General features: G+C 37.3%; 1 protein-coding gene across 1 annotated transcript; it reads right to left on the bottom strand.

The window, feature by feature from the left end:
• Positions 1 to 42,733: 42,733 nt before the first annotated feature.
• LOC138337341 (uncharacterized) lies at positions 42,734 to 45,169 on the bottom strand. Its single transcript, XM_069287250.1, has 4 exons — positions 44,866 to 45,169; positions 44,009 to 44,432; positions 43,305 to 43,689; positions 42,734 to 43,072 (listed from the first exon to the last, which is right to left on the bottom strand). Exons 1-4 carry the CDS (start codon positions 45,167 to 45,169, stop codon positions 42,734 to 42,736), a joined length of 1,452 nt encoding a protein of 483 aa, XP_069143351.1.
• Positions 45,170 to 72,089: the final 26,920 nt, after the last annotated feature.

The following is a 72,089-nucleotide window of genomic DNA, read 5'->3' as shown; positions in this document are numbered from 1 at the left end:
CTTTCATGTATTCATTTTAATGATGTGCGGTGATCCAGCATCGATTCTCATTGTGGAAGGTTTGGGGGTCGATGAAGACTTTCCTATGAGAAGGTACATATTGAGTTCTTAGACAGACAGGTCAAGCAGCTGAGGAACAAGGAGATTGCCACAGTGAAGGTATTGTGGAGAAATAATCTTGTTGAGTTTTCTAAGTGGGAGGCTGAGGCCGACATGAGATCTCATAACCCTCATCTTTTCAGCTCTTGAGTTATACTTCCTATTCTTAAGTCTAAGTTTTCTTATCTCTCCATATTTTGTTGTTATTGCTTGGTTGTACATAGTGATTATGTTATGATCTGACTGACATTAAGCTAGATAATGGTAGTTTCATACGGTTAAGAATGTTCCTAAGGAGGGATAATATAACAACCCTAAAAATGAATAAGATAAGAAATGCTTAATGTGTCAAGAATGAAGAATGCCTACGATTAGACCTGGGTTCACACGGATTGATGCCCGTAGAACCAGACTTCGGAACCCTTACTAAAGCCAAGCCAACTAACTTGGGGAGTTAGTTGAGCTTTGAAAGGTTTGGTCCAACCATATAGGGCTCTAAAATACGAAGATTTATTCGAAGGAGTCTTTACCAGACTTCAAAAGAAGAAATCTTAGGTTTGAAAGGTCTAGCGGAAAATGGTCTTTTCCTGGCTAAGGGTAGTATCTTAATTAACTAAGATATGTAATTATATATTTAATTAATTTATAAAATGGAGGAGCAATTTGGGGATAGAGGGACGAAATTGATCCCTTGAGATGAAGTCTTGCTCCACCCGGGTTAGAACCTAGGTAGGAGCAATGACTTAATGTGATATTTTTAATTGGTGAATTAATTTAATAATATAATAAGTAGTGGCTGATTTAAGAAAAAGGAAAAAAATCAGCTTTTTGTTAATTATTATTTATTTATTAATTGATGTTTTTTTTAAAATTGACTAAGTCTTGCCAACTATCCTAGTTTTAAGAGACATTATCTCACACAAACTCTCTCTCTCTCTCACTCTCTCGCACGCCTAAATCTCTCTATCTCCCTCGTTCATACTTTTTTTCCTGCCTGCAAAAACAGAAGATAAAAATATTTGAAATCAATCAAAAGTTCACTACACTCAAAGAACTTACAAAAAAAATATACAAGCAAGCAAGCTAACTTAAGAAACAAAAACTTTATATCATCTTCTCGACGGTATTGTGTTGACGGTTTAGGGGAGGATTTGGGCAGCACTTTGACATTGTGGAAATCTACAACAGGTATGGGTTTTCTCTGTTGGAATCCTTTCTCCAAGAGAAATTTCTTTCTACAAAATTCAAATGTATGAAACTAGGGTTGTCCCCTTTATTGTTGAATTCGTTGTCCCTAGTCTCCTTCCGAATTCAATCTAAATTAGGTTAGAAATCATGTTGTTGGTATGGTGGCTGGTATCTAAGTGTTAAATATGATGTTCTTTGTGATTTTGTATTTGGAAATAGCAATCATGTTCAATGATGTCAACCGAAAATGATGTGTTGCAATATGTAAAATGTTTGTTGTTGTTTTCCGTTTTGAAATCTTAAAATGGCTAATTTGATAGCTGAAATTTAACGTGCATGAAATGTGTAATTTGTGATTTCGTATGAGGTGTATGTGAATGATAAGTGGAATGTTGTAGCTAAAACAACAATAAACCTACACCTAAGAATGTGTTAAGCGAATCCATGAAATACACCCCAAAAAGGTGATAAATGATCCATGAATTTTCCTATGTTTTCAAGTGGAATTTTTGGTGAAAATAAGCTCAGAAAATGACTAAGTTTCCCGCCAAAAGAAAAAAGAAAAAAACTACAAGTTTAGTTTAGGCTAAAGTATAGAGGAGTAATCTCAAAATTTATTGGTTTTAAAGCAAGAAAATAAAAGGGGTCAAGGGGATTCGAAATGGGGTAGACTGGCTAAGAATTGAGAATGAAAAATATAAATAAATAAAATGGGAGGAGTGGGAATCGAACCCAGGACCTCCAGGTAGCGAATGAAGTGAAAGAAAAATAAAAGAAAGGAAATGTAAGGCGTGGGAATCGTACCAACAACCTCAAGGCTGTAAAGGAGAAAGAGAGGAATAAAAAGAAAATAAAGTGAGAATGTGGGGGCTCGATCCCACAATCTCACTGCCAATGCATAGCCAAGTCAACTTTTAACTAAAAATAAAATAAGGAGGCTGTGGGGGTTCGAACCCACACCCTCACAACCCCTAGCGAAATAAAGCATAATTAAAGAGAGGTTGTGGGGGGTCAATTACACAAACTCATGGTCCATGCGAATTGGACAAGAAGAATTAAATCAAAAAAATAAAAGGGGTTGTGTGGGTTCGATCCCACAACCCTTCGGCCAAATAAGAGGAGAATTCAAGGAAAAAAATAAAGAGAGAATGTTGATTTGGGTTTCCTTGCACAAATTTCCGTATTGATACATAAGTCATACGTGAATTAAATGTTCAAGAATAATACCACCTATTTAGATCGAAACTGAAATATTGTCATACACACAAGACACATAAGTCTTGTACTACATAATCTTAGGAAAATATGAGTCACTTAACGAACTATGAATGAAGCCTCATGGCTTGTATGTATAGACCCATAAGTCTAGCATACGTTTAAAAATAAGTGAATCTAAGATGTATGTAATGAAATGAAGTAATCCTAGAAGGGTTAAGTACGAGTGTAAAACACACTAAATGGCCAAGTAAATTGGCATATGATGAAATGAATAATGAAATGATGAAACCCTAGAAAGGTTAAGTAAGAGTGTGTAAAACACTAAATGGTCAAGTACATTATCGTATGATGAAATGACCATTCACGTAAAAAAAAAGGGTGAGTTGTGAAGAGCAAATGTGCTAATGTTAATGAATGTGGTGACAACATGATATGAGGCTAATGGAAAAGGTTAGAGTAATCTTAAATGAGCCTATGTAAATGTTACCAAAATGTACTCACCTATGAGAATGTAAAATTAATGAAGAGACAAGTCTCTGTGAACACTCTAATGAAAGTATTGAGATTAACACACATAATACTAATTATGAGATGAGAAATCATCTGTTGAGCTATGATGTCCTTATACTAGAAGTCAGCTTCCAGGATGTATGAGTTGAATGTAATGGAACTTTATACTGAGTACCGATAGACTAGCTATGAGAGGTGATGCCTTCTTTCGGGAAGGGCGGAGGTTCACATAACTCTCATGAGAGGAGACTTTCCAACATGCCGGTATGGGTCTCGTGATATAGGGATCTAACGGGGTTCAATTCCCATGTACGCTAGCATGTTTTGGGTAACTTTGACCGGTGATTCCACCTTTTTTTGGTGTGGGGGAGACACTGGGTTTCCTGATGCTCACATGATCTATGTCAGTTAAAGTTACATTTCCCAATGAATTAACGAGGCCAGCCTCAATAGTGTACACGAACTGAATGATTCCAAAGGTGTTAGGATAGGATAATCAAGAGGTGAGGTAGACTCAAGTAATAATACTAGATTATTCTTGATTATTGCACATCAAACCGATGAGAGTCTTAAACTACAACCTAGGCGTAACTGGTGTTTATACTAGCTTATGAATGAGTGAAATGAAGTACGTATGAATGAATGAAGAAGACTCTCTGATTGTGAATGAAAACACCATGGCCGCTAACTCAAGGTCATGAGTTGAATAGTTTCACTCATGCACCTTAAGTCGCCTAGAAGCATAGTCTATCACCTTCCCATGTTAAATGAGCACACACCCAAACCCACTCGGGATGCATCACATTACACAAAAAAACACTATGGACCCTCCGTAAAGTCAATACCGGAACTGAAGTAAGCCTATCTTTAAAAATCAGAAAGGTTGTCTCACATGCCTCCAACAACTAAAATTTCATACACTTTTGGGTGAAAGTAGTCAAAGGATATGCAATGGGTGCAAAACCATCCACGAACCTTCGATAATAACCCACTAAACCCAAGAAACTCCTAATGTCAATTGGAGTAAATGGTCTAGGCCAATTTTTAACTGCCTTCAATTTCCTTGGATCAACCTCAACTCCCTCACTAGAGACGATACGACAAAGAAATGTCACCGACCTCAACCAAAACTAACATTTTCTATACATGGCAAATAATTGATGTTATTTAAGTACTTGCAACACCACCCTCTAGTGGTTGATGTGATCACCCTCATTTTTTGAAAATACGAAGATGTCGTCAATGAAGACAATGACAAATGAGTCTAGGAAATTTCAAAACACACTATTCAGGAGATCCATAAATTCCATGGGGTAATTTTTTAGGCCAAAAGACATTACTGAGAAGTCATAATGACCATATCTAGTCCGAAATGCCGTATTTGGTATATCCTCACCTCTCACCATAAGTTTGTGATACCCCGACCTCAAGTTAATCTTAAAAAAGTAGATTGTCCCTTGGAGTTAATCAAACAAGTCGTCAATCCGAGGAAGAGGATACTTGCTCTTAAAAGTGAATTTATTGAGTTGGCGGTAATCAATACAAAACAGGAGCAACCATGGAGAAATACTAGTTCTAATGAAGCCCTTTTCTAGTAAATCTTTTAATTAAGCCTTCAACTCTTTCAATTCGGCCGGAGCCATCCGATAAAGAGGAATGGAAATGGGATTTGTGTTCGTAGCAAATCGATACCAAATCAATTTCCCATTCGGGGAGAATACCAAGAAGATCATTAAGTATGGTATAGACAACCTTTATATATCATTTTGTATGCTTTTAAACAAGAGATAATACGATCTCTAGGAATAGAATTTCCCCCCTTCCACTCACAACGGCTTCATTTGGAAATTTAAACTACACCACCCTTGTTCTACAATCAATAGAGGTAAAGCAAGCATTGAACCATACCCAAAATAATATCAAAATCAAGCATATGAAGTTCTACTAGTTCAACATAAGAAACTCTATTGGGCAACATTATAGGACAATTTCGATACACCCTTTTTGTAACGATCAATCACCTACTGGAGTAGACACTATAAAAGGTTCATGCAAAATATCGGGCAAAATCAAACATTTTGGATACTAGAGGGGTAACAAATGATAAAGTAGCAGCGGGATAAAGTAAGGCATAAACATAAATAGAGAAGACTCTCAACATATCGGTCACCACGCCAGGAGAAGCACTTGGTTGAGCTTAACCATTACCGTTGTCTTGACCCCTCACATTACGGCAATCCCTAACCTTGTGCCCACTTTTACCACAACCAAAACAATTGTCCTTACCCTTAAGTAAATTACCATAGTGCTTCTTGCCACACTATCCACAAGTTGGCTTCTCTATTGGTGAACTAGTACCTTTTCCCGTATTAGGCTTAGGGTTAGACACCCCCTATCTCCAGTATCCTTATGGAACTTGATTAAAAACCCTCTTCTTAAATCTAGGCTATCCTTGTATCTCAAACCTATTCTTTGGAGAACCTCTTTCAAAAGATCTTTCCCTCTTAGCATCTATACTCTTCCATTTATCCCTTGCCTCTTCCACATGTATGGCATACACCATAAGATGAGAAATTTTCATGTTGTCATGTAGCATACCAGGATAACACTATTATTCCAAATTATTCGACTCCTCTGTGACAAAGTGCTCATTTCATCTCTAGGATTGGAAACAAAAGAAGGAGCATATTTTGATAGTATAGTGAATTTCACGGAGTATTAATGCACACTCACACCTCCATGGTGAAGTTTGATGAACTCCAGCACTTTAGCTTCCCTCATCGCCCTAGAGCGGTGAGCATAGATGTGGTGCTTTTGTGGAGCCTCATTTGAACCACTTAGTGGAGCTTGACCACTACCCTTGTCTTGACCCCTCACATTAGAGCAATCCCTCACCTTGTGCCCACTTTTACCACAGCCAAAACAATTGTCCATCCCCTAAAGGAAATAATCATAGTGCTTCTTGCGACACTTTCCACAAGTAGGATTCTCGATTAGTGAACTACTACCTTTTCCCTTCTTAGGATTAGGTTTAAACATCCTATCTCCACTATCCGTAGGGAACTTGGAAGGAGCTTGATAAGAAACCCGCTTCATAAATATAGGATTGTCTTAGTCTCAAGCCTATTCTTGAAAAACCTCCATCAAAAGATCTTTCCCTCTTAGATAAGTGGCTAACTAGTCCTTCTCACTAGTGGATAACCCCATAGCCAAGTGTGTCTTATATACTTCATCAATGAACTCTTTTGGGTCTTCTTCAACCAAACACCCGTATAACATAGGAGCATTCATCTGAGTGAAATCCCTTAGACGGCTTAAGCCATGGTAGCAACTTGTTGATGAACTTGGGGTACATCCTCTAGATTTGCTTGGGCCGTCATGGCTTGGACTTGAGCAGTGGTGGCTAGTGCTTGGGTAGTGATGGCTTGGGCCATCTGAAGAAGAGCGGACTTATATTCTTATGTGTCAAAGGAGGAGGATTCTCCGGGGCTTGGTCATCATTCTCACCTTCCTCAAGGGGAGGAACTTGATCACCATGTGGAAGAGCTCCCACATTGGCAATCTCCTCTTCAAGCCTTTGTGCCGCATTCCTTCAAGTGTTCATCTCCTATAATAACAACAAGAGGATTAGATGCAAAAGCACACCATAAGTATACTCTAATGGCACGGTCCTGGATTTCCAAAAAAGTGAGAGTTTCCTAGGCATCACATCGGCTTCTAACGATAAGTGTGGCGTACTTCAAAATTTTGAATACGAACTTACATAGACGTTTTTGAGAGAGACATTGACTCTAAGATAATTCAACCTCATGCTCCCATAACAAGATTTTCACATCTGGGTTTACCCCTTAGACGTAATCGGCGCTGACGTCCTCTTTGAGGACTAAGACTAGCCTCTTAGTTTACATTATTACGTTTATAGGTCAAATTTTGCAGAAAATTTAAAAGATTTCATTATTTCTACTTGGAAATTTACATAGACCTCTTCATACACATAACAATATATATAGAATATACATAGACCCTTTGTATAGGAAGATTACTTAGTCTTGCATTTTTATTGCACATAAGTATATAAACTATAACATAGACATAATAGTCGTAATAGTTGTATCTCATAACCATCTAATAATATTGTAAGAACTTGGGCATAAACCATACATCAAGTAAAAATGCCTCACATGGGCTGTATAATGTTTCATACTAAATGGAAAGCAAGAACCATAGCAGTCCTTAATTAAAAAGAGAACTCCATAGGCTAGACAGTGGAATCGCCTACGGAAAATGAGAACTTACCCTACTTGGATGAATAAAATATCCAAGCCTCCTTCAAGTTGCCTTCAAACCACTTCAATGACAGGAAATAGGGGGAAAGGAAGAAATGGAGTTAGTACACCACTTGTACTAAGTATGAGACCATATGCACACATATAATGAAAACATGCAAAGAAAAAATTACATTTCATAAAGATGTGCAATTTACTTTGATAACACTTACTCATATTGTACTAGACCATATCAATCCATAGGACATGTTCATCAAGCAATAAGCTTGTGACCAACATCATCATGTCTAATCAAGTCAACATGCATAACCTATAATTAGATACATTTTCAAGTAACTGTGTCATCAAGTCATATTAACAATAAGCATGAATAAGAGTACATTTCATTATAATCAAAGAAAGTCAATTACCCATGAACCCCTATCAAGTCAACAATTGCAATGACCAAGCAAAGCCCCATAACCTTACTCAATCAGATAAACCAACAATAATCATGACTTATTATCCTACTTCACATAACATGGCATATAGGTATACATGTCATCTTACTTTAACAATATAAACCACCACATATTCATAAGTGAACTAATCAACATATAATATCAACAATGTGAAAGTTTTTCATATACATATCATATATTATTATAATCATTTTCATACATAAGAACATCCTCCTAAGACTCCCCTCAAGGATAACTAGTGCAATGCTTAGCTAGAGTCCCATACCCCTACCTTGATTAAATTCAACCCCTTAGATTATCTTAGTTAGAGTTCAATCCTTTAATTCATTTTACCTTTTGGGAACATCTTTCCCTAACCGACATAGACCACATATGGTAGTGTTGAATCTGGTGTCATAAAACCTACACTGAAGGAACGCGGACTACTTGCCAAGGTAGTACCAAAATATGAAACATAAAAACTACGATGATCTACTAGCTAGTATTCCTATGTAGAAAACATAGTTCAAGAACTAGGATATATAGTTGGGACCCTATTTATGCTACATGCTTTGTATTCACCAATACCAAGAGTAATTTAGTGATCCTACCTTCACTATGTAGGAAGGTACACTCCTTACTCTAGTTCACTCGGTGCTAAGCTAGAGTTCCTTTTTGAAATGTCTTTAAGCCTAAATTACCAATCATAGCTTAGTTTTTGTCATAGGGTCTAACCCCTTGTATAAAAATCATTATTAATAGCTCAACAAGAATTGTATGAGTATAAATCATTTCATTACAATTCACATTGGTGATCTTAGCACAATAACATTTTCGTATCATAATAAGGAACATTGGGAAATGATTCACCCTCCTAATACAAGTCATACTCCAATACAACATCATGACTTAATCATAATTAACCACAATTTGAAGTAAAGGATAGACATCATAAGACTTACCAAGTCTCCTTCATAGTTCATCATCAAGGTCTTACCATAAACCCTTAATTCAACCCAATTTGGGTATACTTAGTCATAAGTCAATAATCAACATGATATCAAGGCTACAATAATCACTACATTACAATTCAATATTTTAATATAGAGAAGACAAGATGATTAGGTTACTTCACAACATACTTCTTAACCTAGATCATCTTCTCAAGAACTAGAAAGAAAGACTACCAATCACCCTAAAATGTTCATGATTAATTTAACAACATCATCTATTAGTAATTCAACCAATAGCCAAGTCAATTGAATCAAATACAACCTAATTCATGTCAAGATCAACCCTATGGTTAAGGGTTAAGGGTCATCTTCTACAAACTAGACCAAACCATCATGACGTACCAAAATTAATTTAGAGTTCATGTTAATCTACTCATATTATCCAATAGAAAACATAAACAAACCAATTCATAACATAATTTTTGAGATGGAGAAGAACCCACATGAAAACCCAACTTGTGAAAATACTTTGAAGGAACCCTTTGTGGAAAGAGGTCTCAAAGGTGAATTAGATCCCATACCTCAATGTTTGATGAAGAATTGATGGTGAAATAATCCCTTTACAACCCCAAATCTCTTACCTAGCTTGTCTTCAATTGTGTCTTTGAATAGAGAGAGAAAGAAGAGAGAAGGAATAGGGCTTTTTTTGAGAGTTGTAATTAGACTAAAAATGTACATGAATTTTAGTGTTATAGACGATACCACGATTAATGAATTGTGGGTAAGTCGAGGGACCAGTCCTCTTACGTGTTGCACATCCGTGGTTCTTGTCAGAGACTTGTGCAGGTGAGGGATTCAACAATTTCTCTATGTTTTTGACGACAATTGGCAACGACGCCCCATCGATCCATACATAAACCGTCGATTGCATCTCATGGGTGCACAGTGCCCAGGTAGTGTTGACTCCAACGTGCAAGGGTCCTCCTCAAGGGACCTTGGTTGGTCCTTGAGGAGTCGTACCCGGACATTTTGACCATGAATTTGCTTACCATTCCATCAATTTTCATGTATTTCCAACTCCTAAAAACTAATCAAATAGGTTAAACCATGGTACTGCCTCCATGAACTATTTTCCAGACATCATGGACGTTCTTGGATGTTTTGGTTATTGTATCCGAACTGCACATAAGACCTTGAAGTGTGGGTATTATTGTCCAACCGTTCACCAAGATTCTCATGATTTCACCAAATCATGTGATTAGTGCCAACGAGATAAAGGAATTTAAAAGAGGCAAGAGCTTCCATTGAATATCATTTTGGTGATTGAGTTATTTCATGTATAGGGCATTGACTTCATGGGCTCGTTCAGTTCTTATGGGATAAAATATGTTATTGTGGTGGTTGACTCTATGTCAAAATGGGTGGAAGCAATTGCGCAACTCAACAATGAAAGAAAGAGTGTCACCGTATTCCTAAAGAAAAATATGTTCTCAAGATTTGATACACCTAGGGAAATTATTAGCGATGGAGGCTTGCACTTTTGTTAAAGAACTGTTCAAGGGATGCTGGAAAAATATGTGTTAGTCACAATGTGGCTACTCCTTACCACCTATAAACTAGCGGAAAAGTGGAGGTGCCCAATCGGGAGATCAAATAATTTCTTGCAAAAAACCTCAATGCCAATAGAACGTATTGGTCAAGGATTTGAGGTGATTCTCTATGGGCCTATCGTACTTCATACAAGCTCCCATAGGTATGACTAGATACTAAAATGTATATGGGAAGGCTTGTCACTTAGCGATCGAGCTAGAGCACAATGTCGGCAATGAAGAAACTGAATTTTGATTGGACAAGAGCATCAGAACAAAGGCGAAATGAGTTGAATTTGCTTGATGAGGTTTCGCCTAAAAGCATATGAAACTTCAGCCATATATAAAGAGAAGATGAAAAAGTACCACAATAAAAGAATTGAAAAGAAAGAATTCATGGTTGGTGATTTAGTGCTTCTACTCAACTATAGGTTGCGCTTATTTCCAGGAAAACTCAAGTCCAGATAGACTGGGCCATTCGTCATTACCAAAATGTTTCCACATGAAGCGTTTGAGCTACAGAACAAGGAAGGCGCTAAGTTCACAATAATTGGACAAAGGGTAAAGAACTATCTAGGGCATGCAAATAGCATTCATGAAGTGGGTGAGGCCTTCATCTTGATGAAGTTTTTGTTATCAAGGGTCCTTCACTATGATGTGATATTAAATCAAGCACTTCTTAGGAGGCAACCCAAGGTGTACCATCTAGCCAACGATAGGTTTTGTTTTCTATGCAGCAGTAGTCGTAGTCTTGTTTAGTTGTTCTCATTATTTCAGTTATTTGTATGCTAGTGTTGACTAGATATTAGTATACGGTCAGTGTCTAAAAATAGTCAAGAAAAACACAAAAAGAATGGCCTAATTGGTGTTACATATGCAAGAGGCTAAGTCAAAAATCTGTAGAAAACGGTCTGGTGCAGAGGTCTACAAACCCCATCGACGGACTGACGTTAAATCGACGGCCCGTCGATGGTGTCCTTAGATCCCAGGTATTTAAAAATATTTTCTAAGTCTAAAAGTAATCGACAAACCGTCAATCGATCCATATCCCATCGTATGCCTACTTTCACCCTAGTTAAAATTACTTTTAACTATCAAATAATGAAAGTGGACTAAAATCCTGCACGTCTATCGTTTCCATCAGATAAATATGTTTTCAACCCATCCTTGAATAAATTCTAAGTGTCAGACAACGTATGGGGTCCATGAACCGTCGATTGATTTACGGGTTATCGATGTTTCTCATCGATCTAACTCTACAGCAATGATTTGTGTTTTTGATTTCCAAGATTCTTTTCGTTGTTTTTCAAGTGTTTAGTCATGCTTCTATGATACTATTAACTACTTCACTGGTACCAATGGCTCCAAAGAAGTACAATGTGTTTGCCAAGAGGGGCAAATCCAAATCGGTCACCCCGTCTCTTCGGTTGATCAATGAAGACACCGATCATTAGCGAGACCCATCCTATGTTCCTCAGGGGACTACAATATGATAACATGAGTATGATTCACTAGGGGAAACCCTCAGAAGGTGATTTCTGTCGTAGTCACTACCTTCCAGTCTAATGTGGAGCAAAGACTGATGTGTTCACTAATCGGGGTTGTTTTCGACTCAAAAGGTAGCTCAGCATCCGGATCTGAGGATGCCATATCTTCAGAGTAGGACCAATCTTCAGGGTCAGAGGATGCCACTGCTTCTGATTCCAACACTCAGGGAGCCACAAGATCTACTAGTTCAAAGTCTGCACCCGCACCGCGAATGAATGACCCTACTCTAGTTGCAGATGAACAAAAAATTGGTGGTGGATAGAGGAACAATGGCAAGTGTATCGAGTTGTGAGGATTTTTAATGAGAAAGAGGGTGATGACCGGGTTGGTTAATGAGGAGCATCGAGTCCTCACAGTATGTTTGTCCATAGTCGCCGAGGTGCAGAGACTTTTCGATCTGCATAAATGTGAGTGGATGTTTAAGGACTTGGAAAACTATAGCGAGAAGATTGTTTGGGAGTTTCATGACTCCTACATAGCCACTCTATGAGGGTCTATTGTTAAATGGCAAGACCCTTCAAAATGACCCTCTCACCTCTATAGTGGTTCGGGGTTTCAAGTGGACATATGTGAAACACAATCCGCCGCTTCCTATACAGGCCCATAACTGGTTCAAAGTGGACCCTCAATACCTCGGAGTTTTATTACAAGCGAGAGATTTTTAAGAATGGTGTTTCTTAGAGGAATGTAGATTAGTGGGAGGCGGTAAAAAATGGCTGGCTCAGTATATCGCTACAGACGGTGAGAGGGACGATTGGTTTATAGATCCCCGTGGCTCATCAAGAAGGCCACTATCACTTTTGTGTCTAGGTTTTTCTGGTTGTTTGTGTAGCACCCGCTCATCACCCACAAGGGCAGACAATGTACTTACGTGGCATAGGGTGGTTATTGTGGCAGAACTGGTAGCTTGAATGGAGATAGACCTCACTCAAATAATTATAACGAACATTCACGATAGGACATTCAAGACTTCTACCACTTAACCTTTTCCGTGTCTTATCTTCATGTTGTGAAGGGACGCCAGAGTGCCAATTTGGCACTGTGACAGACTCCGTAAGTCGATAGAGACTTTTGATATAGGTCTCATCAAAGATGAGGACAATGTGGCAGCATCCCGTAGAGGGCCCCGGATTGAGGTTCCTCCATTGAGCGAGAATTTGGCAAAAACGGCGGAGCTAGCCCAATGAGCTAACCCTGGAACTCTAGAGCATGCAGATCCCACTTCAGCCCCCTCCTCATATTCAATTAGTAAGGCCCCCAACTTATCTAGATTCACACCACAATCTGGAGCATTAGTTCCTCTAGCTCGAGTCTAGAAATTAAAGGCATAGATGTCCACTCTGCACCATCAAATTCAGCCATGATTGCAAAAGTTCATTTCAGAGGCATAGGACTACATCGAAAAGTGGGTGGCCAAGCAAGACGAGCGAAAAATTCAAGTGGTTGACAAACACTTTGATGCCTTTTAGCTGTTTTTTCTATCATGACCCTACCACTGACCTCACTACTGTTCAGGCTTAGCTTGCAAGTATTCAAGCCGATGTTGATGCAATCATGGAGATGCAGAGGACTGAGTCAGAGAGTGCTCCCATTGAGCTAGTAGAGAACATGGTTCATGGGCCTTGTTCAAGGTCCCTGTGGTGGTAGCATCATAGTAAGGCACACAAGTGATTCAAATTCAACCTTGTGTCATCATACCCTTAACATGATCTAACAATTAAACATATCCATCACATTTAATGACATTCATCATATCATCTTCTTCTTAATATAATCACATATAATGCATCAATTGAACACCATCATCAAGTATAAACCATCATCATTGAAGGCAAAAACTCATAATCATAAAGTCTTAGAAAATAGCCTTCAAAGCCTTCTTCAAGATCTTACCACCGATCCAACAATATTCATTCATCAATTTAATTTATATAATCATATAATAGTAATATATACATGAAATAAGTTAGTTGCATCATCACTAATCAAACCAACCTCAATTGAGAACCTAGGGTTAGGAAAAAGGGTTCATTCATGGATTCCTTCATAAAACTAGGTCAAAGACTAAGAACTACAACAAGTAACAAAAATTCATTCATAATCTATCAATAATAATCAAAGGAATTCAACATCAAATCAATTTGAAAGATCATTCATGAAATTGGAAGAAAACCCATCTTTTAGACATCATTAGAAACCAATTTAATGAGGGTTTAACTCTTATATAGTCCCAAAATAACTTAACTAATCACCCCTTGACCCCTAATTAATTATTTAACTAACTAACTGATTAACCCAACTAAAACTAAAACTTACTAGTGAACTCTCCCTTCAAATGACAGTTTCCCGTCTACGCCTCGTCGACCAATCGGCGACTCCATCATGTCACTCTGTAGTTTGTGACAGATAGGTGATTTTCGAAACCATATTCCAAAATTGCTGAATATTCACAAACGACCACCATCGACGAGCTGTTGACCCATTGATGGCTCGTTGATTGGTTCTGTCCTTAGCCATTGTTAAATGACAACTTTGGGGTCAAATGATAGGGTCCTCTCTAAGGACCCTTAGGGTTGTCCTTGGAGTTTTACTTGGACATTTCTACCCTAAACACACTCTAACACTTCTTAATTGAGTATATTAATTTATATAGACTTAGAAACATTGTTCTAAGGCTTTCTCATCTAGTAATCAAGAGGTAAACTAGACTCAAGTAATGACTCTAGTCCACTCTTGGTCATTGCATAGTGAACACTATATGAAATATGTTATATGTTGTGTGCAATATAAAAAAATTATGATGCATGTTACTCAAATAGCCTGACTTTCCTAATCTTATTTGGCAAATACAACTGACTTGGCTTTCCATAACTCATATCGTTTGGAGAAAGCTATTCATAATCATGTATTTCCTTGGTGTGTATTTGCATACACCCATACTTAGAACAAGTGTGTATTAAACCCATACATTATACAATTTTAGATGCAGGTTCAGAAAGGTGTTGAAGATATGCATTGCACTTGTTCGGACATCAGAGCTCTTCATCTGGACTTGGTAGGTCCCCATGCATTCGAGGATGTCTGCCATTATATTTCTAGCTTAGTGATAGGTTTAGGCTAGTGGAGCATGTTCCACTAGTATTTCTTTCCTATTTTGTTCAGACTTATGTATTGGTGCAATTTTGGCAATTGTTACTTATGCTGTAAGACTATTTATTTCAAGATTGAATGACTCTTTATTAGATGGTTGATACATATGAGTCATGAACTTCTTTATACGCGTATGCATGATATAACTATGAAGTCTATGTACACTTCAAACAAAACAAAAAGTTTCAATTTTTCGCCAAAATTAATGGAACGAATGTAATGATGACATAAGTAGGCTTGTCTGCAATCTCTGAGAGGTCAACGACGCCGGTTTTGGCTAGGGTCTATACCCCGGTAGTGAAACCTAATACAAGGCGTACTCCAATACAACATCATGACTTAATCACAATTAACCATAATTTGAGGTAAAGGATAGGGATCATAAGACATACCAAGTCTCCTTCATAATCCATCATTAAGTTGTTACCATAAACCCTTAACTCAACCAAATTAGGGTATAGTTTCATCATTAAACAATAACCAACATAATAAAAAGGATAATTGAATCACTACTACAACACAATTCACCACTAGTTCATAGCTTAAGATAAGATACTTAGGTCAATTCACAACATACTTCATAACCTAGATCATTTTTCAAGAAATAGCATCAAAGGACTATAAATAAACCTAATTCATTCATTCATTATTATTATAAAAACATCATCTAGTAGTCATTCAACCAATAACCAAGTCAATTGATCCAATATAACCTAATTCATATCAAGATCATAACCTAGGGTAATGGGGTAAAAGGTCATCTTCTAGAAACTGGAATAAACCATAAAAATATATCATAACTAAGTTAGAATCATGATAATATATTCATATTATCCAAAAGAAATCATACACAAATCAATTCATAACATCAATTTCGAGATTGGATAAAACCCACTTGAAAACTCAACTTTTGAAACTAATTTGATGGAAACCTTTGAGGAAATAGGTCTCAAAGGTGAATTAGATCTCATAATTTAATAATTGATGTATATTGATGTTGAAACTTGACTCTTTGCATCCCTTAAACCCTCTCCTAGCTTTGTCTTCAATGGAGTTCTTCACTAGAGAGGGAAAGAAGAGAGAAGAAAGAGAGTTTGGGTTTGTGAGTTATGAGAGCTTAGATTAGTTTAGTTGGGTGGGAGTATTTATATGGGGTGTTAATTAACTTAATTAGTCTTCCATTAACCCCTAAATAACGACCTAACCTAATTAATTAACTGGAACTAACTTAAAATGTGCAGAAAATCAGGCCTTCACAAACGACACCACGATCAACAGATAATGGGTCAATCGATGGCCAACCCCCCCCCTTGTGTCCTTCACATCCATAGGTAAGTTCAGAGAATGTGAAAAATATTCGCTTCAAGGATTTGTCTAAGTGTTGTTCGACAGATGATCGACGCCCCGTCGATTCCTTTTGTGGGTGCACACTGCCCAGGCATTCCTTGATCCCAAAATGCAAGGGTCCTCCTTAAGGGAAATTGATTGGTCCTTGGGGGAGTTGTACCAGAATGTTTCGACCATGAATCAACAAAAACACATTTTAGACACCCTTCCACCAATTTTCATCATTTTCCAACTTCTAAAAGCTAGTCAAATATGCTAAGGCACGCTAAGACATCCTTTAACTAGTTTCCCAATGTCGTGGACTTTCTTGAACATTATGGTTTCTTGACACCCTAAATGTCTTATATTCATTAAAATAGACCTTAAAAAAGTGTGTAAACCTTATGAAACTCATGTTAGGCACTAGAACATGCCTTGGAATTTCGAAGTGTTACATTCTAAGAGGGCCATATCCATGCGGAAGTTTACCCCGTCCCAAGGTGAGTTTAGGCCTCAGTTCACTAACATACCACCTAGGCCATCATCTTTCTACTTTACGGCTAGTGCTCCACCATGGTTCAAAGGGTTTAGGGGGCAATCAGTTTGGGAAAATAAGTGAAAGCCAAAGCTCATAAATAGCGGGTCATCAAGAGAGGGGAAGTATGAGCCAATCAAGGCCTCCTCGATACCCTTGTAAACAGTGTGGGTGGAATCCTCTATGTATATGAAGTTTTGGGACAGATGCTTGTTTTTGGTGTGTCACACCATCACATATAATGAGAAAATATCCCGATAGGGGCGTGGGTGGTTCTGCACAGCTAACTAGATCAGTTATTGCATCAACCTCATCAATACCTTCTTTAGGTAGTGGACTACAGATGCGTACAGGTCATGGTAGCAGAGCTAGGGGGAAAGTAGTTCTAGTGGAGGTTAGAATCACACATATGCTCTAGGGGATCGACAAAATTTAGAAGCCTCGACGGATGTGATTACTGGTACACAGTACATCTTTTCAGATATTGTTTACTGAAAAGTTCCAAAGAACACCAGAATTATTAGTGAAGCCATTTAAAGTGTCTACAACGTTTGGTTAGTCTATTGTAGCTAAAAAGATTTATCGTAATTGCATTGTAAATTTTAGTGACCGTGATACATTGGTTGAACTTGTTCTGAAGAAAATGGTAGATTTTGATGTTATAATGGGTATGGATTTGTTAGATTATTGTTATGACACGGTAGATTGGTGAACTAAGATAATGCTTTTCTAGTTTTCGAACGAGGCTATCCTCAAATGGAAAGGTAATATTGGGGCACCAAGAGGTAAATTTATTTCATATCTTAAGGCAAAAAAGATGAGGTCCAAAGGGTACATGTGTCATCTTATGAGAGTGAAAAATACGAATGATGAGCCACCAACTCTTAGTAATGAGTTTCCTGATGTATTTCCTGAAGATCTTCAAGGTTTGCTTCCAGAATGAGAAGTAGAGTTTGGTATTTATGTGCTACTAGATACTCAACCTATCTCAATTCCCCCATATAGAATGGCTCCAGCACAATTACGGGAGTTGAAAGAGAAATTGAAAGACTTATTAGAAAAGGGATTCATAAGGCCTAGTATGTCCCCATGGGAGCACTAGTATATTTGTACGCATGAAAAATGGCTTGTTAAGAATGTGTATCGACTACCAGCAGTTGAATAAGGTAACACTTAAGAACAAATATACCCTCCCTAGAATTGATGATTTGTTTGATCTGTTACAAGGTGCTAGGTGTTTTTCAAAGATTGACATGAGGTTGGGTTATCACCAAGTCAGGTTCAAAGACAAAGATATACCCAAGACAACTTTCCTTACATGGTTTGGACATTTTTAGTTTTCAGTCATGTCATTCAGGTTATCAAATGCACCAGTAGCTTTTATGGGTTTGATGACTAGGGTGTTCAAGACATTTTTAGATATGTTCTTGATAGTGTTCATAGATGATATTTTTGTGTATTCAAGATCAGAAGAAGAGCATGATAATCATTTGCGACAGATTTTAAATTCTTCATGATCGTAAGTTGTATGTGAAGTTCTTTTAATGTGAGTTCTAGTTGAAATCTGTGGCATTCTTAGGTAATGTTATATATAGTGAAGGAATAAGGGTGGCTAACCAGAAGATAGATGCCGTGAAAAACTTGCTAAGACCTACATCTCCTATAGAAATCCATAGCTTTCTTGGATTGACAGGTTATTACAGAAGGTTCGTTGAAGGATTCTCTTCAATTCTCTTCAATATCTACACCTTTAGTAGGCCCTTCTTCTAATGTTTGCCTATGATTTTGTCCAGGTTATAATTTACACTAGGTGTAATGCTAGAAGGGAAGGAAATAGCAATGAGGATCAAGAGGTTCCTACCCAAGGGAATCAAGTTCCTTTTCAAGTTTCTAATGATCCACAAGTGGGGAATGTCCCTCTTGAGGAGTTTAGGGCTTCCATGAACTTGTTGGCTCAAGCTTTGACGGCGCAAGCCAAAGGGAGGTGGTGCCAAGTGCTTATAGGATTAGGGAGTTCTTGAAGATGAACCCTCGAAAATTTAGTAGATGCAAGATGGTGGAGGATCCAAATGGGTTCATATATGAGGTTTATAAGACTTACTATTATAGGATTGACTTCTAGGGAGAAAGCGGAGCTAGCGAATTACCAATTGAAAGATGTAGCTCAAGTTTGGTATGAACAATGGAGAGATTTTACGTCGGTAAGGGCGGGTCCCGTAGAGTGGGAGACTTTTGAGTAGGTTTTCCTTGATAGGTTATTTCCTAGGGAGTTGAGGGAGTCTACATTGGAGGAATTCATAATCCTCAAGCAAGAAAAATTGAGTGTTAAGGAGTATGCCTTGAAGTTCACATAACACTCCGAAAGCTCATGACTTAGTCTAAGCCTTACTATATGAACCAGGCCTTAAAACAATGTTTCTAAGCCTAATAAAAAGTAATAAACCTCAATTAGAAAGTGTAAGAGATAAAATGTAAAGAAACAACCATGGCCTCCGGAGATTTGTGAAAGTTGAGGTAGTGTGCCTTCTTAGCATGTTTCAAGAGGATTTAAGAGTCGGAGTTTAGACAAATTTGGTAAAAAGGTGTTAAAAATGTATAGAAGTGTATTTAGGGTCGAAATGTCCGGGTACGACTCCCCAAGGACCACCCTAAGGGTCCTTGGAGAGTACCCTAACATGTGACCCCAAAACTATCATTTGACAGTGGCTAAGGACGGAACCAATCGATGATCCATCGATGGTTCAACGACCCGTCGATGGTGTTCATTGGTGAAGATTTATATATTCTTGAAAATGGTTTCAAAAATGCCCTATCTGTCACAAACGACGGAGTCATCGATTGGTCGAGGAGGTGTAGACGGACATCTGTGTTTGGAAGGCCAGTTCACTGGTAAGTTTTAGTTTAAGTTGGGTAAATCAGTTAGTTACTTTGTTATTTAATTAACTAAGATTAGGGGGTGGTAAATTAAGTTAGTTGGGGACTAAATAAGATTCAACCCTCATTAAACTAACTCAGACTCATTATTTCCCCAAACCCAAATCTCTCCAACTTCTCTCTACATTCACTCTATTCCAAAGACCACCATTGAAGACTGATTCCAAGATTTATTAGGGCTCCAAGAATAAAGATTTGTTCCATAATTCTTCAAGAAATCCTAAGGTATTTATGCTATCCACTCTTGGGATCTCTTTCCCTAAGTGTCTCTTCAAAATTGCTTTCTAATAATGTCTAAAAGATGGGTTTTCTTCCTATTTCGTGAACAATCTTTCAAATTTATTTGATGTTGAGTTCCTTTAATTATTATTGGTAGATTATGTATAAATTGTGTGTTAATTTTTGTAGTTATTAGTCTTTGACCTAGTTCTATGAAGGAATCCATGATTCAACCTTAATTCCTAACCTTAGGTTCTAAATTCAAGTTTATTTGATTAGTGATGATACAATTGACATAGTTGTTTTATAGTTACTATTATATGATGATATTAAGTGAATTGATTGATGAATATTGTTGTATTGATTGTAAGATCTTGAATAAGGATTTTGGAGGCTATTTAGTAAGACTTTATGATCATCATGAGTTCTTTACTTCAATGATGATGGTTTATACTTGATGACGATATTCAATGGAAGAATTATATGTGATTAGATTAAGAAGACGATGATATGATGAATGTGATGAAATTTTATGAATATGTTGAATTGTGAGATCATGTTAAGGATATGATGATAGAAGGTTGAATTTAAATCACTTGTGTGCTTTACTATGATATAACTATGATATAATGGTCTCACTAAATGAAGGATTATGTTTAAAGGAAATTCTTTGTGCAATACCTAATGAGCTAATGACATAATTATACAAGGGGTTATCTCCTATAACCTATATTAAGATATGATTATTAAGAAAGGCTTGAAGACATTTCAAAAAGGGAGTTTTGCTTAGCACCGAGCGAACTAGAAATGAGAGGTGTCCCTTTCCAATGTGGGACTCAAATGATAATAGGAATTTAGAGTGTTCAATACATATCTCCTAATTCGTTAACTACCTTAACTATCCCATAGGAATACTAGCTAGTGGATTCACCTATTGTTGTAACCCTACCTTCTTTTGGTGTAGGGTTTCATGACACCGTCGTCCATGTTTAGCTCACATGGTCTTTATCGATTAAGACGATTTGTTCCCGAAAATAAAATGAATGAATGAAGTAATGAATATGGGCACTAACTAATAAAATGAATGAATGAAGTAATGAATATGGGCACTAACTAAGGAGACTTAAGGTGTTCTACTTAGTGTAGGTAGGGGTATAGGACTCTATCTATACATTACACAAGTTGACCTTAAAGGGAGTCCTAAGAGGTTGTTCTTATGTATTTGTATTATGAATGAAATGCATATGTTGGCTTTACATGTTGATGATCCTAGATGTTAGATTCATTAATGAACATTCTATTGGTCTAAATTGTATTTATGATGATAACTACACATGATGTTATGTTATATAAAGCAAGGCATTACTTATGGTCTCTTTTTTTATTTACTTGATTGTGGGAATTTATGGGGCTTCACATGAGCATTATACTTGTAGGCTTGGGATGGAATTGTTGGTAATGGTCTTGTATGTTGTAATGATATGAAGCTATTCACATTGATAAGACTTTGAGATGATGTTGGTCTTGTGTTGGATATGAACTTGTCTTAAGTGATGTTATTCCTATTGACTTGTATATGATCTTGTGTGCATGAAGGATTTTAAAAATAACTTAGCATGGTTTTGAATAAAATGTCCCTTGAAGCATGATTCTAAAGGTTATATATGCATATGTTTCAATACTTAGTACATATGGCTGTACTAACCCATATTCTTTCCCTATTCCCAAACAATATATGTTCGGGCAATTGAAGTATAAAAGGACTTTTTGCATGAGGACTTGGAACACTTTCCAAAGTTATTGGTAGGTGCTCAAGTTAGGGGATGTTGCTATTCTTCTATTCAAGCTATGATGTTGCTTATGTCAAAAGACACTTATTCCTTCCTTTATCATTTGAGACTATTGTTGTAAGCCTATAGGTGGAACATTGTATCGAAGTAAGAGCTATGACAAATATTGTAATTCTCTTTAGATGGTTCAATGTGAGACAAAGTATTAGACTATTTATCATGGATTGGTTACATTTCCTAAACGAGAAGTCATGTAAATTTCATAAGCGAGGGGTCTATGTAAACTCCACATATGATATGTGAGAAGTCAAAGTATACTTCACTATTTTAAAGTTTTAACTATTCTATATTTTTTATTTATGATATGTTATGATGAATGCTACGGGCTAGTTTAATTCCTCTTCTAGATGAAGACGCCGTTTACGTCTAGGGGGTGCTCCCGGGTGTGACAAACTTGGTATCAGAGGATGGGGTTGAAGTAATCTTAGGATTATTCTCTCACTAAACCACGTTACGTAGAGTCTTGTTCATGGGTGTCAAGCGCACCACACTTATCAATGAGAGGCTAACTGATGATTAGGAATTCTTACATTTTTTGTAGTCTTGAAAGTCGTGCCTCAAGAGTAATAACTTTATGCTTTCGAAAAATGTAATAACCCGATTGTACAAGGAATAGTGAAAGCACCCGTATCCTCTTTCTTTTGCACTAGAGATCTTGTAGCAATGGCACTACAGTGCTGCATTCTATCATCATCCTCAAAAGTGACTGATCTTTTCTTTGTAACCAAATCTTTCATGAACTTGGCATAACCGGGCATTTGTTCAAGAGTTTCTACCAAAGGGACATTGATAGAAAGTTGTTTCAACATCGTTATAAAATGCCGGTATTTACCATCCTCAGTCTTTTTTACTAATCTTTGTGGGAAAGGAGGTGGTGGTCTATGCATGGGGGTCACCTTTTGGGGCACCTCAACATCTTTTACCATTTTATCTTCTAACTCACCACTAACCTCCACCACTGTATCGTCATCTCTTATCACCTTTTCTATACCAGACAACATAGGTGGATTAATGGGTTTCTTACCATCCCGAGTAGTGATTGTCATACAATGTCAATCATTTTTTGGATTTTGGACAGTGTTGCTAGGAAGAGTGCCCGGTTGCCGTGGGTTCACAGTTGCAGACAATTGGTCCATTTGCAACTCAAGATGCTTAATCAAGATTGCATGTGTATCAACTTTCTGCCCTATACCTGCTAAGTCATTCCTTAACTCTTTAGTGTGCTCATCACTAACATCGAACCTCCTTTTTATGCATCATATCCTTAATACGCGCCATACTACCTCCACTAACCCTAGGAGTAACTTAACGATTTTGAGGTGGAACATAGGGCTCACTCCTATCATTTCTGTTACCATAGTTACCCCGGTTGAAGTTGTTGTCGCGGTTGTAATTCCCATTATGGATATAATGACCCTCGTGGTTATAATTACCATAGTTCCGACCTTGGTTTTCTTGACCTTGGCGCCAATTCTCCTGATTGGAGTCTTGGGCATTCGGTCGGAAACCCCACGTCTGATTATGCACTGCATAGGAATCCTCTTCATAGTAATATGCATCATTTGGCAGTGGTGGTGGTTTAGACAAGTAGTTAACCGCATTTACCTTTTCCGCACCCCCAGCAACATGTTTCAGAACCAACCCAAGCTCAGTTCTCATTTAAGCCATCTCTTCACGAAGATCATCCACGACTAAGTTGTGTGTGGATTGGACTATGAAAGTGTTTCTCCCAATATCTGACTTCCTAGTTCTCCAAGCTTTATTATTTTGGGCGATTTTCTCTAACTTTTTAGCAATCTAGACATAAGGACACTCTCCATAAGAACCACCCGCTATTTTATCCAACACCATTTTGTTATTATCATCTTGTTTCCGATAGAAATACTCTTTCAGAGACTCATCATCTATGTGGTGATTTGGGACACTTCGCAAGAATGAAGTGAACCTATCCCAAGAACTACTAACTGAATCTCCTGGTAATGTCAGTTGTTCACTCTGTCTATGTGGTTTATTTTCTTAGACACCGGGTAGAAGCGTGCTAAGAAAGCATCCCTCAGCTGATTCTAAGTGAAGATTGACTAAAAGGGGAACTTAGTAAACTAGATAGCAGCCTCTCCCGTTAGTGAGAGAGGAAAAACTCTTAGCACGATTACATCCATATTCAAATTGGGCTTCCCTACACAACTTTTGCACACTGCCCTTACCTTAACGATGTGGGCATGTGGATCCTCAGAAGGTAGCCGTGTGGTAAAGGGGGCAAGACGAATGGCTCATCAGAGTCTGCGATATTTTAACAGCCCCTATAGTACTCTTGTGGCGTGAACCGGGAGGTTGTCTCCGTATTTCACCTTCCCCACGAATATCAAGTAATACTAGGTCACAAGCGTCGACCAATGGTGGTATTTGCGGGTCGACCATATCACCTTGGATGCCTAAATTTTGATTTATTCTTCTTAAAGTACGCTCTAGTTTGGGGTCAGGTTCAATTACGGGTGTTCCTCTAATCCTTGTGTTTGGCATGTAAGGACGTTAGACGTACCGGAGACAAAAACAAAAAGACAAAAAGTAAAATTAGGAAAATGTTGACTAATCCCGGTAGTGGCGCCAAAATTTGATACGCTCAAATTTACTTCTCGAAACGAAGTAAAAGCAGTCTTATCAAGTAAAGAACCCAACTAGTAAGATTGGGATCGTTCCCATGAGGAAAATGGTTCAGACTGAACTATATTCTATTATTACTTCTATTTAGTCAATTATTTTCAGAAAACAACTAACAAAAAGGGGGGTTTGATTAATGAAAGCAATTAGCTAAGTTAAAGTAAACAAGTGACGGATTCAAGTATTGGAGTTTTAATCAAGTAATGAGAGTAACTAGGGCGTAAGTGTTCCCCATATGCTCCTAACTTGGTAATTCTAGCTATAACAAACCTTTCCTAGTATCTTGCATGCAAAGTGATAAGTTAGGTATCTCCAAATCCTTGGTCCGGCATCTAGAGAATTTCACTTCGCACCTTGGTCCGGCTATATGTGTTTCTTTACTAAACCTTATCCTTACCTAATATTAAGCATCATATTCGATATTTGACTAAGTTGTTACCTCTTACCAACACTAGCCTATCAGATAGTATACACTAAATCTATGTTGATAATTTTTTTCCTATTATCTACCTCCTTGGTCCAGCAAGTATCAATAAGGAGATTTCTAACATTGGCCACTGTTAAAAAGACCAAAACGAAAGAATTATCAATACATGCAAGACACTATTCTAGAATTGTTATTTTAGCTAGGTTTTACCTTGTTATTTACCCATGGTTCCCACAACCCTAGTTATGGAGTTTAGTTACCCATTCTAATAATCACACAATTCATATTGATAATTTAAGAATTCATGCACTTACTTTGATGAGAATGAACAAATTCCAGAAATTTACTTGAATAAATCATAAAACACCAATGATCGATTTCGAAAAAATAATATCAAATCCCAAAATCAAGAGTTCAATACTTATACAATAAAACTGAAAAATATCCAAAGGTCTAACCCAAAAATGAGGTTTTTCAAATTATTTATAATAAAACAAAACCTAATAAAAGAGGGGAATCTATTCAAGGAAAAATCTGCCAAAAACGTCTCCGAGTCGACGACCTTCGTGACGGACTGTCGTGATTACAACGGACCGTCGTGACTTCCGTCGTTCCATACTTAGCACAAATCTCTGTTGCTTTCTTCATCAACTCTCTGTTACCCTCGACGGACAGGTGTTAATGACCATTTCAAGCAGGACGGTCCATCGAGGGGCTTCGTTCCACGACACTTAGAATCTTCTAAAGTTGGGTACTGGAAGTACTCTCTGTTAACCTTGACGAATGTGCAGGACAGACTGTCGTTGCTATGACGGACCGTTGTGAGCTTCTGTAAACCAACACTTGGTCAGAATTCCCCAACTTCCTTTTGCAGCCACTATATTCTCACTACGGTTGACCCCTACGAACCGTCACAGTCACGATGAACCGTCGTGGAGTCCGTAGGTGGTCACTTCTGCAATTTCAGCTCAAAATCTTTAAATTCTCCTTTGGACAAATTTCGTAGAAATAAAGAGAAAACTACATCAAAAATCAATACAAAAAGGCTTTAGACACACACTAAAGTTAAGGAAAAGGGATTAAAAGTACCGTGAAACCACGATAATCAATGGGTAGTCTAAGGATAACTTATTCCAAATGTTTAATAATATGTTCTGATTAGTTTATGAATTTTCACTTTCTATTGAATTACATATTGTCTTTTAATGTTTCTCCTTGTAATACTTTTTTACATACAAAGATGAGGAACCTACTTGATATTATCTTGAAGGAAAGAAGATTAAGAATAAAGAGACGCAAAGTAAGTTTATTCAATTCTTATAAGTATACAATTTGTGGTTGACTATGAACTAATTGTTTCTTATTTTATTGATAAGATATACCTATTTAGTTTTCATTATTCGTAATTGCATATGCATTACTCTTTGCCTTAATCTTCTCTATTCTCATAAAAGATTATTTCCCTTTATGTGTTCTATCTTTTTATGCATACTACATAGTACTTGTTTGAATAATTGAAAGAGTATTTATATGCAAAATCTCAACTCTTTCCTTACTACCTTTTGCAATTACTTGATTTCGTGACCAAATGAATCTAATAAGAATGGGAGCTTGGAAGTTTGTCTAGACTAATTAATTAATTAAAACTGCATTTTCTAAAATTAAAAATAAAAATGTTGACCCATTTTTATTTACCCCATACCCGTCCCCCACCCACCCCCTCACTTCTTAATTCTTCCTTCTTCTTCACCATTCTAGCTCTTCAATGTTCATTTTTTCCCTCTCCATATTTTACAATTTCGTTCACCATCCATATTCTTTTCATTGTAACTCTTAAATCACCACCGAAGCTCCATTAATAGATTCTTCAAACACCAACAAACAATCGAAACACGACTTTGTCATCACTTTCTTCCTTAAAACACCACTAATAGTGAGCTTCAAAGCTCTTAGACGGAGCAACACAACAACAACAATCAGCCTGCTTTCTCTTCCTTTCGTGTGTTATTTGGTAAACCTCCAACACCGGAGAGATAAAGGATCTACCATGACTTCTTTCGTCTTCAAAAAAAATTAAAATGCAAAAAGTATCTGATTATGCCTCCGAGTAAAGTCCAGTAAACTAGCAAGTTTTTTCATTCGGCTGAAAACTGATAAAATTTATACGTGTGAAATTGACGTCAATAATAAGATGGTGGTGTTGGATTTTTGCATTACTAAAGATATTGTGAAATTCAAGTAGTTAATAGAGTTAAAGGTGAAGATGCTGGAAAAAATGATGTTTTAAATGGAGAAGAATCTATAATGGCGAAGACAACACAATAAAAAGAATAAAGTTAAAGTTTTTATGGGCCAATAAATTTATTCATATATTTTAATATAAGTTAATATATTAAGAAATAATATTTAAAATATTTATTATATATTGACCTATAAAAATATGTCATGTATATGATTTTATAATTATTTTTTTAACTCCTTTACACGCTATTAGGAGAGTAGACTTAATCACTTTGTCATGTCATTCCTAGGGTGATTTTTAATTCATTTCAAAGATGTTAAGGGGGATATTTAAATGCCTATAAAGTTGAAGTGCTAGATTGAATTTTCGGACCAAGTTCAGAGTGATTTTTATGTATTTTCCCTAAAATTAATAAGAATTTTTATGCCTATATATCATGTTCATAACTTTGAAGTGAGACATTACTTGCAGTGACAGGGTATACCTAGACCTATATTTGTTGATCTGGAGCCTGCAATTGTGGATGAAGTTAGGATTGGACATTCATGTAACTCTTTCATGCTTTGCGGAATATTTCCCTAAATAAGGAACCTATTTCTTAGAGATTGTTTAAAAGATATTTATTTTAATAGTATAATTGTATTTCATGTTATTGGTATAAGTTGGCAAATACAATGTAGTACCATTTGGATAAGAATATTTTTTATAATGTGATAAGTACAGTTTTTGTATTTAACTATGAAAATTTATATGGATAATGGTTGTTTTTTATGTGAGTATTGAATGATCTTGATATTGTTGACTTATTATATACTTGCTTTAGTGTTGTTGACACTCGTTCATGTTGTTTGTTGCTTATCACCTGTTAAGTGATATAGTTAAGTTCATATTATTATTCATTGTAGATTAGTTTCTATTTTGATTTGACCAATGATACCTACTCAGTACATGTTGCCCCGTACAGGGCCCTACTTGTGCTATCCTTTGTTTACTTTTGTGAAGTGCAGTGAGTGTACCTGCGACCTCAACTCGCCTTCAGCTCCAGTCAATCTCAAGTATATCAGGTTCCAGGTTGAGCTACTCATTCAAGCTCGTGTTGAATTCTCTCGGTCATAACATGGTGTCCTTAGTTTGCAGACATAAACTATTTTATTTAATTATTTTGGTGTCTTTAATATTTTTAGACTTAGTATTGCAGCTTAAATGTCCTATGATGAATTTTAGGTTATGTAAAATGATACATAAATAAGTTTTGGAGCTTCCGCATTATTTTTTGTTATTCATCGTTGAATTATTGGTATATGTTGGGGTTTGGATTCCTTGGTTCTCCCACCTAGGAGGTTAAGTGTGGGTGTCACTCACGACTTAATTTGGGTCGTGACAAACTTGGTATTAGAGCGTTAGGTTCAATGATATCATCATGCAAGGATAGTTCTAGTAGAGTCTTGCAGAACGGTTCGGGACGTCTTTACTTTTCTTCAAGAGGCTATAAGACGTTAGGAATACTTCAATCCTTCCTTTTTTTCGTGCTACTACATGAATCCAATTAGTAACTAGGTGATACAAATTGGTATCTGGACTTCTTCACTCTATTTTGCATTTGATTAGTACTAGAGCAGAAACACCAACTCCAGCAAAAGAGAATGTGTCCTTAAAATAGATATGTTTTTATGATTCACTGTAGACATGTTATTATTAGTGACTAATAGTAACTTTTGTTGAAGTTCTTAAAGTTGAAACCCCTATTCTTCATGGGTACTGATTATATATAGATGTTTATGCTTCCATTGTTGATTGTTTTGAGCTTCTTCATAAAATGAATGTAATAGAGAGACTATTAGATAAGGTAAGAGTTGCATATTCAAGCTTTGTATGTGGTTGCTTTAGCAAAATCTTTTCTGGAAGTGATTGATTACGTGATAGAGGTAGAGGAGGTGAAGTCAGATGACTTTGCCAAGGTGTATGACTAGATAACGAACACCATTACTTTGAAAAATACAGTTAGTAAATTTTTTCACAACATGTATGGGTGTTTAGTGAATGACGAAATTAGGTTGCGCCAATTGAGGTTAGAATCTTTACTATGATTTAGTGTATTGATTGTATATTAAAAAGGATCATGATAATACTACTACAATAGTACAATTTCTCACTTGATTAGATACATGAAGTGTATTACTTTTATTATTGACCTGATCTAAGAAGGAATGCAAATTGCTGGGCTAAAGCAGAACAAATTTGGTAATGTTTTGCAGATATTCAGTAGGTTAAATGTGTGGGCTAGCTGGGTATGATCTTATTGATAAGTATGATGTGTTATAGTGATGGATTTAACAGTCTTTCTCGGTACAGTACTAGTGTTATGTGGAAATAAATATATCGGTTGTAAAGAGTAAAATCTAATTACTTAAATAGTTATTAGTGGTATGTCATGTTTAGATGATGAGATTCGGTGTTACTTTCACATTTGAGAAGCCAACAAGATTGTTAGTGCAGACGCTTGAGTTAAGCTTTATTTTTAAGAAAGATTTTAGTGGTGGATCTTTGTTATGGTAGTAAGACAATTAGGTTGTGAAGTATATTTTGAGGATTCTAAAAGAGTATTGATGATTTTATCTTAAACTCTAAAGGTTAGATTGATACTTGAATGACAAATTTCTAGGGAAAGTGAGTCCTAGTTAGTAATACTTGGGTAAATTAAATTGAAGATTTTAGTAAGAAAATGCTTATAAAATTGAGTTAGTCCCTTAAATTTGCTTGGTATACCTGAGTTTAAGGTGTCATGTCGAGGAAAAGGTTCACATCTTGATGATAAAAAGGTCTAGCTAAGCATGATGGTAAAAAGAGAAAGTGATATGTGACCTATATGATTTATGTTTGTTGTACTAGTACCAAAAATTCTCATTTAGAATCAGTTTTAGTGGAAACAAATTCTTGAAAGTGTTTCACCAGTTCTAATATTGGAGTATTTGCTTAAGAGTTGTACACAAAGCCTAAGCCTAATTGAAAAGGGATTGAAATTATTCTCTTCATTTGGTTTCCAATTCTATTAGGAAAAGAATTGAAATTGTAACCCTATTTGTAGTTGATTTTGACTTGTAAGGAAAAGCACAATTGTATAAATAGAGGTGGTCTTAGGAGAAAAATTAAAATACTCATTAGTATTCATCTTGAAGTACATTAGGACATAAGAGAGGTTCTGAGAGAGCATTAAACCAGAGAGAAGTGAGAAGAGAGAAGAAAAAGATTTATTTTGCTGCATACTTTTTATCCGACCAGCAAACTTCAGATTATGTTTCTCAATTAACTAACCGTTGGATCAAGATAAAATTTGAACTACGTCTTCCTGACATCTTGGTGGTTGATTTGAACAGTGGAGATTGGATTTCGGATATTTGCAAGATCATTTCTTTTGGTTCCGAACAACTACTTTGTTTGGGTGGGGCTTGCATTAAATTTGTAGAGGCATTGTATTTATACTGTGTATTATGAGGTGTTTTAATATAATATTTAAGAAGAAGAATCTTAATATAAGAGAATGGAGGTGATTAGAGTTTGTAATCATGATAAGGGGTTGGTGATGGATTGTGATTGAGATGAAATTGTATAGTATTGTTGGTTAAACGAGTTTTGTACGATATTAATGAATTGCAAGCAATTAATGTTGTGGTTCTTCATAATTTGATGAATAATGTGGTTGTATGGAAAGTTTTAGGAGATGTGGGGACACCACTTGAATTTAATTTAAAAGAGTAAGAGTCATAATGGGAAAAAAATAAAAATTAAAAAATTTTGTGGGATATAATGCAATCTTCAGAAAGAGGTGAGAACAAGAATACTTTCTCTAATTGCAAGGGATAAAGAGGTATTTTTTGGAGGTATAGAATTGGGTTTTGAGATATTTGGTTTCCTATATTTTAATATGGTCATGGTTTTAGTGTCATATGTTTATCAAATTGGTTAAAAGCTATCGAATAAGACTTAAGAAAGGAGTGTACATACGCTCAACTGGAGTGTGATGATAAGTTCTCTTGTGATTTTGAGTTTATTAATAACTGTGTCAAACTTTTAGCGAAGGATATGATAAGATCGATGAAGAGACGATCAATAATAAGTAAACTCATGTAAATCCATAAAAATCTTCAAGGTATCAGTCATGTTGATAGATCCGATTGAGTTACATTGTTCGATTTACAATTTAAACATTTCATTTTGAATTTACTTTTGTGGTCGTATGTTTTATAAAGGTATGAATTTTTGAGGTAAAATAAAAATAAATAATATATTGTTACTTCAGATATTAAACATATGAAACGACTAATGCATAGTTTTGGTTGAAAAATTTGTTACCGTTTGATTAAAGGACCAAAGGAAGATTTCACTTTAAAGCGTTAGTTTAGAGTATATAGATTATTGGTCAAGGAATAAGATTGTTAAGTAAGTTAGCGAAATGAGAAACAATATGATGTATTGAAGCATTCAAGGTATTTAAAATTTATGTCATGGGTAGAATTTAAGAAAGGTGAAGTAATTAAACATGTCATATAGACTCATGGATCAAAGTTGAATGTTGTATGAATTTTCTCTTATAAGCTTAGATATGACAATGAAGTGTGGACTGGTTCGACACAAACTTACGAGGAGTTTATCATTTACTTTTATAAAGATTGAGTTTTAATTTGGGTAACAAATTGTAAGGTATGAAAAATTTAATGTTTACGTGGGATAAAATTGCTCAAATTATGACAGATGACTTAAAAAAGATGTGCAAGGTGAGATCTAATTCTACATGGTTATAGTAATTTAGAGTTGGGTTAATATTGCACTATTGATGGGACTACATAGAATGTAAGATGTGTTAGATAGACATTTGATGGTGAATAGAGGTTATGAGCTTATAGTATACAAAATAATTTGAGTGATCAAGAATTTCCCTAAGTGTTGACTTATAATAGGGACTAAATTTGGTGATTTTGGGTAGCAATAAAATCAAAGAGATAGAGTAGATGAATGAAAATGTTTATATGGGCACCATGAAAGGAGTATCTAGAGTTTTTCTACCTTGGTTATGTACATTCTTATGTGATTAACTACTTCATTGTGGGCATGGTTTAGAGTATAATTCACTTTTTACATTTGTGTGTGTTTTCCTTATATGGGTGATTGTTAGTAGAAGATCGAGCATATTGATTCTGTAATTGTCCTGTCAGTAATGTGGCATCCTTGGTTAGACTTGTTATTTTAGTTGTGAAAGATTTGGTATTTTTTGGGATAGTTAATGTATACTAGTGATTCTACACGCACAACTTTGCTTATGAGAATTTATAAGAGGGCTACCACGAAAAACTTACATTTGTTCAATAGACATAAGATTTATCTCGTCATCGCTATCATGTTTTAGCTATGTGTAATTGAATGTGAGAACCATTGGGTCTAGTTTTATCATTCTTAAGGATTTTCTATATAGCTACTAATCTAGCATTTCGACAGTGTAATTAGAGGTTTTATGTGATTGGATGTATAACTCGTGGATGGTTACTTGATCATTTTCATCCTTGGATCAGATGAGTTAAATTCTCCTTGATGATTATTTGATGTCTAAAGTCCATATTTCTATAGCTTAAGCTCGAGAAAGTTTATGTTGTGAAAAGAAAATATTGATAAGATCTATGATGGTTTGTGCATTATGAGTGTGTGGTAGTTGGTTCAGGTTCACTTCTAGTTGGGGACAATAATGAGTTATATCATGGTTATGTGAGAAAATATTTCACCTAATGGGTGTTCAAGGTCCTTGAGAACATGTTGTGGATATGTGTACGATTAACTTTGGTGGTTATTGAAAATAATATTTATTGTTGGTTGAGCTTACATACAACAATAGTTACATATTAAAATTGAGATGGCCCCATTTAAGGCATTATATAGGAGAAGGTGTAGATATCCAATTGGTTGGTTTGATACTTTTGATATGAGACCTCGGGTACTAATATATTCAAGAAATTGTTGACATAACTATCCCCTTTCTTATCCTCACCTTCTTTTAATCGTTCTAGGACGAATCATGGGTAAATTGATATCTAATGTAATAACTCATTTGTTCATTTTGAGTACTATAGCTTTTTATTTCATAAAATATATTCCGACATATTTAAATGGATATTTTAAACTATTTGTAACTACATTTATGAATTTAGTGGGGTAATATTCATAATTAATTTAATTGGTGGGTAAGAAGATAACATTTAAATTAATAGTGGATCCATTTCACCTATAATTTTAAGGTATACAATTAGGGTAATAACTGACCTCGAAAAAATTTATTTAAAAAAAATGCACAATTTTAGAGAAATATCGAAGAAGGGCAACGACATCAGGTAAAATCATTCTCCCATCTTTCTAGTAACATTAATTGCACTATGATTTTATTAGCTTGAATGGCTATAGGCGGTGATGTATGTGCTACTAGTTGAAAATTTTGGAAAAGAAAGTGAGGAATAATATGGTTATAGTGCTTTGGCTAAGATTCTGTTTTTTTTCTTTTACAGACTTTTCATCGTAGTATAATCCCTAAATAATTAATAGTCATATTCATGATACTATTTGTTATTCATATTTTAATCCTTTAAATAAAAGCATTGTAAGACTTTGGACAAATAATCACATTAGTCTTTTAGATTGTTATGTTTCTAGTACTTATTTTATTCATTGTTAATTTGACTCGGAAAATAAAATTATTGAAAGGTGATTGACACGTGGAAATGAATGTCGATAAGAGACACACTCAAACTTAACTAAGGTTCTATTATCATCCTAACTCAATTTGTTTTTCATAATTTTGCACCTTTTGTGCGGAAATGTCACCTTCAACCACCAAGTTGGTTGTGTTTGTACATGCTCGCCTACAATGTGTAAATATTTATTTTTATTTCTTAAAAAGAAATTTATTTTCTTTATCTTTTATTAAATTAAGTTAGTAAATAGTTTTTTACCTTAAAACTTTTTTTCACCTATTCACTGTTTCATTCTCTTTTATTTTTCTATTTATTTTATTTACTACTAGTGCTACTGCTACCTCTACTACTACTGTTGTTGTTGTTGCTGCTGCTGCTGTTGTTGTTCTGATGTATCTAAGGTCAAAGTAATGTAATCCAGGGATGGGAAGATCTTGGCTTAGTCCGGTGTTCCTGGTAAAGCCCATGTTAGTTGTGAATAAGGCATTGTTTGGGCCATGTTAGAACCGTAAATGTGTTTTCCATCCTTAGATTTCATGAACTGTAAACGAGCCTTTATTTACATCGAAGCGATCAAATAATAGTGAAACCATTAGGACTATGTTCCAAAATCTCATATGCAAAAGCCTTAACACTCTTTAGATCGTACAAGGATGTTTTTCTATCAAGGGTTATGGAATTACTAGAATGTAATAACTCTCACTGGAAATCCAAATTTATAGATGGGCTTGTAGCTTTATTTGCAGAAAAGGTCAAAAAAGCCCTTAGAGGAGATGCAGTAAGTATGAATTAGGATGACTATACTAATGAAAAACTTATAAGTATATGAACTCAAGAAGGTCTCTCTTTATGTAACGAGATCAAGTTGAATCTACAAATTAAAAGATATCATTTAAATGAACAACAACAATTAGGGGAATTTTGTGAACAGTTTGCAATTGATATGCCTGAATCCTCTAGAAAGTCTAACAAACATAAGGGACAAGAGATTATAAAGAAAATCCTCATAGGCAATACAAGAAAAAGAAATGCTTAGACAAACGTGAAAAAGGGAAAACGGATTATAGAAAGGAGTTTTATAAGAATAATAAATCAAATGTCTGCCACAAATGTGGAAGAGTTGGCCATTATGCAAGAGACTGCAAGTTCAAGGATAAGATTAAAAGCCTTGATCTAGAGGATAATATTAAGGATTCTTTATGTAAAATCCTCCTCAATTGTGATACACTCAAATTTACTTCTCGAAAAGAAGTATGAGCGGTTGTATAAAGTGAAGGATCCAACTATGAGGTTAGGGTCGATCCCACGAGGAAAATGATTTATACTTAACTTTGACCTACTACTACTTCTATTTAGTCAAGTCCTTTCCGAAAACAAGTAACAAAAAGGGGTTTTTATATAACGAATGTAATTAACTATGTCTAAGTAAACAAGTGACAAGTTCAAAGATTTGATTTTTATCAAGTAATGAAAGTAACTAGGGCTTAAGTGTTCCCCACAGGTTCATAACGCGGTGATTCTAGCTATAATAGTCATTTCCTATTATCTTGCATGCAAAGTGGTAAGTTATGTATCCCTAATTCCTTTGTCCGGCAACTAGGGAATTTAACTCCACACCTTGTCCGGCTACGTGTGTATGCTTTACTAAACCTCACCTTTATCTCATATTAAGCATCATAATCGATGTATGGCATAGTTGTTACTTTGCACCAATCTACACTAGCCTATTAGATAGTAAATGCTAAATCTACGTTGATAATTCTTTTCTTATTATCTACCTCTTTGGTCCGGCAAGTAGCAACAAGGTGAGTTCTAATGCGTGCACTCCTTAAAAATACTTCTAAACGAAAGATTTATCAATACATGCAAGACACTATTCTAGGATTATTAGTTTAGCTAGTTTTACCTTGTTAATTACCCATGGTTCCCACAACCCTAGCTATGGATCTAGTTACCATGTTAATAATTACACAATTCATATTAGTTTGATAAGAATTCATGCACTTACTTTAATGAGATTGAAGAAAACCTAGAAAATTACTTGAATTAATCAATAAGCTTGCAATAAACGATTTTCGAAAAGTAGAATAATTTCCCAAAATTACAAGTTCACAACTAGAACAATAAAATCTGAAAAAATACCCAAGAGTCTAACCTCAAAAATGAGGTTTTTACAAGTATTTATAATACTAGAGTCCTAACAAAAGAGGGAAATCTATTTAAAGAAAATCTGCCCAAAAACAGCGTCTGAGTCGACGACCTAGATGATGCACCGTCGAGGACACGACAGACCATTGTGGTCCTTCTTCAATCCACACTTAGCTTCTTTTCAAGATGGGTACTGAGATACTTCTGGTTGACGATGATGGATGTGCAGGATGGTCCTTCGTGAAGATGACGGTCCTTCAAGAGCCTCTGTAGCCCCACACTTAGTCAGAATTCCCAAATCATCATTCAACATCTTTTCCTTCATATGATCGTGCCTACGGACCGTCGAGGGGTCACCGGACCATTGATGGCTCCGTAGGTAGTCACTCCTGCAGTTTCAGCATAATTCTTCCGCTTTTTTATTCTGGACAGATTTCCTGCAAACAAAGAGAAAATTACATTAAAACTAATATAAAAAGGCTTTAGACACACACGAAACTTAAGAAAAAAGCATTGAAAGTACCGTGAAACCATGGTACATGAACACCCTCAACTTAAATTCGTTGTTTGTACTCAAGCAACGCACTATGACTCACCACAAAATCTTTGTACAAGAGTATCCTTATTTTAGCTTTCGCAATCATCTGGCTATCAATCCCAATTATTTTCATTATGTTTATTACATTCTATCACTATTAGGCTTTCTCATGCGGATCAGACCATGATATCACCACACACCGACACCTATCCTCTTTCATCTCTCACCAAGGTACCAATTTTCTGGTATTGCAACTAGCGTCCTCACTTCAAATCAAGATCCTCATTTTTCAAACATTGATTTCATTTTGAGTATAAGGATTATTTTTCTACACTCACTCTCAGAACGAATTCACACCTTATTTATACTGATTGCCATAGGCTTGCCCTTATTTTCACTACTTTAAGTTCACCATAATAGACTCTTAGGATCACAAGGACTTTTTTAGCTTGTAACTTAGGCTCGAGGTCAGGTAGGGTACATTTAGATGTATTTTAGTGAATAATTACCCTCCATGACATAATGGCTAAGCAACCTACCTTTTCATCATTTTATTTCGCCCTATGTCTTAATTTTCTTGTATTCCTTCACCTTGTTGTTCTCCCTTCTTTCTTCTTTTGTGTAAGTGACTCTTTTCCTTTCTTGCTTGTATTTTAACATTTTCAAATTTCTTTTTTTCACTTTTCTTTCAACTTTTCTTGAGCACTTTTCTTTTGTTTTTTCTCTCTCTTTGTTCTTTCAACCCCACTTTCCGGAGCATTTCTCATAATAGCCACCCTCAACTCATGGATTTGCCATGAGTCAAGGTACGCAATATCCAAAGTTGGGTCGGGGCCACACAAGGTTGTTTTCTGCATTAGCCACCCTCAACTTATGCTTTTGGCATAAGTTGAGGTGCACATGTCCAAGGAGGGACCAGGGCCAACACATTGTTCCCAAAAAAGATCAGTTGGGGTGAAAAAGAAAGGTCTAACTTAAGCTCAAATCATTTGGATCAAGAAGGGAGTAATTTCATTCGGTTTTTTTGTTATTTAGGTTGAATATTGGCTATATTGAACAAGGGACTATGATCCTTTCCTAATTGTGTCTATTACGACTTACTTTTAGCAGGACTAACCAAACAAGTTCTAGCTCAGTACGAATGGTGGAATATTCAAATTTTCCTCACACTCACTTGACATATCATTACTCTACCAAATTATAAGAAAAACCTAGTTCGAGTTTTAGATTCAGGGTCATGCAGTGGTGTATCTCTATGTCATTCTTAGAGCCACACATTTATCAGTTACTGTGCCTAGTTATGCAACATTTTCTTTAAAACAGGATATCATTTTGTGTCCATTTCTATACTATTTACTAAAGATACCAACATGCCGGTTCAACAATAAAGCAACCAGTCTCTTGGGGGGGAAAACACAGGCAAGAAAACGCCAAGAGAGGATCGTGAGTTGGGCTGCTCTAACTCACCCTATTCTATTTACCCCACCCCCAACAAAAAAACATGCAATTGTTCCCAATGCATAAAAGTATATAAGACAGAGTGGTAGATGAAGCAAACCTGAGGCGCAAAGCACCAGTGATCAATAAGCTGGCAGGTCCGGTTTCCCGGAACCCGCTCCCTCTGAAGTAGGGACACCATCAGTATTGTCCTCAGCAATGACATTACCCTCAGTAGTGCTCCTCTCAGCCTCTGCAACTCTGGAACTATACGCCCCAGCAGCCACCTCGATACCCCTCAACTGGCAGGCCTCCTTATCAATTAGCGAGGCTCTCCTTGAAGCCTCCAACTCATCGGATTCCTTCTTCCGAGCTCGAAACTCATCCTCATCTCTAGTCTAGTACCTCTTGGCACGCTCTCGTGGTGGAATTGGTGGCATATCAGTAGTGGCGAACACGACAGTTATCACAATGTCCTCAGCAGGCTCTGCAGAAGAGGCCTCAGACTTAGGCACCGAGCCTCCAATATAGTGTCCAAGCCAGCTCTCAGACTCTCCACAGCATCCTGGAGAGTCATCACATCCACTGTAGGTGCAGGTGAGCAACGCAGCTCAAATGCGTCCAAACTTTGGTGGACCTCCATGCTCTTCCTATCAGTGTGCTGGGCCTTCTTTCTCTCTATACGCTATTCTGCCTCAACAATGGACCTCTACATCTAAGGCTGGATATGATGCAAAAGTGTGGCAATTTGGGCCTCTCGTTTCTGGACCCTAGCAAGCGGGACCAGTATAGATGATGGGATAGAGCGGGAAGAGCTCGGAGCGGTCCTACCACCCAGGATAGACTCGACCGGAGTGGTATCGGTAGGCTTAGATGTAGATGGATTAGTCCATTGGGCCTAAGCTATCATTGCTGCCAGGTTCTCACCTAGCGGCTGCACCTCAATACGGGCCCCTCTGTTGGGAGACAACTCATTAGCCTCATCCGGGATGAGACCGATATCAACTTGTCTAGGCAGGGTCTTGATCACATTAATGTTCCACACGGACACTCCTGCAGATCTGCACAATGCAAAAATCATGCACGGGAATGGGTAAGTAAGAGTGGCCTTAAAGTCCCTCTCATGCATCACCGCCTGTAATAGCCATGCGAAGTCCACCTCAAACCGCGCAAATATGGCAGCCATCAGCACTACACTATCCCATGTGACAATATTATCAGCAGCAATGGGGGAAAGGCAGTGTCGGACTAATAGCCACAGGAACTTTGTTGTGAAGGTGAGGTTGGACTTCCTGATACTCTCCTTGGTCTCCCCCACCCAATCGGCAGTCTCACCATCTACGGAGATGTACTGTGCAGTCCACCGCTTGGTGGTCTCTCTCACCTCTGGCTAACGCTGGAACCGGCCATCTTTGATCAATTTCCACGATAGTCAAACTCGGCGGTGAGAGGAGTCCGGGTGGAATCTACATCCACTCCATAGAGAAATCTGCGGATGGTCTGCAAGGAAATGTCAACAGTGTATGCTTGGCGGGGCTGCCCGCCTGTCCAGCTAAGATCGAAGAGCATAGGAGGCGTAGAACTCTCGGACCATGTCCTCACTATACTAGTTTACATATCGAGCCGTCCACTCCAGCCGATGTCGGGTGAATAACTCATGAATGGCCGTCATGGTGGGAAGAATCCCCATGAGAAACTGCTGCTACTGTGTCAGGGTCCGGGTCATTACCCCTTTGTCATTGGGCATCTAGGCATCAGTGTAGATTTGGTACTGCCCCTCGACACACCACGGTTGGGCTGATAAGCAATCGGAGCAGGGACGTCAGTCTGGGGTGCTGGAGTAGAGTCAGCATTAGCAGCCTCATCAGACAGGCAAAAGCAGAAGCCTCCTCCGATTTTGAAGCCTCCAAAGAGTCAGAAGCTTTCTCAGAACCGGATGTTTCTATGGAGCCAGATGCTCCCTTGGGCTATGAAGCCGACCCAGAAGGTGTGCCAGTGTGCTCCTCGTTAGACTGGGAGACAGTGACTACGCCAGGCACCACCCTCGTGGGTGTGGCTATAGTAGAGCGGGCAGCATGGGTAGGACTGCAGGTGCCGGGTGGCACGTACTCTGGGCACGCTCATCATCTAAGCCTGTGATAACCCGGTTCGACGGGGCGACTGACTTGCAACGCCTTTGTGAGTCGACACGGTCATGTTTAGGTGCCATTTGTACTTGCATAGAGAAGTAGTTAGTAGCAGTGGAAGTAGCAAAACAGAGAAAAGGAATGACAGCACAGAAGTACAGAGTGCAGGACGGAACCATCGACTCTTCATCAAAGGCACGAAGGTCTGTCAAAGGCACGACAGTCCATCATGGGGGTCCGTCGAGGGACACTTAGAAATAATTTTTAAAACATCATAAAGAAAGGTTCTGACATTGTCGACGGTTGTGCTGGACGGACCATCGATGGCACGACGTCCGTCATGAAGGTCTGTCGCGGGACACTTAGAAGAGATTATAAAAACTCATAAACAAAGGTTCTGACACCGTCGACGGTTGTGCAGGAAAGACCATAGAAGGTATGATAGTCCATCACAAGGGTCCGTTGCGGGACACTGGAAGAAATTATAAAAATGTCAGAAACAAAGATTCTGACACCATCGACGGTTGTGCAGGACGGACCGTCGTAGGGACGATGGTCCGTCATAAGGTTCTGTCGACGAACACTTAGATTAATTTTATAATAAATCAAAAGCAAAGGTTCTGATGGTTGTGCAGGATAGACTGTCAAAGGTACGATGGTACGTCATAAGGTCCATCGATGGACACTTAGATTAATTTTATTAAAAATCAGAAATAAAGGTTCTGACAGTGTCGATTGTTGTGTAGGACGGACCGTCAAAGGCACGATGGTCTGTCATAAGGGCCTGTCAACGGACACTTAGAAGTAATTATAAAAACATCAGAAATAAGGTTCTGACACTGTCGACGGTTGTGTAGGACGGACCATCGTCCCTATGACGGTCCGTCATAAGGTTACCTTGTGGGATACTTGAAAGAAATTATAAAAACATCAGAAACAAAGGTTTTGAACCCCTCGATGGTTTCGCAGAACAGACCATCGAAGGGATGATAGTCCGTCATAAGGGTCCGTCGACGGACACTTAGATTAATTTTACAAAAAATAAGAAGCAAAGGTTCTGACACCGTCAACTATTGTGCAGGATGAACCGTCAAAGGGACGATGGTCCGTCATAAGGGTCCGTCGACGGATACTTAGAGTAAACTCGAGAAATTTGGGTTGATGGACCCCAACAATGGTCCACCGTGGGACCGACTGTCCATCCCGGGACCGACGCTCCGTCAACGGGGTCTCATAGACCTTCAAGGAACACAGTTTTGCAGCCACTTTAGTACCCAATCATACTAATTTGAAGTATTCTTAGAATCCTAAGTTTACTAAACATTTACCCAGCATTCCATCATTCGTAGGGCATGAATTTTCCTAGTTTTAACATGCATTTTAGATAGCCTGTCAAACCTTAGGTCAGGAACACAATCATGCAAACACACGCTATTTTTTTAACAATACACTCCTTTCCCTTTCAATTTCAGTGTTCTAAGGACTTAGGACTTTTGTGTGTAAGTTTTAGCATGCAAAATGGTCCAAAATTAAGTACCCAAACAGTTAGACATCACGTTAATTAGGAATATTAACAAAAGTTAATCTTGCAGCTCAGAAAACAACCTGACAACTATAGTAGAGGAGAAAGAGTATGAACACTAGTAGTTGATTATCAGCAACAACCACCATGAACACCGATTGACAAAGGAATTGAAGAAAATGGGAGATTTTGGGAGAGAATGGATTTTTCGGAAGTGGGGAAGTGTGGGAATCTGATGATGGAATGGGAGTGAATGGGTCAGGGAGTGGGGGAAAATGAGAGGAATAGGGAGGGAAACGGTTATGGGGGTTATGTGAAGAGGTGGGTAACTGAAGAGTTCAAAAACTTTTAATATGTAGCCGGACGGGTCGGGTTGGTGGGTGAGGGATCGACAAGTCCCTGTCAACGGACCGTAAGCCGGTTGACGGTCCATAGATCCTTCCGTCGAAAGTTCCCTAACTTGGAAAATTTTAAAGAACATACCTGGGCACGACGGATCCTACCGACAGTCCGTCGAATGGACAATGGTGTGTCGATGGATCCGTCGATGGGTGCACCAGACCAAATTTCTGCAGATTTATGGTGATTTGGTCCCTGCATATTTAACACTCATTAAGCTAATCTTTTTGTGTTTTCTGAAAACTTTTTGGACACGGACCCTACTCTATGCTCTAACCAGCACTTCTAAAGAAAAATAAAGGAACATTCAGACGTGAAATAAGTAATAAAAGCAAAAATAATGCAACTATGCCTAGAAAATCATGAAAAACCTATACTTCGCTAGAGGATACATATTGGGTTGCCTCCCAATCAGCGCTTGATTTAACGTCGCGGCACGATGGAGGAATCTTGATTACTCAGACTTCATCAAGATGGTATGCCTCGATCACTTCCTTCGCTGTTTCAGCATGACCTTGATAGATTTTAAGTCATTGCCCGTTCACCTTGAACCTCATACCCTCCTTTCTCTCCAACTCAACCACACCATGAAGGAATAGTTGGGTGATCAAATAGGGACCAGTCCATTTGGACTTAAGTTTGCCCGTAAACAAACGCAAACTAAAATTGAACATAAACACCAAATCCCACCAAAAAATCGCGCTTCTCAATCTTTTGGTCATGGTAATTCTTCATCTTTTCTTTGTAGAGGGCTGAACTTTCATATGCTTTCAAGCGAAATTGATCAAGTTCATTCAACCCCTTTAACCTCTGATCCGCAGCCTTATTCCGAATTATTTTCAACTTCTTCATTGCCCACATGGCCTTATGCTCTAATTCAGTCGGTGAGTGACAAGCCTTCTCATATACAAGTTGGTGTGGGGACATACCTATGGGAGTCTTGTATGTTGTCCGGCAGGCCCAAAGAGCATCATCAAGCCTCCTTGACCAATACTTCTCCTAGCATTCACCGTTTTTGCCAAAATATGCTTAAATCCCTGTTTGACACTCAACTTGCCCACTATAGTTTGAGGATGGTAAGGAGTGGCCACATTATGGCGAACCCCATATTTTTCCAATAATCCCTTAAATAGCTTGTTGCAAAAGTGGGATCCCCCATCACGTATAATAGCCCTTGGGTGCCAAATCTAGAAAATATGTTCTTTTTCAAGAACGTGGTGACACTCTTCACTTTATTATTCACAAATGCGATAACTTCTACCCATTTTGACATATAATCGACTGCCAGAAGAATGTACTTCATCCCATGAGAACTCACAAAAGGGCCCATAAATTCAATGCCCCACACATCAAACAATTCAATCACAAGAATGGGATTTAAAGAGAGCTCTTGCTTTCTCAAAATACAACCATCTCTTTGGCATCTATCACATGCCTTGGCGAACTCATGAGCATCTTGGTGGATGGTTGGCCAATAGAAGCCACATTTCAAGATCTTGTGAGCAGTCCGGATACCACTATGATGCCCACTTACAGGAGAAGAATGGCATGCCTCCAAAACACTCAACATCTCAACTTCTGGCACACAACACCGAATAAGCCCATCAGCGCAACTCCTATATAAGTATGGCTCATCCCAAAAGAACTTTTTCACATAATGCATGAACTTTTTCATTTGATGAAAGAACAAGTCCGGTGGGACGATATGACTAGCCATATAATTTGCAAAATGTGCAAACCCATGGAATCAAGTCTTGGGAGACAGCCAGTACATGCTCATTAGGGTAAGTATAATAAACTTAAGACTTTTCACCTAACTCCCTCATTGCTTCATATTCTAATCGGTACAAGTGATCAGCAACTTAATTTTCGGTCCTTTTTCTATCTTTCACCTCAAAGTCAAATTCTTGCAATAGTAATACCCAACAAATCAACCTCGGTTTTGCATCCTTCTTTGCAATGAAATATCTCAAAGCAGAATGATCAGTATGCACTATAACCCTCGTGCCAAGCAAATAGGAGCAAAATTTCTTGAAAGCAAAGACTACTGCAAGGAGATCTTGTTCAGTCACGGTGTAGTTATTTTGGGATTCATTAAGGGCTTTACTAGCATAGTGAATAGGATGAAGGATTTTGTCCCTTCTTTGTCCCAATACCGCACCAAGAGCAACCCCACTAGCATCAAACATTACCTCAATAGGCTTGCTCCTATCCAGATAAATGATGATAGGTGAAGACACCAACTTTTCCTTCAACTTACCAAATGCCTTAAGACAAGATTCATCAAAATGAAACTTAAACAACTTGCACAAAGGATTTGCAATCTTTGAAAAATCCTTGATGAACCTCCGGTAAAAGCCTGCATGCCCAAGAAAACTTCTCACACCTTTTATAGAGATAGGTGGAGGAAGTCACTCTATCACTTCAACTTTAGCTTGATCAACCTATATACCCTTGTCTGGAATGCGATGACCCAATACAGTACCTTCTTTCACCATGAAGTGACATTTTTCTCAATTTAGCACAAGGTAGCTATCTTCACACCTCTTAAGTACCTCAGACAAATTACTCAAACACCGCTCAAAGGAGTCACCAACCACTGAAAAATCATCCATAAATACCTCAATAGTATCCTCCACCATATCGGACAATATTGACATCATACATCTCTGAAATGTGGTTGGTGCATTACATAACCCAAACGACATTCTCTTGAATGTGAAGGTCCTATAGGAAAAAATTAAAGGTGGTTTTCTCTTGATCTTCCAGTGCAAAAGAAATCTGATTATAACCTGAATAGCCATCAAGAAAACAGTACCACCCATTTCCTACAAATCTATCCAACATTTGATCCATGAAGGGCATAGGAAAATGGTCATTTTCGGTCCATGCATTTAATTTACGGTAATCTATACGTACCCTCCATCCAGTCACCGGCCTCATCGGAAAAAGCTCATTTTTCTCATTGGGGACCACAGTTATTCCCTTTCTCTTAGGTACACGCTGAACAGGGCATACCCAACTACTATCAGCGATTGGATATATCACTACAGCATACAACCACTTAATGATTTCCTTCTTCACCACCTTTTGCATAGGTGGATTTAAAAGTCTCTGGTGCTCAATAGTTGGCTTATGATAGAACATGAGTTAGATTTTATGTGAACGAATCTCGGGAGAAATCCCAATAATGTCCGCAATAGTCCACCCAATAGCTCTTTTGGACCTTTTCAACACCTCTACCAAACTCTCAACTTGATGCACATTCAAATCTGATGCAATAATTAATGGCAAAGTGTCACCTTTTCCCAAGAATACATACCTCATATGAGGTGGTAGAGCCTTAATTTCTACTTTTGGAGCCTCATCTATAGATGATTTTGTAGGTGGAGACTCGTGATGCTTCATATCTAACTCCAACTTCTTTGATTTAAATTGAACATCACCTTGATCAAGTGTCGCGACCAATGACCCATACTCTTCAATACAATCACTATCAAAATTCATGATCACTGCCACTAGTGCTTTTACACCCAGACGCTCTTCTATTTGTAGCTCAAGTGACTTTTCAACCCTGTAAGATATGGCAGATACCAATTGGTTCTCACCACTCTGCCTCATGGACCTACAAATGTTGAAAGTCACTTCTTCATTATTCAATCGAAATTTCATTTGCCCTTTCTCCATATCAATTAAGGCTGTACCCGTAGCAAGGAATGGCCTCTCAAGAATAATAGGCACCTCAAAATCAACCTCACAATCCAGAATCACAAAATTGGCTAGAAATATGAATGACTCCACCTTAACTAACACATCGTGGAGCATTCAAATAGGCCTCTTCACCGTTTGATCAGCCATCAGTAGCCGCATCGCATTGGGCTTTGGGTCACCCGAACCCAACTTCTTGTAAATAGAGAGGAATGAGATTTATGCTTACCCCAAGATCACATAATGCTTTTGCAAAGTGTAATAACCCGATTGTACATGGAATAATGAAGGCACCCGGATCTTCTTTCTTTTGCACTAGAGACCTTGTAGAAATAGCATTACAATGCTGCATTTTATCATAATCCTCAAAACTGATCGATCTTTTCTTAGTGACCATATCTTTTATGAACATGGAATAACAGGGCATTTGTTCAAGAGCTTCTATCAAAGGGACATTGATGGAAAGTTGTTTGAGCATAGTGATAAAACACCGATATTTACCATCCTCGGTCTTTTCCACTAACCTCTGTGGGAATGGAGGTGATGGTCTAGGAATGGGGGTCACCTTTTGGGGTACCTCAACTTCTTTCCCCGTTTATCATCTAACTCACCACTAACCTCCACTACCTTATGTCGCGCCCCATTTTTCGCAAAAACGGGTTTTGTGCATGACCTAACAACTCCTTTGGGATTTTGAGTTTAAGGAGTCGCCACCTAACGAATTAAGGCGCGTCAGGGAACCTATCTCTATCGCGCCCCATTTTTCGCAAAAATGGTTTTTGTGCACGACCTAACAACTCTTTTGGGATTTTGAGTTTAAGGAGTCGCCACCTAACAAATTAAGGCGCGTTAGGGCACCTATCTAACCTAACAAAGTCTAGCTAAGGTCAACGAGTCAGAGATCGGGGTAAGGGTTCAAATTACCTCGAGGGGAAGGTGTTAGGCATCCCTCGAGGTCAACAAATGTGGGTCCCGGCCATATCTCATGCAATCTATGTGGGGGTTACAAGTAGCAACTAAGGTCACTTCATTTATTAATTTTTTGAGTAGCATGCTTGCTAGATGATAATAAATATGAAATAAATAAGACCATTTTATTTTTAACTACTTAATTAATAAAGGCTAGGTGGTAACAAATATTAACAATTAAAATCATTTTTATTAAATCTAACATGTAAGACTAGGTGATATATCAACAAGTTGAATCAAATAGCTCATTATTATCTTAATTAATATTTAAACATGCGAGTCTAAGTGATAAAATATTAAACAATTGAGAAATAAATTAATTATTCATGCAAAACTAAGTTATAATAATAAATGAACATTAAATAAAAATTTAAAAATAACCAAAGGGATAGAAAAAAAGGCAAATAAATAAGCAATAAGTTTTATTATTTTTATTTTAATCTTCCCCAAATAAATTACTAAACAATTTAGACTACTTCAATTATTTATTATTTGAGCATACGATCTATGTGATAAACAAATATTGCAAATATTAAGCAATTAATAGAGAGATAAACAAAAGACATAATATGCGCAAAAGATATAGAAGATAGTTCGATTTGATTATGCTACACCAAACAAGAATAATATGTGCAAAAGTAATGTTTTGAAAAATTGAGCAAGTTTGTATAGAAAATTTTATTTAAAATAAATGTTTGTTTCTTTATAGGGATGATGCCACGATATTGTTAATCGCGCTCCTCCACCATAGAAACAATTTTTTTTTGAGGTCGGTCTTAGAAAAAATAATAAAAGTTTATGTTTTTGAAAATGATTTAACAGATTCAGTTTGCATATAGGCACATAAATATTTACATATAAATACACATAATTCCTTTTGAAATTCATGGGTAGGTGGTACTTCCGAGGACGCGTCGGTTTAATTTAAAAAGTGGAACTAGACCTCGTAGTTCCTTTGACTTTCCCAGTAACGATAGGCTAAGAGATAGTGCTTATAATATTTTAAAAAGTAAACAATGTCATAATCAATCCAAAGTTTTAAAGGAGGATTGAACAATGACTTTTAAAAAAAAATGTTGCAAAACTTTGTAAAAAAAAAACTAGTAAAACATTAATGTAGTAAATTTATTAAATGCAAAGATTTTACTATGAAATATATTCAAAAGCCAAGTAATTTGTTAAATCCATCAAATGATTTTATTTTATTATTATTATTATTTTAAGACAACATATTGCATCATAAATGCGGAAAACTTCAAGAGGACAAATAAGATTACTAATTAATAATATTAGTTAATTTAAAAGGGGGAAAAATATGCACAACAAATTTTATTGGAGTTATTGATATAATGAAAATTTACAAATCTATTGACATGATCTCTAGGTGTTTAACATACTAAAATGACAAAGTAAAGAAACAAATCAATTATGAACATGCTAAAATTAGTTAAACATGATTTCTAAGTGATTTAATAATCAACACATTTAAATAAGACCTATAGGCATGATTTCTAACTACCAATAACATATGAATGCAATAAATTCTATAGACATGATTTATTCAATGAGTAACTAAAATGCACACAAATTATTTACTTAAGATTTTGGTGAGTTTAACACGCCAAATTGAATAAAATTAACTTCAAACATAAATTGGTCAAAATTAGCTAAATGATTGAGCGAATGATTTGGTTTTTTTTTTTTTTTATTTCATTTGGTTAAATCTAAATTTATTTTATCACATAAACATTTACCACCCAGATTATGCATTTAAGCATACTTTTAGACACAAAACAAGTTTGCAAATAAAAATGATAAACACATAATTCCCCCTCCCTAGGTGATCCCCAAATTGCTTCATATATAAGAGCTTCTTTAGAGTTATACATATATTGCAATAAAAATAACAGATGAAAATATACACAAATTTAAAATAAACAAAGCTTTGTCCGAAAATTCTTCTAGGCCACTCTTCATCATCTTGAACTTTAAGTCCAAAACCTACTAGAATAAGTGAGGTAACACATATACAATGGAAGAATGATTGTAATGTAAAATATTCATAGAAACAAACTTCTCGTACATCATATATAAACAATGCACATAAGAAATAAAAAGGACTAAACATAGGCATAGACATATCAACACACATAGGAAAAAAGATAAGGAGTGTTTCCTTTATTCCCAACACACAACAACAATAATAAATGCAAAACAAAAATAAAAAAATAGAAGGCTGACCAATAGTAAAATGCTAATCAAGAATACTAACGATTAAGTAGAAAATAGTAGCAACGAGAACAAGTTGATTCAACATTTACTCAAACAAAAGCAAAGTAGCAAAGTAGCACTTGATTTCAATTAATATAATATTTCTCTTATAACGAGAAACTAAATCAACAAAATTATTCTTAGCTCAATCAAATATTTTTTACTAAAATCCAACAAGTAAGAATTAATTTAGCGTTAATTAAGGCAATTATAATCTATTGACAAATAGTAATAAAATAATAGACAAGATTTACCTTATCAAGCCATAAAGTCTATCCGAATTCACTTTATTGTCAAATTAATCAATACCATATAAAATTAGCACACCAAAATTATCATTTAGAGAAGAAGATAATCAGAATGACAAGATTAGGTGAATAACTCAAATCATGTCCGAATCTTATCGAACTCAATCAATGAACAAGCAATACATATTAACCTATTAAAATCTGTTTTAACAGGAGAATCAGACCCAGATCATTAGTTAAACAACTAGGAATACTAAATCGCCCACAAATCAAGTTAGAGCATGAACATGATAATATTTTACAGTCGCACTAATAGAATTGGAATTTAAAATCACCAAAAGTAGTAGCACAAACAGCAAACAAGAGATAATCACATATTTCAAAAAATCAACATAATAAATAAAGGATAAAAAAAATCAAATCAAGTGAACATACCCAGATGGAGCTGAAAAAAATCCGTCTTCCAATAGAATGAAACTTTTTAAATCGGAGTTCTTGTTGTTCGATGATTATTCTTGTTTCCAGCTGCTGCCAGAGACGATTGGAGAATAGAGGAGGAGGAGGATAGCGGAGAGGGGAGGCGCGATGGCTGCCAGCGGCTGCTGGCTTCGCCGGAGGTGCGTTGGTCGCTCGTTGGAGCTTGCGGCAGCTTGCTGTCTCTGACAACTGTTGTTGCTTTCTCGTTGAGCTGGAGAGAGGGGGAGAGGAGAGATGGGAAGGGGAGAGGGAAGCAGAAAAAGAGGGAGAGAGGGCAGAGAAAGGAGGAGAAGAGAGGGAGAGCGACGGGAGAAGGGGCAAGCGGGGGGGGGGGGGGGGGGGAGGGACGGCTGAAGAGGGAGAGGAAAGAGGGGTTGGAGGCTTCCAAGGAGAGGGGAGGGAGAAGAGAATGACATTTTTTTAGGGATTAGTCTTTTTTAGGGTATTAGAAAATAGGAAGAATAAGAGATTAGATCTTGACCGTCAAGAATTAGTTTAGATGAGTGGTTAGGATTTAATCTAGGGTTCAACTTAAAGGATGGATGGTTGAGATTAAAAGATGGAGTCTTAAAATCAAATTGGATTGGATGTGGAATGGCTAAAATTGTAATGAAAGAGGGGCTATGATTGAAATAAAATTGACTTAGAGTGGATAGAATTGGAAGAAATTATAATAGAATAGGGTAGAATTTAAATAATTTTAAGGAAGTGTAGGAGTTGCTATTTAATTAAAATATTTTTATGTAATTGAAAATCATTTAAATTTTTAAAACATTTGAAATTCATTAATGATATTAAAATATTTAATAATATTTACAATAATTTTATTAAGTGAACATACTAGAATATATAAAAAAAAATTTAAAGCAAAAATTGATTAAAATTCTAAACTTTAAATAGATTTTTAAAATACGTATTTAATCGAATAGTAATCCTAAAAAGGTCAAAGGTCGGTCAAAATTGGGTGTCAACACCTTATCATCGCCTCTTATCACATTTTCTATCCCAGACGGCATCGGTGGGTCAATGGTTTGCTTACCACCTCGAGTTGTGACTGCCATTCAATGTCCATCATTATTTAGATTTTGGATAGTATCACTAGGAAGAGTGCTCAGTTGGCGTGGGTTCATAGTCAAAGACAATTGGGTCATTTGCAACTCAAGATGCTTGATCGAGATTGCATGTGCATCAACTTTTTGCCCAATACTCGCTAAGTCACTACTCAACTTTTTAGTGTGCTCATTACTAGTATCAAACCTCCTCATCATTTTTTGAAACATATCCTCAACTCGCGCCATACTACCTCCACCATCCCTAGGAGCAACTTCACGATTTTGAGGTGGAACATAGGGCCCACTCCTATCATTTTTGTTACCATAGTTACCCCGGTTGAAGTTGTTGTTGCGGTTGTAATTCCCATCTCTGATATAATGATTCTCTCGATTGTAATTACCATAGTTCCGACCTTGATTTCCTTGACCTTTGCGCCAATTCTCTTGATTGGAGCCTTGGGCGTTTGGTCAGAAACCCCCCGTCTGCTCATTTACCGCATAAGAGTCCTCCTCATAGTAATACTCATCAGTCGGCGGTCATAGTTTAGACAAGTAGTTCAGCGCATTTACCTTTTCCGCACCCCAGTGACATGTTTCAACACCAAACTAAGATCAGTTCTCATTGATCCATTTCTTCATGAATCTCATATGTGGTTGGGTTGTGTGCGGATTGCACTGCATAAGTGTTTCTCCCAGTATCTAACTTTCTAGTGCTCCAAGATTTTTTGAGGGACCCGCTATCGTATCCAGTACTACTTTATTATTATCATTTTGTCCTCGATAGAAGTACTCTTTCAGTGACTCATCATGGATGAAGTGATTGGAGACACTTCTCAAGAACGAAGTGAACTTTCCCAAGAACTACTGACTGATTCTCCCGGTAGTGACACAAAGTTGTTCACCCTATCTTTGTGGTTTAGCTTCTTAGACACCGGGTAGTAACATGCTAAGAACACATCCCTCAATTGATTCCAAGTGTAGATTGAGTTACAGGGGATCTCGGTAAACCATATAACGGCCTCTTCCGTCAGTGAGAGAGGAAACACTCTCAACCCAATTACATCCATATTCAAATCATTCCTCCCTACACAACTCTTACACACCGACCTCACCTTGGCAATGTGAGCATGTGGATCCTCAGAAGGTAGCCCCGAAAACAAACCTCTAACGGTGAGCATTTGCATTAGACTATTAGTTACCACGAAAGTATGGCCGTGTGGTAGGGGAGGCAAGACAAGTGGCCCATTAGAGTCAGTAATATTATGATATCCCCTATAATACTCTTGAAAGCGTGGAGCGGGAGGTTGCCTATGTATTTCACCTTCCTCGTGATTTTCATGTAATAATTGATCATGAGCATCAATTGATGGTGGAATTTCTGGGTTGTGATCATCATCAAGAATTTCTAAATTTCGGTTCATTCGCATAGTGTACGCTCTAATGCGGGGTCGGGTGAGAGTATGGGTTCTCCTCTACTCCGCGTACTTTGCATACACGAAGTTACATCTGCAAAAGACAAAAACAAAGAGAAAAAGTAAAATTAGGAAAATGTTGACTAAACTTTGGTAATAAGCTTAAAGTTAATCTAAAAGCCACTTTCCCCGACAGCGGCGCCAAAATTTGATACGCTCAAATTTACTTCTCGAAAAGAAGTATAAGCGATCGTATCAAGTAATGAACCCAACTATGAGGTTGGGGTCGATCCCACGATGAAAATGATTTAGACTTAACCTTAATCTACTAGTACTTTTATTTAGTTAAGTCCTTTACGAAAACAAGTAAGAAAAAGGGGGTTTTAAGTAATGAATGTAATTAGTTATGTCTGAGTAAACAAGTGGCAAGTTCAAAGATTTGATTTTTATCAAGTAATGAAAGTAACTAGGGCTTAAGTGTTCCCCACAGGCTCATAACACAGTGATTCTAGCTATAACAATCCTTTCATAGTATCTTGCATGCAAAGTGATAAGTTATGTATCCCTAATTCCTTGGTCCAGCAACTAGGGAATTTCACTTCGCACCTTAGTCTGTCTACGTGTGTATGCTTTACTAAACCTTACCTTTACCTCATATTAAGCATCATAATCAATGTATATATTAGTTGTTACTTGTACTAATTGACACTAGCCTATTAGATAGTATATACTAAATCTACATTGGTAATTCTTTTCTTATTATCTACCTCCTTGGTTCGGCAAGTAGCAAAAAGGCGAGTTCTAACGCGTGCACTCATTAAAAGGACTTCTAAATGAAAGAATTATCAATACATGCAAGACACTATTCTCGGATTATTATTTCAACTAGTTTTTACCTTGTTAATTACCCATGGTTCCCACAACCCTAGCTATGGATTTAGTTACCCATGTTAATAATCACACAATTCATATTAGTTTGATAATAATTCATGCACTTACTTTGATGAGATTGAAGAAAACCCAGAAAATTACTTGAATTAATCAATAAGCTTGCAATAAACGATTTCCAGAAAATAGAATAATTTCTCAAAATCACAAGTTCACAACTAGAACAATAAAATCTAAAAAATACCCAAGACTATAACCTCAAAAATGAGGTTTTTACAAGTATTTATAATACTAGAGTCCTAACAAAAGAGGGAAATCTATTTAAGAAAAATCTGCCCAAAAACCGCGTCTGAGTCAAAAACCTAGATGACGGACGTCAAGGCCACGACGCGTGGTCCATTGTCGTGGTCATCCGTCGTTCCAAACTTAGCTTCTTTTCAATATGGGTATTGGGGCTACTTTTTGTTGATGATGACGGATCAGCACGATCCGTAGTGGAGATGACGGTCCGTCGAGAGCCTCCGTAGCCCCACACTTAGTCAGAATTCCCCAATCTTCATTCAATTCTTTTCCTTGATACGATGGTGGCCACTAACGGACCGTCAATAGCTCCGTTGGTAGTCACTTCTGCAGTTTCAGCATAATTCTTTAGCGAATTCATTCTGGACAGATTTCCTGCAAACAAAGAGAAAAATACATTAAAACTAATTCAAAAAAAGCTTTAGACACACACGAAACCTAAGGAAAAAGCATTAAAATTACCGTAAAACTATGGTACATCGAATTCCTCTTCATAATATTTAAGTTCTAATAATAGTGACGGAGAGGGATCCTGGGATCCTCTACTACTGAAGACCTAAAAGTTCATCATGAACAAGACGACATGTCCTCATCTGAGGAAAAATGTACGTCTTGCCAGACTAGCCAACCTTTTGATAAAGATAAGGATGAATTCTATCAGTTATACTCTCAGTTCAAGGACTTAAACATCGATGTTATAAGTAATGACAATTGAATATAAATTCTTAGGAAGATTGATGACCCAACATTAAGGTCCGAAATTATCGACAAAATTTGTAATACCAGCACCTCTACTAGTAATACTAGAATTCCTAAAGAAAATCCTATTCATAATAATGTTTATACCATGGCAGAGGTAAGAAGACAACTAAAACTGAGGTCTCAAAGGGATCACATTCCTACTACAATTCAAGACATGGTTGAGGAGATAAATAATCTCAAAAAAAAAGAAATATCTTTTCTCAAAAATCATAATATGATTCTTGATGAAAGAATTACATATATAGAAAGTAAGGACAAAAATCATCATAGAAAACATGTCATAGCTTAAGATGATCCTCCTATAATGTTCCAAAAAGTAATCTTCCTGACATCCCTAATGAGTCTATTGATAATGAGAATTTATTTTTAGAAACTATTGAGTTAATTACAGCACATAAACCTTTAGCAAAAATTACTCTTTTTATTGATTATAACCTAAAAAAGGATTTTATTGCTCTAATTGATAGTGGAGCTGATTTAAATTGCATTCAAGAAGGATTAATTTCATCAAGATATTTTAAAAAGACTACACATTGTCTTCGTAATGCTAGTGGTCATAAAATGGATATTGAATAAAAAATTCCTAAAGCATATATATGTACAAATAATATATGTATGCCTGAAAGCTTTGTTTTAATAAAAAATATTTCTAACGAAATCATTTTAGGAATGACTTTTTTCTGGCATATATATCCTACAACTTCATGGAATGAGACCGGAATTACTGGTACTTTCGAAGGAACAAAAATAAGAATAGATTTTATATCTCAACCATTTTCAAAATTCGTTAATGAGGTTAAAGATATGATCTCTTTAAAAAATGAAATTGATTTTCTTTAAAGTGCGATTTGTAATCTTACAATTGAAGAGACTTTACAAAATCCTAAAATCCAAGGAAACATTGAGATTTTGAAGAGTCAATTCTCTCTACAAATATGTGGAGACCACCCAAATGTATTTTGGGAAAGTAAGAGGCATGTGGTGAGTCTTCCTTATGAAGAAGAATTTTTTGAAGATAATATTCCCACTAAGGCAAGACCATGCCAAATAAATTTAAAATATCTAAATTTATGTAAAAAAAAAAAGATTGATAATATTTCTCCAAAAGGGTTTAATAAGACCCTAAAAATCTCCATGGTCTTGTACTGCTTTTTATGTTAATAAACAAGCAGAACAAGAGAAAGGAGCACCTAGACTTGTCATAAATTATAAAGCGCTAAACAAAGTTTTAAAATGGATCAGATATCCTGTCCCCAATAAAAAAGATTTACTGGATCGACTTCATGAAGCTATAATATTTTCAAATTTTGATTTAAAATCAGGTTATTGACAAATTCAAATTTATGAAGAAGATAAATATAAGACAGCCTTTAACGTCCCAATGGGATAATATGAATGGAATATTATGCCTTTTGAATTAACAAATGCTTCTTCGGTATTTCAAAAAATTATGAATGATATTTTTAACTCCTTTAGAAATTTTATCATCGTATGTATAGATGATATTTTGGTATTCCCAAAAACCATATAAATGCATTTTAAACATCTTGATCTATTTAAGAAAATTATTATTCAAAATGATTTGGCTATATCTAGACCAAAATGCATATTTTCCAAACTAATGTTAGATTCTTAGGTCATAATATTGAAAAAGGAAAAATTATTCCCATCTAAAGAAGTATAGAGTTTGCATCAAAATTCCCTGATGTTATTACTGATAAAACTTAGATCCAATGATTCTTGGTAATTTTAAATTACATCTCTCTTTTTATAAAAGATTTGTCTAAAGACACAACTATATGATAGACTTAGAAAAAATCCTAAAGCTTGGACTGATAATCATACTACACTCCAAAACTAGGGTTCCAAAAAGCATACCTTATATTATAGAAAAGTTTGAGAAAGGGGCACCCCTACTATACCCCTAAACTACAAGCTAGCGCGCAACGGCGGAAAAGCTGTTATGGCTTTCCACTGGGAAAGTAAGAGACGAGTATAGTTGTGAACCTGGAAGCCATCTGAAAAGGGCATAGCAGTCAAAAACATTAAGACAAAGGTTAATAACCTACCATGCCTCACTTTAGCCAATCCGAATTGGCAAAAGATAGTGGAAACAGATGCCTCTGATATTGGCTACGGGGGAATTTTAAAAAAAATTTCTCCTAATGAAAAAACAAGAATAACTCATACACTTCTATTCTGGAAAATGGAATAATATTCAAAAAATTCTAATATAGCTAAAGAAATTTTGGCTATAGTTAAAAGTGTTCTAAAATTTCAAGGAGATTGATATAATAAAAAATTTATCACAAGTGTCGAGCAGAGAAATTCATCTTTAATAAATATGTAAAACATGATGTTTCAAAACAAATGTTTGTAAGATAGCAAGCTTTGTTAGCACCTTTTGATTTTGAAATACATTATCAAAAGGGAACATATAATAGTATTCTCGATTTTTTTACTAGAGAATATTTAAGTTAATAAATCTTTATCTATTAATACCAGGAGCGATGCAGCCATTGTGAAATTTTGCCTCTAATAGAGGAAGGAAGAGGAAAAGCACTCATGGGAAGAAATAATATCTTGGCCTAAATACGAAACCAGAAGCAAACAGCTTCAAACATTGCAGGAGCATATACGAGCACATTGGGAATTAACACTGAACATCAAATGTACAAATAATTCATGAATTTTATACAATCCAAACAAGCTCAGGGTAATAACCCACCATCCTATTCTTCGGCTGTAACTGACGAAGGAAATGAAAATATTGAAGTATATGATAAAAATGAGAAAGATAAAGTAATACTTCTTTTTGAGCCCATATATTTACAATGGAAAAACGATCCATGGCAAATAATGACCAGGTATTTTGATACAGCATCATATGTTGTCCCAACTTATAAATACAGAATGTATTATGAGATAATACTCTCATCTATTAGGTCAGCTGAATTTGAGCACTTTTACCTAGCCAATACTAAAAATGTTTATAACTTTTCAAAATTCATTATAAAAATGATATTCACCCCAGAAGAATGGGGAATAAGCACGATGAAAGAAAGAGAATGCACCCATCCATAACAAAAAATTGCACTCAAGTTTAATTACTGGGATTATATTGAGAACTTTAATAATACCTTGTTATATGAAAACTCTGATAGAAAACGTTCATAGTTTATAAAAATATGCTCTCACGTTTATAAGCAGCATATACCAAATTGGTTTTGCCAATTATAAATATATTGTAAGAGGAATACAAAATATTATATGTTGAATGGGTTGACGTATCACCCAAATTGATAAAATTACAAAAAGATGATATCATTTTTAAAGAGATGCCATTGATGTAATTTTTTATATAATTCTCTGTTCTGTGGATAATGAAATGGACAGGAGATTATAAACTCCATTAAAGACTCTATCGAGATCAACAAGTGTTAATCAGAAGTCATACAAGGCCGTGATGATATCAGTACTTTCAAATAAATAACCAGAAGGGTGCAGATGAAGAAAGGAGCCATCTCAAAATCGGAACTTCTTACTTCATACATGGAAGAAGTCAAAAAAGATCTAATAAAAAATATGGGCATGAAATTTTATATATCTATGGCTACCTCAAATGAAGAAGAAGACACCGTTATAGCTGGAGAATCCCAAAGCATTCATAGCACAGAAGAGATGGACATTGAAACATTTCTTCAACAGTTCAGGAATCAGATAGAAGAATCTTCTAGTTCAGACATGCTAAAGGGGAAGGAGACTAGTAAAGACTAGTTGATAAGACTCTAACTTTTACAAAAGTTAAGATAATTGTAAGCTTTTATAAAGTTAGGACCCCAATGTCGGTTCAACAATGGAACATGACATAAGCACTTACGTCATAAATTTTAGACTTTTCTTCAGGTCTATTCTATATAAGGATCTTTTAGTAGAAGGTAGAGGGCAGACTTTGGTCAACCTCTCTGTATTACTACTCTTGTATTTCCTTTACCGTATAAATAAAATTGTTGTTGTTTCTACTTAGAAGATTTATTGTTGAGAGTCTACTCTAATTAAGGTATTATTTTTCTCTCTTTTATTATTAATTTAAATATTTTTAATATTTAAAAGCCTAAATGATAGGCTAAATACTTTGTGTTGGACTAACAACAACTTGAACTATAACTACATGATAAGTGAAGGAATGTTCCGATGTATTTTAGGTCAAAATAATGTAGTCCGGGAATAGGAAGATCTTGACTTAGTGTCACGACCCAAAACGTGTCATGAGTGGCACCCACATTTACCCTCCTATGTGAGCGAACCAACCAATCCAAAGCCCAACATTCAACCATAATGAACAAAATATAATACGGAAGACTTAAAACTCATTAACGAAATCAAGTAAAAACTTCTAAAATTTAATACTTATTATTCCCAAAATCAGGAAGTCATCACCACAAGAACATCTATCCTCAACTTACTAAATCTAAGAGTATCTAAGAAGCTAAAATAAATAAACAGCTAGTCCATGCCAGAACTTCAAGGCATCAAGACGTGAAGAAGAAGATCCAGTCGAAGCTAGAAACAATAGCTCACCCTGAAATCTGACATGATGAAGACTGGCTAAAGTTGCGGTTAAGTTGAAGACGACGGTACGTTTGCTGCACTCCACAAATAACAAAGAAAAACATGCCAAGTAGGGGTCAGTACAAACACAAGTACTGAGTAGGTATCATCGGCCAACTCAAAATAGAAAACAATATATATCAGATAATATCATAAAATCAACTACAATACTCAACAGGTAACAACAGCATGTACAAGGATCTTTGCTAAATAACGCCAAGTACACCCATGAGGACTCAAGCCTCCATACCATACTCATTTGGGAAATAGGTTCATTAAGTTGAGTATATTAACATATTTCAAGATTCATTCTCTTTACTATCCTGGTGTCGGAACGTGACACTCCGATCCTCATCATACTATCCTGGTGTCGGAACGTGACACCCGATCCACTACTACTATCCTGGTGTGTCGGAACATGACACTCCGATCCTCATCATACTATCCTGGTGTCGGAACGTGACCCTCCGATCCATATACTATCCTGGTGCCGGAACGTGACACCCGATCCATATACTATCCTGATGTCGGAACGTGACACCCGATCCATTAATACTATCCTAGTGTCGGAACGTGACACTCCAATCCACTAACCTCATTCTTTTAGTTCATCAAGCCTTCCTTTATACCAAGGCATCATCATTAACAAAGAGGTTTTAAAGTTTCGGATTCAATAGCCTCATCATGCTTATTTTATCACAATTATATAATCACATCATGCAAGCACACAATTAAGCATATAGAAGGGTTTACAATACTACCCAATACATATAATTCGCTATTAAGACTTTACTATGAAACAGCATAAACCATAACCTACCTCCATCGAAGAATTCGTGATCAAGAAATCTACTTTTCCAAAGCTTTGCTTTCCTCTTCGTTTCTTCTCTCTCTCTCTCGATCGATCGATCGTTTCTCCCTCTTCTTGTTCTTTCTATTTTTCTTATTCAAACCCTCTTCTTTTACCCTAATTAGCATATAATTAAGTATTAAGGATGATAAAATAACCCACTAATTAGTTCAAGGTTATCTCCTTGAACCCCTAAGTAATTGAATTATTAACATTAAACCACTAACTTTATAATTATAAGCAGGAATAGTCCAAAACGCCCCTTAAAACATTTAACAGAAATCCGACCCAATCAGGGTTACGCAGCTTGTGACGGCCCGTCGTGCCTGCGACGGTCCGTCCTACTGCTTCCGTCACAAAGTTCAGAGACTAAATTTCACTAAGGGTTTGTGACGGCCCGTCATGCCTGTGACGGTCCGTCCTGCCATTTCGTCGCGAAGTTCAGAGAGTCGATCTCAGTATCCAAATTTCAGAATTCTAAGTGTTTTGGAATGAGACACCCTCGACGGTCCGTCGTGCTCATGACGTTCCGTCGTGGGGTCCGTCGACTCAGACAATTATTACCAAAAATACTCTACTGCTCAAAACGACTAAACAGGTCGTTACAATAGATACCAATTTACCCATCGTTCGTCCCCGAATGATCACAAGAAGAAAAACAAGGGCGAAAAAGAGTACCTGAATATGTAAACAGATGTGGGTATCTTTCTTGCATATCAGCCTCCTTCTCCCAAGTGGACTCTTCAATTGGTCGATTCTTCCATTGAACCTTGATGGATGCAATCTCCCTTGACCTCAACTTGCGGACTTATCTATCTAAAATAGCAACAGGCTCCTCCTCATAAGACAAATTCTCATCAAGCGGGACTGAATCCCAACGAATGATGAGTTTCCATCCCCATGGTATCTTTTCAACATAGACACATGAAATACCGGATGCACTCCTGACAGTCCTGGGGGTAAGGCCAATTCATAAGCTACCTCCCCCACGCACTTCAGAACTTCAAATGGACCAATGTACCTTGGACTAAGTTTACCTCGCTTACCAAACCGCATCACCCCTTTCATGGGCGAAACCTTCAGCAAGACTTGCTCACCCTCCATAAACTCCAAGTCTCTAACCTTCCGATCTGCATATTCCTTCTGCCTACTTTGAGCCGCTAGAAGCTTTTCCTGAATGCATCTCACTTTATCTAACGATTCCCTCAGAAGGTCAATACCCCAAGGTCTAACCTTAAATGCATCGAACCACCCAATGGGAGATCTACATCTTCTCCCATACAGTGCCTCAAATGAGGCCATATCAATACTTGAGTGATAACAATTATTGTATGAAAACTCTGCTAAGGGTAAGAAGTTGTCCCAATGGCCACCAAATTCTATCACACATGCACGAAGCATATCCTCCAACAATTGAATCGTTCGCTCAAACTGACCATCGATATGAGGATGGAACGCAGTACTAAGGTCCAACCTCGTACCCAATTTCGCATGCGATGTTTTCCAAAACTTAGAAGTAAACTGCGTACCTCTATCTGATATGATGGAGAGTGGAACCCCATGCAATCGAACAACTTTCGAGATGTAAAGTTTGGCTAACTTCTCTGCATTGTAAGTCACCTTGATCGGAATGAAGTGAGCAGACTTAGTTAACCTATCAACAATCACCCAAATGGAGTCATACTTACCCATTGTCTTGGGAAGACCAACCACGAAGTCCATTGCAATTCTCTCCCACTTCCATTCAGGAATGGGCATTCTCTGAAGTGTCCCTCCAGGCCTCTGGTGTTCATACTTTACTTGCTGACAATTCGGGCATTGAGCAACAAACTCAACAATGTCACGCTTCATCCTACTCCACCAAAAATGTTGCTTTAGGTCACGATACATCTTGGTTGCACCAGGGTGTATAGAATACCTTGAACTATGAGCCTCGGTAAGAATAGTATGAATCAAATCATCGACGCGGGGTACACATACCCTTCCCTTAATTCTCAAAACACCTTCCTCGTTGATTTTTGCTTCTTTAACCTCTCCTCGCAACACCTTATCTCGAATTCGAATCAGCTTCTCATCATTAAACTACTTTCCCTTAATCTTGTCAAGAAAGGAAGATCTTGCCTCCACACAAGCAAAAAATCCTCCCTTCTCATTTACTTCTAGCCTCATAAAGTCATTAGCTAGAGTCTGAACCTCTCTAGCCAATGGGCGTCTGGAAATCTATAAGTGAGCTAGGCTTCCCATGCTCCCTGCTTTTCTACTTAACGCGTCTGCCACAACATTAGCCTTTCCTGGGTGATACAAGATAGTAATATCATAGTCCTTCAGTAGTTCCATCCATCTCCTCTGTCTCAGATTCAAATCTTTCTTAGTAAAGACATACTGTAGGCTACGATGATCCGTATAGACTTCACACTTAACCCCATGTAGATAGTGTCTCCATTGCTTTAATGCAAACACTATCGCAGGCAACTCCAAATCATGGGTCGGATAATTACGTTCGTGCACCTTTAATTGCCTCGAAGCATAAGCAATTACATTCTTCTCTTGCATTAGCACCGCACCCAAACCCGAATAGGATGCATCACAATAGACAATGAAATTCTTACCTTCCACTGGCAGGGTAAGGATTGGTGCGGTAGACAACAAAGTCTTGAGCTTCTGAAAGCTTTCTTCACACTCGTCCGACCATACAAATGGAACACTCTGCTTAGTCAAATTTGTCAATTGGGAAGCAACGGAAGAAAATCCCTTGATAAATCGGCGGTAGTAGCTAGCTAAACCAACAAAGCTCCTTACCTCTGTAACATTAGTAGGTCTTTCCCAACTCTTCACTGCTTCAATCTTAGATGGATCCACCATTACTCCATCCTTAGAAACCACATGTCCCAAGAAGGACACTGAATCTAGCCAAAACTCACACTTGGAGAATTTGGCATAAAGCTTTTTCTCCCTCAACATTTCCAATACAATTCCCAAGTGCTCCTCATGTTCTTTCTTGCTCTTTGAGTATACCAGTATATCATCAATGAATACAATGACAAACAGATCCAGATATGGCTTAAAAATCCCATTCATCAAGCTCATAAAAGCGGTAGGGGCATTCGTAAGCCCAAAAGACATTACTAAGAACTCATAATGCCCACACCTGGTCCGAAAAGCAGTCTTGGGCACATCCATTGCTCGTATTTTCAATTGGTGATAACCAGATCTCAAATCGATTTTTGAGAAGGTACAATCACCTTGTAACTGATTGAACAAATCATCGATGCGAGGAAGAGGATACTTGTTCTTAACAGTTACTTTATTTAGTTGTCTGTAGTCTATGCACATCCTAAAACTTCCATCCTTCTTCTTCACAAACAAAACCGGAGCACCCCAAGGGGATGCACTTGTTCTAATGAAGCCTTTGCTTAACAACTCTTGAAGTTGGGCCTTTAACTCTCTTAACTCAGCGGGAGCCATCCTATAAGGGGGTATGGAAATGGGGCGAGTACCCGGCTCCAGATCAATACAGAAATCAATATCTCTATCCGGTGGCATACCAGGAAGATCTGCAGGGAACACATCCAGAAACTCACGGACTATCGAAACCGACTCAATTGAAGTTACTTGGGTAGTATCATCCCTGAGGTGTGCCAAGAAAGCTAAACAACCCTTACTAACCATTCTCTTAGCACGAAGAAAGGAGATGATATTAACTGGAGTGGAAGTGTAGTCACCCTCCCACACTAACGGATTTGTCCCAGGCTTAGCCAACGTTACAATTTTAGCATTACAATCTAAGATTGAAAAATTTGGAGAAAGCCAAGTCATACCCAGAATTACATCGAAATCAACCATTTCTAAGATAACCAAGTCTACATGAGTATTGCTCCCCACAAAAGTTACAAGACAGGACCTATACACCTTTTCCACTATTACAGACTCACCCACCGGAGTAGAAACACGAATAGGCATGTCAAGCAATTCACAATGTAAATTAAGACCAGTAGCAAATGAGGAAGATACATATGAAAATGTGGATCCAGGATCAAATAATATAGAAGCCATGAAATCACAAACCAAAAGATTGCCTCTGATAACAGCATCCGATGTCTCCGCTTCAGATCTCCCAGGGAAAGCATAACAATGGGCCCTTTCACCTGTCTGCCCGTTGCCCCTACCATGTTGTGCCGTGGTGGCTCCAGTTTGCCCGTCACCCTAGCCGTTTTGGTGACCACCATTACCTCGGCCACCACCTCCTCCAAAATGACGGCCTCTTCCATGACCACCTCTACCTCTAACAATTGGAGGTCTGAAACTCTATTTTGGACAATACCTCTTAATGTGTACAGTCTCCCCACATCCATAACACTCTCTGGAGTCAAGCATAGGTCTCTGTGAGAACGACGGAGTTTGGGGATAGCCTCCAAACTCAGAGAAATGTTGACCGGTCTACGGTGGACCCCCAGCTACAGCCTGTAGTGAGGACTGAATTGGTCGGACTGGGTAACCTCCTGAACCCTGTCCTCTGGAGTAAGAACCATTAAACTCACCTCCCTTTCAAAACCTTTTTGGTGTCGATGCCATGGTGAAGTCATCTGGCTTCACTCCCTCCACCTCTATCACGAAGTCTACCACTTCCTGAAAGGATTTTGCTGTAGCCGCTACGTGTAAGGCTGAAATCCGCAACTCTGACCTCAACCCCTTCACAAAACGGCAAATCTGCTCTTGTGGACTGAAACATAGCTGGGTGGCATACCTGGATAATGCATGAAACTTAGCCTCGTACGTAGTAACTGACATCCTACCTTGCTCTAGGCTCAAGAACTCATCTCTCCTCCTATCCCTCAGGGTCCGGGGAATATACTTCTCCATAAATAAGCTAGAGAATGACGCCCAAGTCATAGGTGGTGCCTGTGCGGGTTAACACTCAACATGTGACCGCCACCACATTTTGGCGTTTCCCTGGAACTGATAGGTTACAAACTCAACGCCAAATTGTTCCACTATGCCCATTTTATGCAGTAACTCATGACAGTCAATCAGAAAATCGTAGGCATCCTCAGATTCAGCACCCTTGAAGACTGGAGGTTTCAATTTCAAGAACTTACTGAAAAGTTCATGCCGATCACTTGTCATTATAGGCCCGCTAGTCAAACAAGGAAACGTGCCTATTTCCAATGAGGCATCCATGCGGGGAGCCACAGTAGCTGCATGTTGTACCTACGGAACCTGGGGTGCTGGTGCAGAAAACACTGGAGGTGTTTGGCCTTGATCAGATAACCCGCTAAGATAGGCAAGAACCTGATTGATCATCTCTGGGGTAGGTTGGGGTGGTAATTCCTCATTCTGCACTTGCTCATTTTCCCCATCCTCACCCTCCCTTACCACTTCCTCAGTCGGTGGAGGAGTCACCGCCCTAGTACCAGATGGTCTAGGTGCTTGTCCTCTTCCTCTAGAGGACGTCCTCCCACGACCTCTTCCACGGCCTCTTGCCACTACTCCTCTTCGAGCTACAGCCCCAGTGGCTGGCTCAGACGTATCTTGTCTTGTCGGTGTTGGTGTTGGCGCAGTTGTTGCTCTAGTTCTAACGATCTGCGAAATAGAGTGAAGATGGTCAGATACCAATTTGTATCACCTAGATACCAATTGGATCCAAGTAATAGCACGAAAGAAAGAAAGAATGGAATTTTTCCTAAAGTCCTATAGCCTCTCAAAGAAAAGTAAAGGCGTCCCCCACCTTTCCTAAAGACTCTACTAGACTCGTTCTTGTGTGATGAGACCAACGAACCTAATGCTCTGATACCAAGTTTGTCACGACCCAAAACGTGTCGTGAGTGGCACCCACATTTACCCTCCTATGTGAGCGAACCAATCAATCCAAAGCCCAACATTCAACCATAATGAACAAAATATAATGCGGAAGACTTAAAACTCATTAAAGAAATCAAGTAATAACTTTTAAAATTTAATACTTATTATTCCCAAAATCTGGAAGTCATCACCACAAGAACATTTATCCTCAACTTACTAAATCTAAGAGTATCTAAGAAGCTAAAATAACTAAACAGCTAGTCCATGCCAGAACTTCAAGGCATCAAGACGTGAACAAGAAGATCCAGTCCAAGCTAGAAACAATAGCTCACACTGAAATCTGACGTGATGAAGACTGGCTAGAGTTGTGGTTGAGTTGAAGACGACGGTATGTTTGCTGCACTCCACAAATAAGAAAGAAAAACATGCAAGTAGGGGTCAGTACAAACACAAGTACTGAGTAGGTATCATCGGCCAACTCAAAATAGAAAACAGTATATATCAGATAATATCATAAAATCAACTACAATACTCAACAGGTAGCAACAGCATGTACAAGGATCTTTGATAAATAACGCCAAGTACACCCATGAGGACTCAAGCCTCCATACCTCATTTGGGAAATAGGTTCATTAAGTTGAGTATATTAACATATTTCAAGATTCATTCTCTTTACTATCCTGGTGTCGGAACGTGACACTCTGATCCTCATCATACTATCCTGGTGTCGGAACGTGACACCCGATCCACTACTACTATCCTGGTGTGTCGGAACATGACACTCCGATCCTCATCATACTATCCTGGTGTCGGAACGTGACCCTCCGATCCATATACTATCCTGGTGCCGGAACGTGACACCCGATCCATATACTATCCTGGTGTCGGAACGTGAAACCCGATCCATATACTATCCTGAAGTCGGAACGTGACACCCGATCCATTAATACTATCCTGGTGTCGGAACGTGACACTCCGATCCACTAACCTCATTCTTTTAGTTCATCAAGCCTTCCTTTATACCAAGGCATCATCATTAACAAAGAGGTTTCAAAGTTTAGGATTCAATAGCCTCATCATGTTTATTTTATCACAATTATATAATCACATCATGCAAGCACACAATTAAGCATATAGAAGGGTTTACAATACTACCCAATACATATCATTCGCTATTAAGAGTTTACTATGAAACAGCATAAACCATAACCTACCTCCACCGAAGAATTCGTGATCAAGAAATCTACTTTTCCAAAGCTTTGCTTTCCTCTTTGTTTCTTCTCTCTCTCGATCGATCAATCGTTTCTCCCTCTTCTTGTTCTTTCTATTTTTCTTATTCAAACCCTCTTCTTTTACCCTAATTAGCATATAATTAAGTATAAAGGATGATAAAATAACCCACTAATTAGTTCAAGGTTATCTCCTTGAACCCCCAAGTAATTGAATTATTAACATTAAACCACTAACTTTATAATTATAAGCAGGAATAGTCCAAAACGCCCCTTAAAACATTTAACAGAAATCCGACCCGGTCAGGGTTACGCAGCCTGTGACGGCCCGTCGTGCCTGCGACGGTCCGTCCTGCTGCTTCCGTCACAAAGTTCAGAAACTAAATTTCACTAAGGGTCTGTGACGGCCCGTCATGCCTGTGACGGTCCGTCCTGCCATTTTGTCGCGAAGTTCAGAGAGTCGATCTCAGTACCCAAATTTCAGAATTCTAAGTGTTTTGGAACGAGACACCCTCGACGGTCTGTCGTGCTCATGACGGTCCGTCGTGGGGTCCGTCGACTCAGACAATTATTACCAGAAATACTCTACTGCTCAAAACGACTAAACAGGTCGTTACACTTAGTCCGGTGTTCTTGGTAAGACCCATGTTAACTGTGAATAAGGCGTTGTTAGGACCGTGTTGGAACCGTAAAAGTTCTTTCCATCCTTAGGTGTCATGAACTTTATTATTATTATTATTGTTATTATTGTTATTATTATTATTATTATTATTATTATTATTGTTGTTGTCATTATTGTTATTAAATTTTTTCTTTAAAAAATATTTTAAAAGATACGACATGTTGTGTTTTAATTATGAACATCATAGTTGTGATATTTAATAATTTATTTTTAAAAATACTAATGCAATCATATGCACCATTACTTACCCATAAAAATAACATTTATTATTAAAAATAAAATTAATGCTAGAAGATTCTTTATTTAAGAATAAATATTTATAAAAAATATTTTTTACAAAAAGTTATATTTTGCAAAAAAAAATCAACACATGCATATAATTGCAGTAATCATTTTAAGATTGACAGATAAATTTTAAATAAGTTAGTGGAATGAGTTTTAAATTTATATTAATATTTTTATCTTTAAATTTTCAGTTATGTAAAGAGATTTTAGTGAATTTCTAAAATACAAGTAAATTGATTAAGATTTTTCTACTTCCCTTTTGAAATTTTATAATTCAAATAATTTTTATTTATAAATTACAATTTAAAAAAGATAATATGATAAAAACTGTTAATATAATTATTTTAACAAGAAAATAATGCAATAAAAACAAAACAAAGAGTTAGCATAAACTCCTAGTTAAAAATTCACTTTTCCTATTTTTCCTCTCCATTCACACTTTATGAATAATTAAATTATAAATTATTTTTATAGATAAATTTATTTCAAAATTTAAAAAATAGTATAACTGAAACATATAAAATAAAAATTATGTTAAGAATTATTCATAACACACCATAATCATATGATTACTGAATTGGAAATTAAAATGTTACCACACCTAATAGGACTCTTTTCTATTTTTTTAAAATTTTTAATTTGATAAAAAAGATTATTAACTCTTCATAATTATTTTTAAATTTTTTAGAAAGGGTAAATTACGATGGTGTGAGAATTCCAACTAATCATTTAAAAGAAAACTCATGCATTTAAGTTTTTATTTTTTCATTAAATAGTTGAAAATGTTTACATCTTTGTCACGACCCAAATCCGAGCCGCGACTGGCACCCACACTTACCCTCCTATGTGAGCGAACCAACAAATCTAATCTTAACATTTCAATGTAATAACAACAAAAGTAATGCGGAAGACTTAAACTCATTAATAAAAATCAATAATCAACTTCTATAACTCAAAAACTTATCATTATCCCCAGAATCTGGAAGTCATCACCACAAGAACATCTACAATCAAATGACTAAACTAAGAGTATTCTAAAAGCTAAAAAATACATAAGAAGCTAGTCCGTGCCAGAGGTTCAAGGCATCAAGACGTGACGGAGGAGATCCAGTCCAAGCTAGAAGTGTTAGCTCACCCTGAAGATCCGGTGTGACGAAGACTGGCTTGAATTACTGTTGAGTCGAAGATGACGGCACGTTTGCTGCATTCCACAATTAAACAAGAAGAAAACAATAAAAGTAGGGGTCAGTACAAACACGGGTACTGAGTAGATATCATCGGCGAACTCAAAATAGGGAACAGTATATATCAAGTATTATAAACATCAATAAGTACCATCAAATTCACACATGAGGACTCAAGCCCCAATACCATACTCATTTGGGAATCATGTTCGTTAGATTGAGTATATTGACATCTTTCAAGATTCTTTATCTTTCCTCCTCTTGTGTCGGTTCGTGACACTCCAATCCCCTAATTTTATGTGTCGGAACGTGACACTCCGATCCCCTACATGTGTCGGAACGTGACACTCCGATCCCCTACATGTGTCGGAACGTGACACTCCGATCTGCTAAATCTATGTGTCGGAACGTGACACTCCGATCCCCTACATGTGTCGGAACGTGACACTCCGATCCGCTAAATCTATGTGTCGGAACGTGACACTCCGATCCACTAATATCATTCTGTAAATCATCAAGCCTTCTCTATACCAAGGCATCCTCAATCCCATTACTTTAATTCATCGAGCCTTCTTCTATACCAAGGCATCATCATTAATAATGTATATTAAAGTTCCTTTTCAAGATTTGGGATTCAATATTTTTGATCATGCTTATCTTATCACAATCACATAATCATATTCATGCAAACATACAATTAAGCATATAGTAGGGTTTACAATACTACCAATACATATCATTCTCTATTAAGAGTTTACTATGAAAGCATGAAAACCATAACCTACGTCCACCGAAGATTAGAAATCAAGCAAGCAAGTTCCCAAAGCTTTGTTCTTCTTCTCGTTTCTCCTCTTTCCCGTTCGTTTCTCCCTCTCTTTCTGTTCTTTTCTTCTTTTTCTTATTCAATCCTCTTTCTTTTACCCTAATTAGTATATAATTAAGAATAAAAGGTGGCAATAATACCCCGCTAATTAACTTAGGGTTACCTCTTTTAACCCTCAAGAATTTGAGTTATAAATATAAACCCACGAAGTCTATAATTAAGGAAAGAATAGTCCAAAAACGTCCCTTAAAACTTCACCAGAAATCCGACTCTGCCTGGGATTTGTGCAACCTGTGACGGGCCGTCGTGCCTGCGACGGTCCGTCCTGCAGGTCGTCGCAGAGTTCAGAGACCTAAATTTCCACCAAGGGTCTGTGACGGTCTGTCACACCTGTGAAGGTCTGTCCTGCCATTCCGTCACAAAGTTCAGAGAGTTGATTTTCAGTACCCAATTTCAGATTTTCTAAGTATTTTGGGACGAGACCCCCTCGACGGTCCGTCGTGCCCATGACGTTCCGTCGTGAGGTCCGTCGCTTCTGCCAGTTTTTCCAGAATTGAAGTCTGTTGCTCAAAACGACTAAACGGGTCGTTACATTAGATACCAATTTACCCATCGTTCGTCCCCGAACGATCAAAAGAAGGAAAACAAGGGCGAAAAGGAGTACCTGAATCTGTAAACAGATGTGGGTATTTTTCTCGCATATCCGCCTCCTTCTCCCAAGTAGCTTCTTCAACCGGTCGATTCTTCCATTGCACCTTGATGGACGCAATCTCTCTTGACCTCAACTTGCGAACTTCTTTATCTAAAATAGCAACAGGCTCCTCCTCATAAGACAAGTTCTCATCAAGCAAAACTGAATCCCAACGGATAATGTAATTTCCATCCCCATGATATCTTTTCAACATCGACACATGGAATACCGGATGTACTCCGGACAGCCCTGGGGGCAAGGCTAAGTCATAAGCCACTTCCCCTACTCGCTTGAGTACTTCAAATGGTCCAATGTACCTTGGACTTAGTTTACCCCTTTTTCCAAACCGCATCACCCCTTTCATGGGCGAAACTTTCAACAAGACTTGTTCACCTTCCATGAACTCTAAGTCTCTAACCTTTCGATCTCCATATTCTTTTTGCCTACTTTGCGCCGCTAGAAGCTTTTCTTGAATAGACTTCACTTTCTCCATCAAATCCCTCAAAAGGTCAGTACCCCAAGGTCTAACCTCGAACGAATCAAACCAACCAATGGGAGACCTACATCTCCTCCCATACAATGCTTCAAATGGGGCCATATCAATACTTGAGTGATAGCTATTGTTGTATGAAAACTCCGCTAAGGGTAGGAAGCTATCCCAGTGACCACCAAACTCTATCGCACACGCACGAAGCATATCCTCCAAAACTTGAATCGTCCTTTCAGACTGGCCATCGGTCTGAGGATGGAACGCAGTACTAAGGTCCAACCTAGTACCCAATTCCGCATGCAATGTTTTCCAAAACATAGAAGTAAACTGCGTACCTCTATCTGATATGATGGATAGTGGAACCCCATGCAATCGCACCACTTCCGAGATGTAAAGTTTGGCTAACTTTTCTGCATTATAAGTCACCTTGACCGGAATGAAATGAGCAGATTTAGTTAACCTATCAACAATCACCCAAATGGAGTCACACTTACCCATTGTCTTCGGAAGACCAACCAGAAAATCCATTGCAATTCTTTCCCACTTCCATTCCGGAATGGGCATTCTCTGAAGTGTTCCTCCGGGCCTTTGGTGTTCATACTTTACTTGTTGACAGTTTGGACACTTAGCAATAAAGTCAACAATATCACGCTTCATTCTACTCCACCAAAAGTGTTGTTTTAGGTCACGATACATCTTGGTTGCACCCGGATGTATAGAATACCTTGAACTATGAGCCTCTGTCAGAATAGTGTTGATCAAATCATCGACGCGGGGTATGCATACCCTTCCCTTGATTCTCAAAACACCTTCCTCATCGATTTGTGCTTCCTTAGCCTCCCCTCGCAATACTTTATCTTGAATTCTTCTTAGTTTCTCATCATCAAACTGTTTTCCCTTAATTTTGTCAAGAAAAGAAGATCCTGATTCCACAGAAGCCAACAATCCTCCCTTCTCATTTACTTCTAATCTCATCAAGTCGTTAGCTAGAGTCTGAACCTCTCTAGCTAATGAGCGTCTAGAGGTTTGCAAGTGAGCTAGACTTCCCATGCTTCCCGCTTTTCTACTTAAAGCATCTGCCACAACATTCGCCTTCCCCGGATGATACAAAATGGTGATGTCGTAGTCCTTCAGTAGTTCCATCCATCTTCTCTGTCTCAAGTTCAAATCTTTCTAAGTAAAGACATACTGAAGGCTACGATGATCCGTGTAGACCTCACACTTAGCCCCATATAAATAGTGTCTCCATTGCTTTAATGCAAACACTACCGCAGCCAATTCCAAC

This window comes from Solanum lycopersicum, chromosome 7, assembly GCF_036512215.1.
Source record: "Solanum lycopersicum chromosome 7, SLM_r2.1".
NCBI lineage: Eukaryota > Viridiplantae > Streptophyta > Magnoliopsida > Solanales > Solanaceae > Solanum > Solanum lycopersicum.
Note: the sequence above shows the minus strand (reverse complement) of the source record. Positions and strands in the feature narration are given on the sequence as shown.

Excerpts from the sequence above, each read along its gene's own strand:
- LOC138337341 (XM_069287250.1), bottom strand. The coding sequence starts at position 45,169 with ATGCAAAAGGTGGTGAAGAAGGAAATCATTAAGTGGTTGTATGCTGTA. Across the intron at positions 44,433-44,865 it reads TTTTCTTGATGGCTATTCAG|GCTTTTACCGGAGGTTCATC; the intron begins GTTATAATCAGA and ends TTGGGCATGCAG. Across the intron at positions 43,690-44,008 it reads AAGAAGGATGCAAAACCGAG|GAGTTGCGCTGATGGGCTTA; the intron begins GTTGATTTGTTG and ends ATACTTATATAG.